This window comes from Magnolia sinica, chromosome 9, assembly GCF_029962835.1.
Source record: "Magnolia sinica isolate HGM2019 chromosome 9, MsV1, whole genome shotgun sequence".
NCBI classification, from domain to species: Eukaryota; Viridiplantae; Streptophyta; class Magnoliopsida; order Magnoliales; family Magnoliaceae; genus Magnolia; species Magnolia sinica.
Window position 1 is genome coordinate 13,510,187 of NC_080581.1, and position 72,089 is coordinate 13,582,275.

General features: G+C 40.5%; 3 protein-coding genes across 11 annotated transcripts; 1 reads left to right on the plus strand and 2 right to left on the minus strand.

Moving 5' to 3' along the window:
* Nucleotides 1–11,218: 11,218 nt before the first annotated feature.
* On the minus strand, nt 11,219–23,046 carry LOC131256935 (shikimate O-hydroxycinnamoyltransferase-like). 9 transcript variants are annotated; one of them, XM_058258048.1, is made up of 5 exons: nt 22,973–23,046; nt 22,772–22,837; nt 19,557–19,622; nt 14,876–15,311; nt 11,219–12,344 (listed from the first exon to the last, which is right to left on the minus strand). In XM_058258048.1, the coding sequence occupies exons 4-5, from the start codon at nt 15,281–15,283 to the stop codon at nt 11,454–11,456; spliced, it is 1,299 nt and encodes a 432-aa protein (XP_058114031.1). In that variant the 5' UTR covers nt 15,284–15,311; nt 19,557–19,622; nt 22,772–22,837; nt 22,973–23,046; the 3' UTR covers nt 11,219–11,453. The 9 variants fall into 9 exon arrangements, with proteins under 9 accessions (XP_058114031.1, XP_058114033.1, XP_058114032.1 ...); XM_058258050.1 differs by having other exon boundaries at nt 14,876–15,290; nt 22,973–23,045; XM_058258049.1 differs by having other exon boundaries at nt 22,772–22,830; nt 22,966–23,021.
* Nucleotides 23,047–24,417: 1,371 nt separating this feature from the next.
* On the plus strand, nt 24,418–50,996 carry LOC131254881 (pentatricopeptide repeat-containing protein At1g52640, mitochondrial-like). Its single transcript, XM_058255581.1, is given in 2 exon segments — nt 24,418–24,561; nt 49,905–50,996. Coding segments are annotated over 2 exon segments (1,137 nt in total). The 3' UTR covers nt 50,898–50,996.
* Nucleotides 50,997–64,096: 13,100 nt separating this feature from the next.
* On the minus strand, nt 64,097–65,545 carry LOC131256938 (UPF0057 membrane protein At4g30660-like). The gene is made up of 2 exons (XM_058258052.1): nt 65,389–65,545; nt 64,097–64,660 (listed from the first exon to the last, which is right to left on the minus strand). Exons 1-2 carry the CDS (start codon nt 65,479–65,481, stop codon nt 64,526–64,528), a joined length of 228 nt encoding a protein of 75 aa, XP_058114035.1. The 5' UTR covers nt 65,482–65,545; the 3' UTR covers nt 64,097–64,525.
* Nucleotides 65,546–72,089: the final 6,544 nt, after the last annotated feature.

Consider the following 72,089-nt stretch of genomic DNA (forward strand, 5'->3'; position numbering starts at 1 on the left):
ATAGCCCACACGGGCTGTCGCTAAGTGTAAACGGCCATCTGGCTTAGAGGCGCACACCAGGTTTTATCAAAGCCCGTCTGGTCTATTCAGTTGGGTTAATCTTGGTCTAATTTATTTGTGATACCTCACTATGAGTGGTTTAAATGAACGGTCCTGTGGCAAATCCTACGTGGATGCCCCAGGACACTGTTTTGGTTAGGCAGGACATTACACTACACCTGATGTTTAAGTGATCGGAAGGATTCATTGGCTTTTTACGGCTGATTAATCGGACTTGTGCTGTTCTTTACTGGTACAACCTTGTATAAACTAACATTGAGTGTTAATGGTCATTAAGTGATATTATAAGTTAATTAATAAAAAAAATTTCAAGGATTTTTGGAAATCTAAAACAGTGAAAATTCGGGACGTTACAAGTTAGTAATGAGTCGGTTAGATTTGGGCCCTATGTGAGTAAATCATGGGGCTACACCTGATGTTTAAGTGATCGGGCGGATTCGTTGGCTTCTTAAGGTTGATTAATCGGACTTGTGCGGTTCTTTACTGGTACCACCCCTGTATAAACTAACATTGAGTGCTAATGGTCATTAAGTGATTTTATAAGTTAATTAAAATATAAAAAAAATTAGGATTTTTTTTGAAAATCCAAAACAGTGAAAATCCAGGACGTTACAACCGGTATCCAACCCTTGTGTAGAGCTGGGCATCGGACCGAGTCGGATCGGATTCGGTCCAACCCGATTCGAACTCGATCCGATCCGGGACTGGATCCGGGAGATCTGACTCGATCTGATCCGTTTCGCAGTTGGCCTGACCCGACCCAAGTCCGACTGGGCCAGGGAAACCGAGTCGGATCGGGTTGGGCATGATTCAGATCAAAACTTTTAACGGTGAAAATCACTATCCTCGCTGCTATTTTCAGTGTGGTCCATTTGAGTCTTAGATATGATTCAACTTTTTTTCAAATGCTCTAAAATGATCACCAAGATTGGATAAATGGTATGGATATAATAAATACATCATTGTGGAGGCAATGTTATTTTCATTTCATTCGAGTCATTCATACAATTTGGAGCTCGAGACGGACACTCCCCTTGCCTTTGCACGACACGTGGTGCAGACGTGCTGTGCACGAAAGCACAGGGCAGTGGAAGCAGATTGCGTACGGAGTAACTCAGTACCCTTAGTGTACTGAGTAAACTCTGTGGGGTCCACCGTTATTTATATATTTTATCCACTCCATTAATCCATATTAACAGATAATTTTAGGGCTTGAGCCCAAAAGGAAAGCATATTCAAAGCTTAAGTGGATCACACCACAGGAAACAGTGTGATTGAACCTCTACCATTGAAAATTTTTTGGAGGCTACGAATGTAACACCCTGAAAATCGAGGGTCGTGCATACGCTCGACTCCCGACTTCCCGGGGTCACTTGTAATCGGTTTTCATTAATATGCGATTAATCTATGTTTAAATGCGCAGCCTGGAGTTCCTGGAACATGAAGCACAAATGCACCTGCCGACTGAAATGAAAGAGAACTAGCATACATATATATATATATACACACACATATACAAGAGCAAGAAAAATATAAAGGGTCACACATGGTGTCACCCAATAAAATCACAAAAGAATAATATGTCAAAAAGGAATACAACTGAGCCCTCTGCGCAGCGATCCAACGACCCATTTACTAATCCGACGGGGTCCTGCTCATCAACTGGAAGTAAGGGAACTCGTCCTCCTCCTCGAGGTTCGCATCGCCAGGCTCCATGAAATCTGTATTACCTGCATCTATGAACGGGTCTGGTTGATGTTTTAAAACACCGTCCCAGAGTGGGAGTGAGTGATCAACTCAGTGGGTGCTATTAGCCATAAGTTGCAACAAGCATCAATTATAATAAGAATTTAATGAAAAGCAATCAATCATAAACATCTATCTAGTCTTGTTAATGTGCATGCATGCAGGATGATATGATGTATGCCCTCACCACAACGCTCCCTTGTGCGACAACATCTAACGATCGCCAATGCCAACACTCCCTCAATGCGACCTCGACTGCCGAGTCGCCAACCTAGCTAATGCCATGTAATGATGATGTTAACCGGGTTCTTAGTTAAGTCCATTCATCCAGCAGATTTGGGAATCTGATACACCCCACGTATCAAATGCCCTTAACTAGTTGCGAGGCCAAGACCCCCCAATGTGTGAGGCCGAGACCCCGCGATCCTTGACCCCGTCGGGTTTCCCCCATCCCCGACTTCAAGCACATAGGGTGTGCTGAATATGGGGTCGCTCGCGGTCACTACGGGGAGGCACGTCACCCCAGCGTAGGCCGATAGCTTAGACATAGTGTCCCATTCCACCATGCCCGGCTCACGAGACTGTGGATCAATATTCCATCCGGTATTGATGGGCTACAACAGTGGTGGGGTGTTTCAGTTTCCATACATATGTGAGCAAACAAGGTTAACATCTAGGTGGGTCAGCCAGTGGACTAAACTGTACGAGCTCAGGCAAGTATGTGGCGGAACGACATCGGGTACAAGTGACCCATGTAGCCTGACTACTGCCGCCCACACATACTCGTCTAAACCCATGGGTTTAGCCTTAAGGTGGTCCTACCAACGGAACCACCTTCGCTCTCCTCATGTTCCTGACCAACCCAAGGGTAGGAATAATGACTCATAGCATGCCAACTACCAATATCAGGAATAAAGTGTAGGTGTGTGGTGTGGGTTAGTGAGGAAGTTAACACTTCCTCCATGTTGAGAAATCATATGTACAAGAGCAATAAATCATACACAAGATGAAGCAACACATATGAGAAGAAGAAATCAACCATACATGAGCATGTAACCATCCATACACTAGATTATGAGAGAGGCAAGATTAACATCATGCAATTTATACAATTCCAACAATATGTCATTCCTAGATTTTTCTAGATTCTTCCATACAACACACCAAGCAAAGAAAATCATTAAACTCCAACTATAATCGGTGCTAGGCCACCTAAGGATAATAGTCCGCACCTATGGATCGTTGAGATCTTGGAAAACGACCTAGAAGCGCCAAACTCGATGTTGATCCGCCGGAATCTTAAGACAATACACTTGCATGTTAGGATTTCATACAAATCCTAGCTCAACACAAATGATTACAAAAAGGATGGGTGCTTACCTCCCTAATCGGATGGAAATCGCTTGCATTTGTGGATGTGGGGTTTCTTGAGGAAAGGGAAGAGTGGTTTCTAGATCTCACCTCCCTTTGGCCCACCTTTCTCTCCCTTCTTCCTTCTCTCATTCTCTCTTTCTCCTCTTTTCTCTTCTTCCTCTCTTCCTTCTCCTTTTTCTCTCCTCTCTCCCTTTGTTCCTTAGTGCAAATTCGTATGAGAGAGGGGTGCCCCAAATGAGGCCCTTTTATAATGCCAGATTTGGTGACAATGGCCCCAAGTGTTGGATTTTTACTATACTAGACCTATGAGAGGGTCTTTCTAAGCTCTAGGGCCCACTATGGGGCGTACAAGTCAATATACACCGTAGGATAGCTAGCCCTAATGATGATCTACGTATGGATATGATCGGCCCGCCATTTGGATGCACCGATCGACAAATATGATGAGAAGTCTGTTCAACGGTCACCGATAGTCGATCAGGGCCGCGGCTATACGGATATGAGCAGGAAAATATCCTTACTCCATGGGTAAAGTTTGGTCGTAAACCGACGGTCCGAAATCCTCAACTTTGCATAAGAGTGGACGACTCAATTCACTGAAGTTCCAACTCCTTCCTATGGGGTATTTGTACTTCTCATGCACTCGTCCTTTGGCTCAAGTTGACCGGTTCTGGACCGTACCCAGGTCCGATTCCCGCAATGGACGTCAAGCCCAATGAGACGGACATTATTCTATAGTTTTGAAATTAGTGGTCCACCAACGAGCGGTTTAGAGCTTGTTTGGATAACCGGGGCAGTTCTGGTGGTCCTCTTACTATGAAACTTATAGGATAAGTGCTCCATGGCCCGATGAAGGGCCATGCAAAATTTGGGGATGATCAGATATGAAGTTTAGTCGCACGGGTCTGATTTGCGATCAACGGCCACCGTGCCACGATCGGGTCCTAGAGTTTGTGGACGGGCGTAGGAAAATACATTAAACCCTCATCGTAAATTATGAAGAAATCCGACGGCTGAAATGTCTTACATTTCAGTTTTTATTTACACGTGCCAGATTCCAATTTTGGCATTGGTGAGGCACATCTGGCAAGTGCCAGATTCCACTTCTGGGTGTCCACTAGGTCCGTGGTTCGTGATGGTCCTCAAGCCCAGTGAGATTTATGCTCCCTTGAATTTTTATAATTTTCTGACCTTCCCATGTCGCGGTATAGCCCGCACGGGCTGTCGCTAAGTGTAAACGGTCATCTGGCTTGGAGGCCCGCACCAGGTTCTATCAAGGCTCATCTGGTCTAATTTATTTGTGATACCTCACTATGAGTGGCTTAAATGAATGGTCCTGTGACAAATCCTACGTGGACGCCCCAGGATACTGTTCTGGTTGGGTGGGACATTACACTACACTTGATGTTCAAGTGATTGGGCGGATTCATTGGCTTTCTACGGCTGATTAATTGGACTAGTGCGGTTCTTTATTGGTACACTCTTGTATAAACTATCATTGAGTGCTAATGATCATTAAGTGATGTTATAAGTTAATTAAATAAAAAAAAATTCAAGAATTTTTGAAAATCCAAAACAGTGAAAATCGAGGATGTTACAACGAAAGTTTTGGATCAAGCTGATGGTTGTGGTTTCTCTTCACCTATGTCTTTGTGATCCTATGAACAGGTTGGATGACAAATAAACATTACTTTGGGGCCCATAAAGGTTTCAATGGTAGAAATCATTATTCCACACTGTTTCCTGTGGCATGGTCCACTTGAGCTTTGGATTTACTTCAATTTCGGGATCAACCCTTAACATCAGCAGGAAAAATGGATGGACGGTGTGGATAAACTACCTACATTCAGAGTGGGCCCAATTGAGTTTACTCAGTACGATAAAAGTGTATGAGTAACTCAGTACGCAATTCGATTTCCAGGGCGGTGCTTGGTTAGCAAGAAAGCGCACGGCATTGCACTATATTCACGTTAGCAAGTTATGTAGATTTGATCATGGGGTATGTGTTATATCCAAACTGTTCATGCATTTGACGACCTCGTCTTAAGGCTTGAGACGAAAAATAAGACAAATCTAACTATCAGGTGAACCACGCAAATTTTTTAAGGTAAAAATCATAATCTCTGCCGCTATTTGTGGTGTGGTCCAGATGATCTTTGGATATTATTCATTTTTTGGGTAATGCTCTATAATGATATTTAAAAAGTATATAAATGGTGTAGATATAATAAATACATCACTGTGGGTCCCATATAACTTTAATCTCCTTTGAAACGTCCATACAACTCGGAGCTCGAGGAGCGTTAGACGTTGCGTCTTCACATTGCAGGACTCGGATTTCATGCGAAAGGCTTTCGCAGGAAGCTCGTGCGCAAGTATGCCAGGTGGGGCCCACTACGATGTTTATGAGAAATCAAACCCGTCCATCTGTTTTTCGATCTTATTTTAGGACACATGTAAAAAGATAAGGTGGATCCAAAACTCAAATGGCCTACAAGAGATGACAAAGTGAGGATTTATTTTTCACCATTGAAATATTTATATGGCCATCAAAGTTTTGTATCAGTCTAAGTTTTTCGTTTTCGGTGTTTTCACTTCATCCCAGTAAAAATGACCTTATAAGCAGTTTGGATAACATAGAAACATCAAGACAGATCCTAAGAAGGTTTCAACGGTAGGAATTCCTTTTCTCACTATTTCATCTTGTATGGCCTAGTCGAGTTTTGGATCCTCCTAATGTTTGGTCACATATCCTAAAATGAGCTTAAAACATGGATGGACGGGTTGGATTCCTCATAAACATCACGGTGGACACCACCTTGCATCCCAGCACAACAACTTCATGAGAAAGCCTTTTGCAGCAGGCGTCCTCTCTCCTTCTTCTTGAGATAGCCTTTCGCAGCAGGCGTCCTCTCTCCGTCTTCCTGAGAAAGCCTTCCACAGCGGCAGGCGACTTACAGTAGCTATATAGCTGGTGTGTACTGAGTAAACTTCGGATCGGGTCTGGTCGGATCGGATCGGATTTATTCGGATCGGGTTTCGAATCGAATCGGTCCGGATTGACCATAGTCTAAACCCGATCCGAAAAACATTCGGATCTGGAAGTCCCAACTCGACCCGCATCGATCCAGTCTGTCGGTTCAGTTCGGATCGGATCGGGCCGGATTGGGTAAGATCGGGTCGGATCCATCGGATCGGGTCAGAAATGCCCAGCTCTACCCTTGTGTGCTTATGAATCCACTCGGTCTAAATATTTGAGCATCCTGTGATCACAGGGTTTCAAGACTTTCACCCAAGGATATTCATAGCGCCCAAGTGCTAGAACATATTTCCAACGTCTATACCTACCAACCACGATAAATCTGTGGTGGCTACAACCCTAATGCTGCTAGGGTGTGAATGCATGTGCCCCGTGCAAATGCAAATGCCATATTGCCATGCCTTAGTGGTAGACTTTATGGAGTTTTAACACAAACTTCCATTAAATTTTTACAATTGTACAACTGTTCAGTTAATTATTGCCCACTTACTTCTTGGGACCTAAAATCCACATATTGTTACTCTTTTGATGGATGGCTTGGATATTGCACTTATCCACCATGCTGCATATGAAGCAGCCGGTGCATTAACTGTCTTGTAAAACTGGGAGGGGATTAGGTGTGGCTCGTTGCCTCACAAAAGATGGTTATATCCATACTGCGAGATGTATGAATTATATATCAACGCCATCCATCTATTTTGCCGGAATATTTTAGGATATTAGCCCAAAAACGAAGCACATCCAAATGTCACGCAAACCATACTATAGGAAATAGTGGTGATTGAATGGTCCACCATTAAAAACTTTTTAAGACTCATTATAATGTTTCCGTAATGTTTATTTGCCATGCAACCTATTGATATGGTCACACAAACTTGGATGAAGGGAAAAAACAAATATAAGCTTGATTCAAAACTTGCGTGGCTTAAAAGAAGTTTTCAACTATGGTACACCTGAGATTTGGATATGCTGTTCACGCCTTAAAATGATCTACAAAAATAGATGGACGGCATGGATTTAGAATACATACATCAAGGTGGACCTACGGTAAGGGCCACACCTAATCCGCTCCTGTTGAAGTATGGTTTCCTTAAAATTCTTTCGGTATGTTTTTTAAAAAATAAAAATAAAAAAATTCCTCCATTGCATCGGAATCGCGGTAGCTGTCTGTAAAATAACTATCTTTGGTTTCGTGCAGAATAAGCCATTGGGCAGCGGTTTCCTGCACGTTTGCAGGGAACCAAATCATGGAACATGTCATGCGCGTGGCCTTTCCAACATATCCTGTCCCTAGAATCAGTATTATGGAGGGCCACACCGTAGGCTGTTCGGCCAAGAAGAGACAAAATGAAGGAAAAAAACAAATATCATATTGATTCAAAATTTCTGTGGCCCCACGAAGTTTTCAATGGTAGACGTGTAATCCCAATTGCTTTAGGTAGTGTGGCCCAAATTTAACTTTGCAACTGATGGCTGATGGTCGGTGCTCTGTGGACCACACCATGATGTATGTGTTTCACCCATGCCGTCCATATATTTTTATAGATCATTCTATGATATGAGACCAAAAATGAGGTATATAACAATCTCAAGTGGAGCACATTACAGGAAACCGTGTTGAATGAACGTGGACCATTAAAAAATTTTTGAGGGCCATAAAAGTTTTGGATCCAGCTGATCTTTGTTTTTTCACTTCATCTAGGTCTGCATGACCTAATCTACAGATTGGATGCCAAATAAACAGTACATTGGGCCTTAGGAGGATTTAAATGATGGATATCTAATCATTATTGTTTTCCTGTGGTGTGGTACACCTGAGATTTATATCCCTCTCAGTTTTGGGATGAATCCCTAAAATGATATGTAAAAATGGATGAATGGCATGGATGAAACACATACATCATAGTGAGGCCCACAGAGCACCGATCACCAGCCACCCTGCTAGTGGCAGGGGGAGTAGCCAATCCGTTTCCTTCAGTTTTGGGCCTATCACCTAAAATAGATAAAAATTCGTGGATATAACACATACATTATGGTGGCTCCCACATAATTTGGTGATGTCAACACACCAAGGAGGTCAGTGGTGTGTGGGTTGTTGGTTGTGCCCCTCACACAACACGTGCGGCCCACCTTGATGCATGTATTATAGTCCATCTATTTTTTCCAGCTCATTTTAGGGTATTAGGTTTTTTTTTTTTTTTTTTTTTTTTAAAAAAAAAAAAGCATTTCCAAATTTCAAGTGGACCATCCATAGGAAATAGCAGTGATTGAATGCCCACTATTAAAAACTTCCTGAGGCCACTGTAATGTTTATTTGTCATGAAAGGTAGGAGAAAAATAAATATCAGCTTGATCTAAAATATCTGTGGTCAGCGAAACATTTTTAATGGTCAATCATCACTATTTCCTATAGTGTGGTCCACCTGAAATTTGAGTATGAAAAACGGATAGACGACATCGATGTACACTACATACATCAAGGTGGGCCTCACCTCATCTGTTGAATTAGAAACGTTTCCAACATGCAACGTCCAATATGTGTTTGTAGCGTGGTTTTAATAACTGTAACCTGATAATTCAATGGTCTGGACATGAATTTGGATCCGTTGGATTGTGTTTGAATTCATGGACCATCAAGATTCCAATTCAAAATATGAAATTGGATGCCTGCCGTTGATTTGAATAGGTGGCCCAACGTATAGAATCCATGCCATTTAGACCCTTCCTCTGGCCTTCGGGTGAAGATTCAGGCCCAAATCACTCTGCTTTGCAACTTGGGCTGTCAATGGGCTGGGCCAGGGGTTGGATTCGACTTGGATTTTGAATTTTTGGGTTGGGTTTGATGGTCCAGCCCAATTCAAAAGTTTTATTTGGCTTGGCTCAGCCTGGCTCACTGAAAGCCTTTTTTGCAATCCAGATGAGCTTTGGTGCAAATCAATGGTGGGATTTCCCTCTCATCTTGTTTCCTGTGGTGTGGCCCACATGAGGGTTGTATTGGGCTGATTTTTAATAAATGTAAGTAACATAGCTTGCTCATTTAATAGACAGATTAGAAGTCCTGTATACATCACATGAGCCCTACATATGCCCAGGTAACTCAGCATGCTAGGTTGCTAAGTAACCTCTTTAAGCCTGTTATATATGTTTCTCATCCACACCATCCATCCATTTTTCCAACAAATTTTAAGGTGTGGGCCCAAAATTAAAGTATATTCAAACTCAAGTGGATCACACAACGGGTAATAGTGTGGATAATGACATCCACCACCGTTGATTCCTAGCATGAATTTCATGTTATAAAAAATTACATTTTGGAGACATACGTACTTATGGACAGTGACCATCAAAACGACATCATGAAAAAAAAAAAAAGAGAGTCAGGAAGGTACCAAATCAGTTCGATTTTTAAAACAAAGAGCAATCCTTATTAGAGGCCAATAGATGGACGGACCAGATTGAAAGAGCTGTCATGTGCACCACACATCATGGGGTCCCCACACGTAATTTGCGTAATATAGTAGACATTTTAAGTTTCAGCCTAAATAAGGCAGGAGTTGGTGTAAGCCAGCACAGTACCTTCACCATCCTACCAACGGACGAAAATTCAGCATTTATTTTTAGTGCTGTGTGGGCCATCAAACCCCCACCTCATCAAATCAATACATATAAATATAGTTAGTAGCACAGAAAGACAACTTGGGCATGTTAGGCAACATCGGTTGGTTGGTGGGCCAAGCAACGGTCACAAAACAGAATCTGGGTGGGCCCTGCTGCTCTATCAATTGAGAAGCGGATTGCGTGGTGTGCAACACACCACCGAGATCCTGTGGTGTGTTGAAGTCATTATATCCACACCATGATGTATGTATGCATTATCCACACCGTCCATCCATTTTGCAGGATCATTTTAGATAATGGGCCTAAAAATAAGGCAGATCCAAAGCTCAAATGGACCACACCATAGAAACCGGTGGGCATTTTACGCCTACCATTAAAGCTTTCCTACGGCCTACTAGGACTAAAATGGTCTTGCAAAATGTATGGATGGTGTGGATATAACACACATATCATGGTGGGGTCCAAATAGATTGGTGACGTTAAGGCATGAGTGAGTTCGGTGGAATGTGGACCACAAAACGTAAAGAGAAAACTCAATAATAAAAGAGCAAAAATCATTTCATTTCTTCCTTAAGAAAAAAATTCATTTCATTTCATTACTTAAAATTTAAGTTTGAATAGGATGCATCACCAACCCCCACCAAAACCACTGTATCCATAAGATAATGATGGTAGAGAGTAATTTCTAATGTTGGTTGCACTCGTACGACATCTGGCACGTTCATCTGGTGGGACCTAGCATCTATGAACGGGACCCTAAGAATTACACCGGATGGATGATCATAGCGACCGATCCAAGGAATTTTAGCCATTGATTTTGAGTCGTTGGTTGACAAGTTTGTACCCTGTGGGCGCGGTGCACCGAAGTGGGTGGTTCACTGACTTTAGGGCCCACCGTGATATATGTACCTTACATCCATACCGTCCATCCTTTTTGACAGTCATTTTAGGTTATACACCAAAAAAGAAGGAGATCCAAATATGAGGTGTACCTCAACACAGGAAACAGTGGCGATTGAATACCCACCGTTAAAAACTTCTATGGGCTACCAGAATGTTTATTTACCATCTAACGTGTTGATAAGGCCACAAAGACCAAGATGAAAGGTCATACCCTAAAAACACTGTTTCCTGTGGTGTGGTCCACCATCATAGAACGGATCTCGTTCTCGGCAATTTCTCGGCAAGAAAATTTATCGGGAGATTTTCATATTTTGTGGGTTATGACGAGATATTATCCCGAAAATCTTGGTGTAAATTGGACATTTTTAATATCTTTTATAGATAAGTAGAAAAAATGAAGATTTTGAAATTAGATTCATATAATAACTTGTTTAATTATTTTTCGATTTTTTGGGTAAATATTGCAATAAAAAATGCGATATTTAAAACTAGCGGATAAAATATTATTATCGCGATATTTACATATTTATTATCGAACAGCAGTTTCCATTCAACACACCCCGAAAGGCATTTTAGCAATTTGACAAGGAGCATTTCCCGTCTGAAAGTCTTATGACATAGGTCCGGAAAAAATGAAAAAAAAAAAAAAAAAAACACGTATCCGATATATCGGCCCGAAAAGTTTCGGATTTCGGGCGCAACGTATCGGGTTCTAAAAGTCGTAGAGGTACTTCTCAAAGCGGACCATGTGTTCCGCTTGCAATGAAATAGCCAATGAGAGACTACCATCATTGGTAGGGCTCGGGAGCACAAAAGCAAGTCCTTCATAAGCTATACCACCGGGCCCCATAAATATAGGCCGGCCCCACCCGAAATCCGCATCGTGTATCGGTAATCGGGCCCAGCTTGTGATCCCAAGGTTCGGGCACCTGAAAGTGTGGGCCCCACGAACAAGAGCGGTCAGATCTGGCTGCAGCTCAAGGTAATCTAATGCTGACCGTAGGTAGTCGTTGTCCATAACAACCAACGCGTCGTGTATACGGCCAGCTGCATACGTTGGTGGGCCCGACATCAGGTCGCCAGCGACTGCGATCGGCGTAGCGGTGAAGATCACATTGCCGAAGTAGCCCGGTGGGAGCGCTGGACGGAGACGGGCCCGTCCATCGGTGGCGATGTACATCTTAGTGTCTTGATCATCAGGGAGGTCACGTGCTTTGCATGCGCATCGCCACACGTGTCCCGCGAGCATCTCGTACGAGCTGTATCCGACGGTGTTATGTGCATCTTTTGATTTGGATTTGAGGATATTGAGCTGATCTCGTGTGATTTTGAAGATAGCGACTGACGTGTCGGATTGTGGTTTGTCGGATGCTGGTGGGGTTTTCATGGACGGTGCGGGCTGATATTCAATGTGGTGGAATATTGGGGTGGGTGGGTCCCGGGCTCGGAGGAGGGTCCGGTCGATGAACGGTGGGATGGTGAGATCTAGACCGCGGGCGACGTCTGACCAATGGTTGATGAAATGTAAGCCGGCGAAGCCATCAGCGGCATGATGCTGCATTCCTACGCCTAGCGATACGCCTCCACATTTGAAGTAAGTTACCTGAGATTAAGTGAACAATAAATAAATGTCAATGGTCCAAAAATAATGAGTCAGCTCCTAACTCTTGTAAAAGGTTATATTATGATTTTATAAGAAGAGTTTTATAACAAATTATCTAATGAATATTTAATTTACATTCTAGTACCTTTTTCAAAGAGCTACCTCATTAATTTATATAATTATTATTCCACAACTTGGAGAGGAAATGGATAGGAGGCCCCGACAGCATGATATTACTGTCATGTTTATGTAAAATCTACCCTAACAACTAGAAGTGTCTCCCCATGTTAGGTCAAGATCCCAAAAATCGGCTCCATATATCAATTAGTTGAACATGTGAATCATGGTTGGGTATAAAATTAAACTATGGGTAGATGTCTCTCTCCAGCTATATCCTTTTAAGGTGGCAAGAATCACAAATCAGATTCATTTTTTCTTTGAGCCTAATGTTGGACTAAATATCTAATGAAGGGTTCGCGTCCTTATCTCAGTGGTAGACTGTGAGGAGTTTCAACACAAGGTCTTAGGTCCGATACCCATAAGTGGTGAAATAAATCCCACAATGGTGTGCGTGTCACTATGGGGTGTGTGTGTGTGTGTGTAATGAACAAACTGGATCTTAAATAAACATTCTATGAAAATCAAGAAGGGAACGATGCACTCCATGGTGGGAATGGATTTTACAAAAACACCGCAGTAGCTTACTTTGCTTTATGTATTCTATATTCATACTGTCCATTGTTTTCTTGTATCATTTAAGGGCATGAACCCAAAAAGAAAGCAGATCCAATTCTCAAACATTATCCAATTCTCAAACATTAAAGAGTAGTAATAGACTATTAATGAGCTATAAAGGTTTTGGATTAAGCTGGTATTTGTCTTTTCACTTCATTTACGTTTACGCGGCTTCGATGGCAAATGAATATTATATTGGGCCTTAGGAAGTTTTTAGTGATAGGGTGTTCAATCACCACTTTTTCTTATAGTATGGTCCAACTGTGATTTGGATCTTCTTCATTTATGGGCACATGCCATAAAATGACTCAGCAAAATGAATAGACTGATGGATATATCAAGGTGGGCCCCATTATAAGGGTGGTACGGCTAGGGTGAGAACCATGCCGCACCTAATATGCTACTGACTTTGTCAACAGGTCTACCCATGTCACTTTCCCTCTAGTAGGTGAGTAGGCCAGTTCTACTACAAAGCTTTTTAAAGTATGTTTGACCTAGGATGGAATGTGTGGGTCCACAGTGAGAAGCATGATTAAAACATGTAAAAGCATGGGTGTACCTAAGTCCTGGAATCTCCATTTTTAATGCGTTCGTTCATTCTGGTGGCAAACGCATTACATGGTGGGACCCACACATAATTTGAAAAGTTTTTTTTTATTTTGTTTTTGGGTGTCCCATCTTAGCCATTCTCTGTGGTGTGGCCCAGTTGAATTTTAGATCAGCCTAACCCATCCACTGCCTATGACAATTTTCATTTTGCAAATCGTCGGCCCATCATAGATGAAGAATATATGTAATCATAATAATTAGAAGGTCCTGAACATATGATTATACCCATTAAATCTATGCTGGTGGTCATTTTATTTTTTATTAAAACATGGATAGCCAGTATGAATTGAATAATCTTATAACATTATTTAATTGACGACTCAAATTTTAATTTCTATGCCAACCCAAGATTCAACCTATCTAATCCATATAATAATAGAATTAACTTATACTCCACTTGGTCTCACGCCTAAGAAAGAGTGCTATATATATATATATATATATATATATATTAGAAATGGATTGTGTGCTTGTGTACTCAATATATGTTTAAGCATAGTGAGTAAACTATGTGTGGCCCACTATGAATATAAGTGACTTATCCATACCATACATCTATTTTTCCATATTATTTTAGGGCATGATTCCAAAATTGAATTATATTCAAAGTTCAAGTGAACCACACCACAAGAAACAGTGGGAATAATGATGTCCACCGTTGAAAATTTATCAGCTTGATCCAAAAACCTCCTTGGCTCCTAAGAAGCTTTCAGTGTTCAATTCACACTGTTTCTTGTAGTGTGGTCCACTTGAGCTTTACATATGCTATAATTTTGTGCTCACACCTCAAAATGATACGGTAAAATGAATGGACGGGATGGATAAAAGACATAAATCACAGTGGCCTGATAGAGATTATTTAGTGAGTTTAAGCATTTAAGTTGATATGACAAGCAATGACACAACTTTATCCAAATCCAAACAGGCATGATATCTATAAATCCAGATTGTCCAAAATTCTGGCACAATTTGAGATGGACCATAGCCTAAAAATCAAATTGATAGGATGATCGTAACAATCTCATTTCCCCTGTGGGGAGTTGGATTGCTGACCAATTCATCCTAACTGTCCACTCCAAAGCCACCAATTGGACAGTTACAATCATTCCACTAGAATGCAATGTTCGATCTAAGGTCTGGATTGACTTTCAAGCGTGCCCCAAAAAGAAGAAGAATAGATTTCTCACCTGTAGCACCAGAAGAGAGTAGGAAGAGATGTCCTCAGTGTAAGTAACGGTTGGGATGAGCTGCTTAAGTTCCATAGTGGGTGCAAAATCCCCAAAATCGTCGATCACAGATCCAGTGTCCGCCTCGACGAGCAGGACGCCTGCACCGTTGCAATTAATCTCGATCCGACCGTCCTCATCTCTCCTCAACCTCCCAGCCATTGGATAAAATGGGACCAGGGCTTTGCTGAGGGCCTCTTTCAGCACGTGCGGATCAAAGAAGTTGGACGATCCATTTGGACGGTAGAAATACACGCTAGGAGTATGCATTCTCGGCACCACCAGGTCCACGTTAGAATTCCACAGTCCAATTTGAGGCGTATCCTGCGCCGGGCGCACCATAGTCGACTCCTTCACGTTGATGATCATTTTGCGCCTGTGAGAGTGGAGAGCACACCTGTTCGATGAGAATTAGAATAGGATCATACTCTTTCGTGTGGAAACTTACAATAAGTGTGTAAGATCCAAGCCTCTCATCAGGAGGGCCCCACTATTATCGGACTGATTGATCAACGGATTAGTGAATAGTTGAAATTGACCACAGCCCATATTCAATGAACGGATCTGGATGCCCTGATGATTGGATGGTTGAAATCTGCCATCTATATGTTGAGATATTCCTGATGAATGGATTTGATCTTTCACACTTAAAGCTAGGTTGAGATTTTTCAAGAAATTAATACAATTCATGTAGTAAATTTTCAATAATCACTGCGTATAGATATTTAAATTTTAAATCAATTTATTTTAATACACTATTTTTAAACTTATATTTCCGTCAGATTATTGAGAAATTTCCAATTACCAAGATAAAAAGTGCATGACATGAAGCTAAGTAGGTGGGGCCCAAAGTCATGTTCAATAGAAATTCATCATGTCAATCCGTTTTGAAACATCACGATAACAACTTAAAAATAAAACAGGCTCAAAACTCAAATGAACACATGATAGAAAAAAATGGCTAATAAAATAGTTATCATTGGTAGAAGGATTATTTGATTATTAAATAAAAAGAATCTAAAATCTAATGGATATAAAGATATATGATTAGCATAAGGTAAAACTTATTTCAAAATAGAATACTTAATACTATTTACCCTAAAATTAGGGTTAGATGAATTGATAAAATTTAGAATTTAGGGTTTATGGGATCAAATTGAGTGAATGGATTAAAGGGTTTATAAAATTGAATGTGAGAATTAGGGTTTTAGGTATAATGGCTGTAAGTATTTTGGATGAATTCAAGAATGAGAGAAATTAGGATTTGATAATTTGTGAAAGTATGAAAGTCCAAAACTTTTAGGTTTATAATTAGGGTTTTGAGAGAGAGAATAGTGTTTTAGCTTAAATGTTGAAGCAAAACCCAAAAACATAATGAGTGGTGGACGACTAACCCAAGAGATTCACACATATGATTAGGTTGAATAAACTTAGTTCTTTTAATGTTTGAATTATTGATAGGTATGAAAAAATTAAATTTATGAGAAAATGAAGATTAGGGATGGAAGACTCGAAGAAAAAACAAAATGAGTATGATTTGGTGAGATTTAATTCACTACCAACAAATGGGGCCTAAAACCTTTTTTAAGCATGACTATCTGATAATGACCGACCATACCTACAACCCCAACTACCATGAGCCTGTTTAGTCTCATCAAGTAATCACACCGCCACCAACTATAGTGGTTAGGGTGAAGAGCTCACCGCCACATTTGGTAAGTTGTTCTTCTGATTTTATGTGGGGCCGTCCATCATGGAATGTTGTTTGTGAAGTGGCTGCCATGAGTTTTCTTTTACTTTTAGAATTTTCTTCGGTAGGTGAGCTGCACTTTGCAATCATGTGGGAAGTATTTATAAAGAATGTCATAAGCTAGGTGAACTAAAAAAAGGAGGAAATCGGACCGTTCATTGGGTGGGTGTATTTTCGATGAGCGGTGATGTTAAAGGTTCCAACTAGATTGGCAATCCAGTGAGACTGATCATGACCATCTAAACGGATGTACACAAAAAAGGAAAGGTCCATCGATAAGATACGACTATTGGTGAGATTTTTTGCAATGAGGTTCATACACGAAGTGATCTAGAGAATGAACGGTTCTGATCGATAATATGGAGGATACCTACGGAACATCATAGCATGTGGACCCGCCCACTAATGAGCGGGTGCGCGCACTGTTGGAAGTGCTGCCGAAGTTCTTCCATCATCATGACATCAGACTGGAAGAAAGGTGCACGGTCGATATTAGCACAGAGTGATTTTTGGCACACGTGACCAAGATCTGAGCCATTCATCTGGTGGGGCCCATTTGCAACATATCCTTGACAAAAAATAATTTCAATACCCAACAGATGGGAGACACGTGTATGAGAAGAATTGAGTGGATGGAATATGATGAGCCGAGGTCCGTATTGAATATACGTGGCCCAAAAGACGAATGAGAATCCTATTATTTTAGCTCGGACTAAATACACGGTGGGCCCCACGTGATGTGTGGCCAGATCTTAATCCCACCCACGACAGCACACGTGCCGCAAATGGCTTGGGAATGTGGGTGATAAAAGTAGATCCTTTTCAAGTGGGAATCGCAAGCACCATAAAAGATTTGTCATGCGATCATATGCATTTGCACGTTGTGGACACGTGTAATGCATATATCAATGGCCCACCTTAATTGCTCACGATCGACCATTGGATGGATCAGATAAGAACATACTGCCACGTGTCATGCATCCAAAGGCCAGATCAATGTCATACCTAACACAGCCGAATTTTATTTTTCCAATGCTAAATGAGAAAGTGGTTAACCCACCACGTACACCTGTTCCTCTCTACGGCTAAAGCATGCGCCAGTGGCACACGTGTAGGGCATCCAAGCCGGGTATCAGGTGACATTTTCCGTCGCTCAAGACGGCACGCTTCAGAATAATAACTATATTGCTAAAATGATACCACCCCCGCCCCCCCCCCCGAAAAAAAAGGCATGCATGAACTCTCTCACATTCGCCCATTTCTTTCCTGCCTCATGTTTCATTTTCTGAAAATCCGGTCCGTGAAAAATGTGGTTGGCACCATGTTGATCACTTAAAATGAAAATCAATCCAATCAACTCATTCTGTGGGCCACAATGTAGCAATTAGTCCAACCAACGGATTTATATTGATTTGATTTTGTATCCTTTTGGATAGGTTGATTTCTCATATTTTCATATAAAATCATCTCCATTGTACGTAAAACCTTTTGAACGGTTCCGATCTTCTTCAAATGGGACATTTGTCTGGGAAAGAAATTGTTGCATGCGAAAGCTCATATGCAGCCGATCTACGTTAATGATTATTCTATTTTGAACGGAATGATAAACGAATGACCTAGAAATCCTGACAAGAGTGATTTGGTATGAAAATAATAGGTAACGTCACAACGGGCGATTGAACATGCATACATGCAAAATCCAAGCCGTTCATCAAGTGGGCCCACTTTGTTAGGGTCCTGGAAAGAATCAAAACCGTCCAATGGAGGCTTTAATGTGTGCTGTTAGTGAAAAGTACGTAGAACGGAGAAAGTTGGCACGTAGTTATTTGAAAGATAGAAAAAATACAGACCGACGGTCCAAATTAAATGGGAAATATCACGTTATCTAGTGCTTTCCATGGTGAGGCCCACCTATGGATACCATCCACTTGTGCCACGTGGACTGGATCAGTGTCAGCGTTAACTACAAAAGAAAATATTTAACAGGAGATCTCCTTGATTTAGGGCCCGAGGTGTTTGAGTCCCCTTGATTTAGGGCTCACCTCGAGTTATGTGACTACATCAACGCCGTCCATCCGTATTGAAATCTCATTTTAGTGCGTGATCCAAAAAATGAAGCAAATCCAAATCTCAGATGGACCATATTACAGGAATCAGTCGTAATTGACCATTAAAAACTTCTTGTGGGCCACAAAAGCTTAAGATGATATTTGTGTGGTCTCTTCATGTAAGTCCTCGTGACTTTATCAACAAGTTGGATGGGCAAAAAAAAATTCCGGTGGAGCTTTTAATGGTAGGGATTCAATCAATGACTGTTTCTTGTGGTGTGGTCCACCTAAGATTTGGGTATGCTTCATTTTTAGTACCATACCATAAAATGACCTTTAAAAATGGTTGAACGGTGTGGATTTAAGTCATATACATCACTGTAAGCCCCACAGTCAGGGGTCCCACCCACCTAATGGAGCCGGGGTCTCACCTAATCCGCACCCAAAAAGCCAGGCTGTTTAATTACCAAAGAACGGCCTAGATAAACTTGCAAGAATTTTAAGATCGTCCATTCAGTTTTGTATATGTGTCACACATGTCCACATGATCTACACCTTGGGTCCACCTTATACACGGATCAGATGTCCTACACCCATTCAGGTTGACGTGTCTGACTGCGTGTAGGAATAGCAAAACTCAGCTTTATTTAAACACGCCCTTTTTTTTTGCCATACGCACCTTGGATATTTTATACTTGTTAAAATCAGAGAAACAAAGGGCGTGTACGTAATTTTTTTTTTTTAAAAAGAAGAGGGGTACGTAGAGGTTGACATTTTAACCCATTTTCTCAATAACCTCATACACAAAAAGTTAAAAATTCATGCCCATATATCAATCACTTACGTTATTGAAATCTCGAATCTCGAATACTCTCGATCTTGTTGAGAAACAATCAGAGAATCCTGCAATCTGAGCCGTTGAAAATGATGGTTCATCAGTACAAGTACCACCCATCATGAAATAGAAGAAAAACAACACGAAGAGAAGTAGAAAATCAAGGAAAGAGCGAAAAAAAGGTCTAAAGAGGAAGACGAAAATACCCAAACGAGAAGAAGATTGAAGAATTCAAGCGTCGGATGAGAATGAGAGAGAGAGAGAGAGAGAGAGAGAGAGAGAGAGGAGAGGAGGATTTGGTTGTGAATCTTGTGAAATGCAGCTGTATTTATCGCTACATGGGATGCTGACGTGGATGCGTGGTGGGCCATGCTTTCAAAGTGTCGCATGCGTTACTTTATTATTATTATTTTTAGGCCGGATTGACTGGGAAAGGTTTTCCAGGAAATTCCTGCGCTGAGAAGCTAGTTGGGGCCCACCGTGATGTTTCTGATATATCCACTCCGTACATCTATTTTTTCAGCTCATTTTAAAATGAGAGAACAAAAATTATGTGGACTCAAAACTAAATGAGGGCACACCGTAGGAAAAAGTGGGGAAAGAAATCCCTACATTTGAAACCTTACTAGGGTCCATCTTGATGTTTATATGCCATCCAAACCGTTTATAAAGTCATTTCCACTGGTATGAACTGAATTCATAAAGAAATTATCCTGATACAAAATTTCTGTGTCGATATGAATGTTTCAACGGTGGTCGTTCAAATCCCCACTGTTTCCTCTCGTCTAGACCTCTTGAGTCTTGGATCCTATTCATTTTTTGTATAATACCCTAAAATGATCTGGAAAAATCGATGGACGGAGTGGATTTTTAGCAAACATCACGGAGGGCCCACCTAGCTTCCCACCGAAGGAATTTACGAAAGCCTTCCGCCGGCAATCCCTCCGTTGATACGAAAATGGATTGCATCCCGCCCGTCTCGTCTCCAGCTCGGAACTGGCAGGGGTTGCCGAGTGGCCACCGTTAAGTATGGATTTCATCCACACCGTTCATCCATTTTTCCTTATCATTTATGGGTATTATGCCAAAAATTAGATAGATCAAATATACAGGTGGACCACACAATGAGTATTAAACAAACACCGTTGAGAACTTCTTCGAGTCCGCAAAAGTTTTGGACGGAGCTGATATTTGTGTTTTCCCTTCATCCAAGTCTATGTAACTTTATATGAATAGTTTGGATGGAAAATAAACTTAACGGTGGACCCTAGAAAAGTTTCAATGGTGAGCATCACCATCACCGCTGCTTCTTGTGGTGTGGTCCACATGAGCCTAAATGTGTCTAAATTTAGGACCCATCTTATAAAATTCCACGTAAAAATGGATGAACGGTGTGGATAAAAACCCATACATCACGGTGAGCTCTCAGAGCCCCTGCCCGTTCCCTTAAGAAGGACAGGTTAGGACGCAATCCGCGTTCCTCTCTTACAGCAAAGGACTAACTAAGCCATACACTGCGAGAGTATGAATTTTGATATGCATGCACATGTAATGCATATACTCAATCCAAACCGTCCATCCAATTTACCAGCTTATGTAAGGACATGAACCCAAAAATGAAATAGGCCCAAAACTCAAATGTACAACACGGGGTGGGTCCACCGTGATGTGTAGATGCCATATAAACCGTTCATAAGTTCATTCCTATGATGATGACATTAGCTAAAACTTCCATAGCCTCATGAATGTTTGTGGATGTTCAATCCTCACTGTTCCTACTGTCACGGTGGGCCCCACCTAGTTTCTAACTTGAAGAACTGCCTAATCTGCTTACGTTGCTTATATGGTTAGAAAAATCAACTTCTATTTTAGCTTATACGTCTCTTTCCTTCCCACTAAGTAGATCTTTTTGCCTCATGACAATTTTCTTTACGTGACATTTCCTTTCCCTCGACAACTTTTTGATATGGCCCATTTATGCTATGATCACTACTTAATAGGGTAAGCATTTTGGACGGTCAGATCGAAGCACAGTCATCCAATCAGACCGTTGGGTCTGTGCGTTAGTGTGGTTTCCCATACTCCCGCGGGACAAAGTTATACTCTGGCCTTCGTCAGCAGTCGCGTGTGCATGGTAGCGTAGAAAGAGTCCAACGTACGAAGGTGCCGACAGGCAAAGACCGGTTGCAGTTGGTGAGAGCCGATAAGCAGTCCACCCTCAGTCGGTCTCTCACCTAACTCTAACCTGTTAAACCGGTCTTGATTGGGGTCTTTTCATGTTTGGCGTCTGATAAGTGGGACCCACCATCGGGTTTCACCAACCCCAGGAATTGACCCTCTGTACCTTTCTTGTATTTGTCGCCCGATCCAAACAGGACATGGATGGGATACCAGGACCTAGAAAAAGACGGACGATCTTAGGGGATTCTATCCCGACTGTTCTCTTGCGACGTGGTCTACCTGAGCCTTCAATCTACTTCGTTTTTAGGCTTACTGTCTAAAATGATTTGTCAAAATAGATGAACGGCGCGGATAAAACACATATCACGGTGTGCCCCACAAAACCCTTGGTAGGACCGTCCGTCCCTAGCTAGTTTGCCCTTCCAAACATCCAACCTGGTGCATTAGGGTACACTGTGATTCAGTATACTTTAGCACGGCGCATAAACAAAGCAGGTGAACGGCTCTCACAACGTCTATATTTTATTTTTATTTAAAAAAAAAAAAAAACATTAAATGGACGAAAGACTCAAGTAAGCCCCGACATAAAATAATAATAATAATAATAATAAAAGGCCATACAAGTGCCCATAGCTAAAACCTTATTGTATACCATGTTATTTATATGCCATCAAATTGGTGATTTCAATCTTCTAAATGAAATTAGAAATATTATCTAATTCAAAATTTCATAAGTTCTTAGAAGGATCACACGGGTGTTTATAATTTATTGTGTAACCTACTTGAGTTTTAGATATTTGATGGAATAAACTTTATTTATACAGAGTAGGGAGGGTCCAACCATTCATCAAAGCATAATTCAAAGGTCTGAGTTAAAAGAAAGTTCACTTTGAGTTTTTTTCCAGAACTTTTCTTGACACGACTCAGCTATTTAATAATTTAATTAAAAGTATTAGTATCATTCCCACCCAAAAATCATTAATCCAAACTGTTCAATTTTTTCAAATAATTAGAGACAAGCTATTGAAATATTATTCACTTACGTTATTGAAATCTCAAAACTCGAATGCTCTTGATCTTGTGGAGAAACAATCACAGTATCCTGCAATCTGAGCCGTTGAAAATGATCACCCATCAGTAGAAATACCACCCATCATGCAATAGAAGAAAAACAACAAGACGAGAAGGGGGGAAAAAAATTCAAATGAAGAGCGAAAAAAGGTCTAAATTGGAAGACGGAAATACCCCAAACGAAAAGAAGACAGAAGAATTCAAGCGTCAGATGAGAGACAGAGAGAGGGAGAGGAGAAATTGAGGTTTTGGTTGTGAAATGCAACGGGTATTTATCGCTACTTGGGATGCTGACGTGGATGCAAGGTGCGACATTTCTTCGTTCATTGTTTTTGTACGCTTTATTAATGCATGGTCAAGACGAAGAGTATGAATTTTAATATGCATGATACACGCGAGAGTACGAATTTTCATATGCATGCACGCATGCCACTTCATGTGATGCATGTCACTCAATACAAACCGTTCATATTGTGGGGACGCGGATTAGATACTGACAGGTTGAGTAGGGAGACTCTCTACTGAAGTTACGTCACCAAGTTTTGTAAACCTCACTATAATATATGTAATGTATCCAGAAAGTCCATTCATTTGGAGATATTATTCTAAGGCATGACCCAGAGATTGAGGCAGATGGAAAACTTTAGTAGACCCCACCACATAAAACAGCGGGAAGATTGATGCCCACCGTTGAAACCTTCCTAAAGCCCTCTCCAGATGAATGGACGGCCTGGATACAAAACACACATCATGGAGGGGCCCATGGAACTTGGTGGCGTCACTTCAGCAGCAGTCTCGCTACTCAATCTGTCAGTAGCCAATCCGCGCCCATGGGCCATGACATGCCATGTTTAGTGTTTACCATGATATTTATATGCCATCCGATCCGTCCATTAAGTTATTCCTAATGAGAAAACAAAACAAAAATATTAGCTTGATCCAAAACTTCTATAGTCTCATGAACTTTTAGACGGTAGACATTCAATCTTCATTATTTCTTATCATATGACCCATTTGAATTTTAAATTTACCATTTTTGTTTTTTTTTTTTTTTAAATATTTTGTGGTGGGGGCTCATGTCTTGTTATGACACGGTAAAATGAAGAATTCCTCGCAAACATCATGGTGAGGCCTGAAATAAGCTCATGTAAGGACTTGAGATTAAAAATGAAACCAATCCATAACTCAAGTAATTCACACTATAGGCAGGATAAATGCTTACCGTTAAAACCTAGTTAGGATTTACGTTGATGTTTATATGCCATCTAAATTGCACAAAAAGTTATTCCTAGTGGGATGCTTCTATTTAGAGCTGGGCATCGGACCGAGTCAGATCGGATTCGGTCCAACTCGACTTGATTCGAAATTTGCAGGGTGTGACCCGAACTCGATCAGAATCGGTACTGGATCCAGGTCATCAGACTCGAACAGATCCGAACTCTGCTGACTTAGAACTGATCCGCGTCCGACCCAATTAGGAAACCCGGGTCGGATCGAATTGGGAAAGGTTCGGATCATTCATTTTTTCAACGGTACGAGAATCATTATTCTCGTTGTTTCCTATAGTGCGATGTACTTAAAATTTAGTATCGACCCCTAAAATGATATGGAAAAATTGATGGACGATGTGGCTGAACCAAAAAATTCAAGACAGCCCCCACAAAAGCTCAAACCAACTTCCTGGAGAAGCTCTACTTATAACTTCCTGAAGAAGCTTCACGTGACCACGTCTCATAGCTTCTTGAAGAAGCTTCAACTTCAAGTACAATACTATCAATCGGGTGTACTAGCAAGCTAACAAAAGAAAAAAAAAAAAACAACGTACTGCTTAGCTGACACCAGCTATAAGCAGCTCTAGGTACGTGTCGTGCGAAGACGAGCACTGACGCACCTCGAGCTCCGAGTTGTACGAACGGGTGGGCCACGGATTAGGCTACTAAAGTGACGTCACCAAATTTTGTGGGCCCACTATGATGTATGTTTTGTATCCACACCGTCCATCCATTTTGAGATATCTAATATGAACCATAGAATGAAGCAGATAAAAATTTGTAGTGGACCCCACCACAGAAAACAATGGGGAGAGTGATTCCCAACGTTGAAACTATCCTACGGCCCATCATAATGTTTATTTGAAATCCAACCTGTTCAAGAGTTAAAAAGGACATGAAAGAAGGGAAAACACAAATATCAGGTTGATCTAACACTCTTGTGACTTTTAGAAATTTTTAATGGTGGGCATCACTGCCCCACTGTTTTCTCTGCTAGGGTCCACTGGAGCTTTGGATTTAACTCATTCTTTGGATCTTGCCCTAAAATGATCTCTCCAAATGGATGGACGTCGTGGATACAAAATATACATCATGGTGGGGCCATGTAACTTTGATCTCATTTGAGCTGTTTGTACAACTCGGAGCTCGAGGCGCGTACGCGCTCGTCTTCGCATGACACGTACAGCCTGTCAGTTGTGCAGCTGGCGTGGGGGACTCAGGGATGCGGATTAGCTACTGACAGGTTGGAAGCCGATTGCGTACTGAGTAACCTCTGTGGGGTCCACCGTTATTTATGTATTTTATCCACTCCGTTCATCCGTATTAACAGATAATTTTAAGACTTGAGCCCAAAACGGAAGCATATAAAAATCTTAAGTGGACCACACCACAGGAAATAGTGTGATTGAACCTCTACCATTGAAAATTTCTTGGAGGCCACGGAAGTTTTGGATCAAGCTGATGTTTGTGGTTTCTCTTTATCCATGTTTTTATAATCTTAACAATGTGTTGGATGACAAATAAACATTACTGTGGGCCTTCGAAAGGTTTTAACGATGGAAATCATTATTCCACATTGTTTCTTGTGGTATGGTCCACTTGAGCTTTGGATTTACTTCAAATTTGGGATCAACCCTTAAAATTAGTAGGAAAAATTGATGGACAATGTGGATAAAGTACAAACATTCACAGTGGGCCCAACTGAGTTTACTCAGTACGATAAAAGCGTGGGGGTGTAACTCAGTGCGTAATCCGATTTCTGATAATTACATATACAGCAGGTCTTAAGTCCAGCGGGTTGGACCGTAAGTTACGGTACAACTAGTAGATAACTTTCAACCTTTCATGTTTGTACAGCATCCAAACCATCCAATAGGTTGGCACCAACATGATGATCTCCTTATAAGTAAATATTTCATATCTAATCATCAGGTGGACCACATTTACATTTTTCTATTCATCAATGGCTACACATTGTTCTCATGTGTGGCCCACCTGAGGAGCAGATAGGGTTGATTTCTGCACCAGATGAACCCCATGATGGTTCTAACTTCCAACCTAGTAGATCTGATTATCTGACTTAGGTTAGGGTTTAGAATCATTCGGTTATGGACTTGGGGAAAAGAATTTTTTTTTTTTTTTTAAAAAAAAAAACATACCTGTCTTCTTCGAATCAGGGATGGCCGGACTCGTTGCTGTGGGGTTAGAAAAAGAGAGGATCGAGGGACGGCCAGACTTGTTGCTCTGGGGTTAGAAGAAGAGAGGATCATTCAACGGATAGGGTCAGAAAGAAAGAGGGTAAAAATTCGTTCGATGGGTAGAGTAAGAAAGAAAGCGGTAAAAGTATTAGGGTAAAAAACTTAAAGGTTATATATACAGGAAGTACCCGTTCTGGATCGAGTAGGATCGGTTCAGGTCGGATCCATTTGATTTAGGTTTCGGGTCGGGTCGGTCCGGATGGACCACGATCCAGCATCGATCCGAAAGATGGTCGGATCTGATTGATCTTACTCGATCCGCACTGATCCAGGCCGTCGGTTCGGTTCTGATCGGGTCGGATCGGGTCTGATCGGGTCGAATCCACCGGATCGGGTTAAGAATGCCCAGCTCTACTTCTATTGCCCTAAGAAATTTTCAACAATAGACTCATTGTTCATTATTTATTATAATGCAATCTACTTGAATTTTGGATATATATATATATATATATATATATATATATATATATAGCTCATGTCTTAATATGGTCTAGCAAATTGGATAAATACGGTGGATTTCCCCCAAACATCAAGGGGCCCACCTAGCTACTAACATGAGCCCAAAAATGAGATCATCTTAGGACATGAGCTCAAAAATAAGGTAGATCCAAAACTTAGTTTACACTTAAAAAAGTGGGTGGGTAAATACATATAGTTGAAACCTTAGTTAGGGTTTACCACGTTGTTTACTCCATTCAAACGTGAAGTCAATCCTACTAGGTTGACCTTAAAACCAAAAAATGCCAACTTGATCCAAAACTTTTATAACATCACAAATGTTTCAATGGTGTATGTTCAATCCTCAATGTTTCCTATAATGCAGCCCACTTGAGTTTCCAATCTATCCTATTTTCAAGCTCGTGTCTTAACATGATCTAGCAAAATTGATGGACATGGTGGATTTATCACAAACATCATGGTAGGCTCCACCTAACTTCCCACATCAGGAACTTCTTGCCACGTAGGCAATTCTGTCAGTTTTCTTCATATGGTTAGGATCAAGGGCCGTTTAAAAATGGAATTGAGAAAAGAAAATCAAAGTTTCGTATGCGATGGTATTTCTCTTTTACATAATACGAGAGGATTGAACAAATCAACTTCTATTTTGCTTTGTAATTGAAAGAAGATATTTTTCCTTTCCTAATTTTCTTATATGTGACGTGTCCTTTTCTTCGACTAGTTCTAGTGGGCCATTTATCCTAAGACCACTCCCCAGCAGGGTAAAAAAAATTGACGGTCAGATCGAAGTGAATGCATCCAATCTAACCGTTGGATTATGCGTTAGTATGTTTTTCCATAGTCCCGCGAAGGACAGTTGGGACGTAGATGGATCTGGAGGTACGGTCAAACTCAAATGGACAAGAGTTGGAGACGCAAAGTCGGAATACGGTAGGTGGGAGACGGTGAAGCGTCCACCCACAGTCGGTCTCTCACCTAACCCTATCCGGTTACACCGGTTTCGATTGGGGCCTTTTGTTCTTAGGCGTTTGGTAAGGTGGGCCCCACCACCGGGTTTCACCAACCCCTTGATTTGACTCAGTAGTCTGCGCCATGTCAGCCGTTCCAAACATCCAATGGACGCAGATTAGCTGCTCAACCCGACAGTAGTGAGTCGGCTACTGAAGTGACGTCATCTCGTTCTTTGGGCCCACTATGATGCATTTGTTGTATCCACACCGTCCATCCATTTGGATAGATCATTTTAGGGCATGGTCCAAAGAATGAGGTACATCCAAAGTTCAAGTGGACCCCACTACAGAAAACAGTGGGGACAGTGACCCACCGTTGAAACCTTCTTAGGCCTACCATGATGTTTACGTGAGATCCAAGCCGTTTATAAGTTACAAAAGACATGGAATAAGGGAAAACACAAATATCAGATTGATTGAAAACTTATGTGACCCAAAGAAATTTTTAATGGTAGACGTTCAATCCTCACTTTTTTTTAAAATTTTTTTTATGGTAGGGTTTATTTGACATTTTTATCTGCCTAATTCTTTCCATCATGCCTTAAAATGATATCTCCAAATGTATGGACGGTGTGGATACAATACATAGTTCATGGTGGGGCTAACAGAACGTGGTGACGTCACTTCAGTAGTGAGAATCGCTACTGTCGAGTTCAGTAGCTAATCCGCGTCCACATCCAATGTAGTGGGCGGTGGGGCCTACCTTATTCAGTACACCAGAGACGCGAAGGGAAACGGAATGACTACTCCCCCTGCCACTATGCTGGTGGTCGGTGCTATGTGGGCCCCATCATGATTTATGTGTTTCATCCATTCCGTTTAACCATTTTTAAAGATCGTTTTAGGGCTTGAATCAAAAATTTAGAGGGATATAGGTCTAGGGATGACCACACCACAGGAAAACAATAGTGATTGGATATTCACCGTTAAAATCGTCCGAAGGCCCACTGTACTGTTTATTTGACATCCAATCTGTTGATTAGGTCATACAGACCCATATGAAGGGAAAAAATAAAGATCATCTTGATCCAAAACTTTTATGGCCCCCAAAATGTTTTTAATGGTCCATGTTCATTAAGTACTGTTTCCTGTAATGTGGTCCACTTGAGATCGGGATGTAACATATTTCTTATTTTGTACTATAAAATTATCTATAAAAATAGATTAACGGCATGGATGAAACACATACATCATGGTGGGCCCATGGAGCACCGACCACCAGCAGGTGTAGCCAAATCGTTCCCGAAGCGAAGCACCTGTAGCACGGAAGCGGATTGCGTCCTAACCACGCCGTCTCCAGCTGAGAACGGTCAGGAGCTTTGAGGGGCCACCGGGATGTATGAGTCTTAACCACACTGTCCATCCATTTTTTTGTATCATTTTAGGGCATAAGCTCAATAAGGTATCAAAGCTCAAGTGGACCACACCATACATTGAAAACCTATTGTTGAAAGGGCTACAAAAGTTTCAGATCATGCTTAAATTTATATTTTCCTTTCATCCTTGTCTTTTTGACGTTATGAACCGGTTGGATTGCAAATAAACGCTATGGTGGGGCCAGGAAGTTTTCATGGTAGGAGATCAACACCCACTGCTTCCCACGGTGCGTTCCTAAAATGATCGGTCAAAATAGATAAACAATCGTGGATAAAATATATACATCACAGTGGGCCCTATGATTTATTCATCTAGCATCGTGATTTATTCATCTATGGCTCCAATCTAACTTACCTATCACTAACTAATCAGGATAGTCGTAACTAAATAATGACCGACATAAAGCCGAGACAACTAGATGTTAGATCTTAATTAACAAATTAAATTGACATATCTAATATTTTAACTTAAGAACCAATAGTTTAAGGTGATTAGTATTGAATCGCCGTTTTCGCTATTTGCGAATACGCCACATTATGAAGTTAGTTAATCCAAACCTTAATCATTAGCCACACGAGATTTTTTAAACAAACTCTAAACCACTCGTTAATGGACCACTAAACCCAAGACTATAGGTAGACATTTGTCTTATGAGGCTTGGCATCCATCACGGGACATCAAGCCGAGATCGTGTCTCGAATCACTCAACTTGGACTCACAAGGTTAGTACATGAGATGCATGAATACTCTTAGGATTCGTTAGGAACTTAAGTTAATTGTCTGTATCCGGTCTTTGCCAAAGTTGTGGCTTTCGAACCATTAGATCGTGACCAAATTTAATGCACTAATCTAGGTTAATACCTTGCATACATCCGTATAGTCACGGCCTCGATCGGCCATCGGTAACCATCGAACTGACTTCTAATCATATTCGTCGACCGGCGCATCCAAATGACAGGTCGATCGTATTCATATATAGATCATCGTTAAGGCCAAATATCCTATGGTGTATATTGACCTGTATGTCTTCTGGTGATGCCCAATAGTTGAAACAACTTCCCATAGGGTTATAATAGTAAATACCTAGAATTTATGGTCATTTGCACCAAATTTGGCACTATAAATACATTTCATTTAGGCTCCTCTCCCCAAATCTAAATTTGCTAGGGTTTGAGAGAAAGAGAAATAGAAAGAATGAGAGAAAGAGAAGGAGAGAAAGAGTGAGGGTGAGAGTGTTGTGAGAGTCAGATTTGGGATTCATTGTTCTTGTGGGTTGTTAGTGCCTCAACCAAGCCGTAGAAGTTGACGATCTCTTCACCAAATCCACCCCATTGGAGTTGGAGGTAAGAAATGAATCCTACTTCTCAATTTTCAATCCCTTAGTGTTAGAATTTCATGAATATTACCTTAACCCTCTTGATTTGATTTAGGAATTGGTGGTTTCCTAGAAAGAATCCTAACCCTAAGTGTGATTAAATCGCATGAATCCCTCTAAGATGCGGACTATTATTCTTAGGTTGTCGTTTATCGACCCTTAAAGGTTTCGGATAATGATTTATTCTTTGTAGATAAATTAGTGTGTGCCAACATGTTCATATTTTAATTTAATTGCAATGTGTTATTACTTATTTATGGATGCTCACATGCTTGATAAAATGCCTAGGTGATTGAATGTGTTGTTCTTGATACTCACATGTATGATGGAATGCTTAGGTGAATGTGTATTTTTATTGATACTCATGTATTTGATAAAATGATCAAGTAAGTGTATTGTTTCTATTGATGCTCACATGTTTGATGAAATGCCTAAGTAGTAGTGTCTTTGAATTTATGTTCCATATAAAATCTTATTATGATTGCTTGACGAATTGTTAGTCCTTAGCAATGTTTAGGATTGCTTGTGATATTGGGTCAGTTGGTAAATCGCTTGAACCAGTGGGTGGCCCGAATTAGGCTGGCCACCCTAGTCTGGTTCGATCAAGCCGGGTTGAACATGGACAACCGATGGTAGCTGGATTACACGGGATGTTTGCCCCAATGCCAATTGCGCCAAAGTTTTTCTAAGTCAATCAAATTAGTCTAATAATTGATTAATCATGTGTGTTTACAATGAGTGACACGACCAAATTGAATTTAGGATACCCGGTTCCCAATGAATGAGTTCATTTATAACCGTTAGTGCGATACAATCCCATAAAAACTCATGAGCCGAGCATGATGGTATGAGATACCGTGTCTGAGTTGTCGGCATACGCTAAGGTAACTTGTTCACATGTTTAAAAAATGCTCAAGTGAGTGCGTTGTTTCTATTGATGCTCACATGTGTGCTAAAATGCCTAAGTTAGCGTAATTGAATTTATGCTTCATATGAAATCTTATTATGATTGCCTGACGAATTGTTAGTCCTTAGCGATGTTTATAATTGTTTATGGTATTGGGTCAGTCGATAAATCTGTTCACACCCCAAGTATAGGTTTGCAATGTAGTAATAATCTCGGTAAGACCAAGGTCGAATCCATAGGGACTAAACCTTGTACATAATCTGAAAGTAACTAGAACTAGAACTAGAAGAAGATGTATCTGAATAAGAAGAATGTAAGAGAATAATGGTGAATTATTAAACTAAAAAGTAATAAATTTAAAGGTGGTAACTAGAGTGCCAAGGATCCACTTGTAGCAATTGGAAGCTACCTTACATAATTCAAGAACACAACTGGAATCACAGTCCTATCTTATCCAGTTAGTAAGAGGAGATTTATCAAATCTCTGAACCTCTCATGGATCTAATCATCAATAGATAAGAGTGGTGAAGATTTGGAAGTGATTCCGTCACCTAACAATGCCCAGGAGACGATGACAAACAACAGCAATTTACCAATCTCACAGCCAATCATAAGAGAATTGTGAAAGTTAGGAAGGATTCCGTCCTCCTACCATGCCTATGGGACGTTGGTGAACAACGGGACTTACTAATTTCACAATCTCAATAATGGAAATAACATACTTAAAACTATCGCAGATCCATTGTAATTTAAGTCACAACAAACTATTAAAAACTAAAAGTATATCATCTAATCAAACTAGAATCCAAGAGAGTTTAACAGAACATAAATCAAAACAAAGCAGACATCCCAATCACGCTACAAGCTTCACCTCTTAGCTAGGCTAAGAGGTGTAGCCAATCATAGGCATGATGACTAAAATCTCTTAAAAAATAAAAACAGAAAGTAAGAAAGCAGGGAAATAAAAACTCATGCAAACGGTCAGCCCGTTTCCTCCCACTCCCTCTCTCTTCACGTCCAAGCCCACACATCAAATGCCTCGACGGCTGCCCTTGGCTCCTTCCACGTTCACACCTTTTCCACTCTTTTTCCTCTCTTTTTATAGACCTGTTGTAAGTCGGCAATCCCACTGCGTAAGATTATTTACGCAGCAAGAGGCGGTGCACCGCAAGACGCTTACGCATTTAGTTTCTGCGCAGGTCCCGGTAGTAGCTAACTACGGCTGGGCTTGTAACGTCTCGGAAAAATCCGTACAAGGACCCGAGTACCACCTCAGGCAGGAATTACCCAGGACCAAAACCTTTTAGAAATTAGGTTAATTCTAGCAAGTGTTAAACTAGAGTGCTTATGAAATTAGCACTAATCACTTTAAATATGATCTGCAAGATCCAAAATGTGCAGAATCATTGACGCTACATTACCCTGAAATCTAGAATCCATCTCAAGACCCAGTTGCTCTCGAGAGCACACCGAAACTCCGTATCGGACCTGGACCGCACGTCAAAAGTCTGATTACCCCGAAACTATACGGATATGACCGCATTACTGGACTTGACAACCCCCTCGAAAATCAAATCTTAATTATGTCTAAAACTATAAAACTTGAGTCCGGAGCAAAGTGTGTGAGAAACGTGAAAATATTTAAAAATAAAATTCAAATTTAAGTAATCTGAGTCATGTCGCTTGCGGGCCAAATATAAGGATTCGGACCATCAGAATCTGACCCAAATACACCATCGGATCAGGAGAAACGTCCCACACATGTCGATGTACTTGTGGCCCTGATCGAGTGACCATGACCGTTGAACTGAAACTGGTCCGCCACGGCTGATCTGTAAATTCGATCGGTACGAAAACTGAGCCTGACCTAAATCCATTGTCAGGGGGCTTAAGTCCGACCGCACTTGGAAAAGGGGCCACCAGAAGTGCTCCATTGGACCGGAACGACCCATATTTGGATATAACCTAAGTATACCTTAGCCCTGGGGTCATTCCCATCAAACCTGGGCCTATATAAGGACTTTAAACCTTCTCTCATTCACTCCATACGAATTTGAGAAAAACCCTAGGAGAGAGAAGAGAGTAAAGAGAGAGAAAGTGAGAGAGAACTTGGAGAAGATTCCTGATATTCTACCCTACCTCTTCCCGTACTTATTCATCGCTACCGAATCACTATTCCGACGAATACCAATCCCGTTCTTAGGTAAGAAAACCTAACCCTAACCTGTTTTAGGGTTTCATATAGTGTAAGTTATGAAATATCTAGCCTAGTTTATGTTATATGTTGCCAATCTGCCGTAGACAAAGACTTAGCTTTAAAACTGAGTTCGTTACAAGTCTACCGGCGAAAAGTGTGGACTATAAACGTATAGGTTATGGTTTTCAAGACTTTCAATGTCAATTAATGGTTTATTATTGATGTGGATGCAATTTCACATGCCAAATGCGATGTTTGTATCGCGTTTCTGATATATATGAACTATATTGAGTTTAGTGTATTCCATGTATATGTAGAAAGTATCGTATACGTATGAAATTTGAACATGTGTTTGCCATGATAAATTGTCGTGTGTTTGTGCTAGTTATATGTGTAACAACTCCTTGGCAAAAGGATTTGTCCAAATATGTGCTATCACCAACATACATCATGTATGTTGGAATATGTAGTCTAAGTGTTTGTAGAAATGTCTGAATGAACAAGTGTGTAATATACTGTACTTTATATGGGCGTTGAGAAGAGATTCTCAACTACCTTAACGATGTGTATGATTTCCTCCACGTAACTTACATTCTTTGATTGTCTTACTTAGACACTGCTTATGTGTGAATCCATGTTTAAGTTGAAATCCATCAAATGCTCACATGCTTGTATGAGTGGAATTGTTGATTCATTACTGTTCTGATTTTCTTATATGATTATCTGTTATAATTGAATGTGTTTAGGGCTACGAAATAGTCCAGGCAATCGGTAATAGGCCCCGATTTGGTGGCTGAGGTTGTTCTCACTACATAGGACGTGATTGATGAATCTGAGCCGTACTTGGGATGTCGGCAGTGGTTAGGCCACACGGAGTGCTTACGCACTTCATGTTGATTAACTCAACGTGCGCTCGTACTAGTCGAGCTCGTCAAGTAACTCGATTGACCCAATGTATGTTCACCATGTATGGATGCTACCGCTTGAATCTAAGCTACCAAACTTACCAGTGAAACCCTTTAAACCTTGTTATCTCGATCCGCTAAGACTCATGAGCCGGGCATGGTGGTATGGGACACCGTGGTCGAGCTGTCGGCCTACGCTGGGGTGACGAGCCTCCCCGTAGTGACCAGTGAGCAACCCAGACTCGTGAACCGAATACGGTGGTATGAGACACTGTATTCGAGCTGTCGGCCTACACTGATAAGGTGACAAGCCCTTTGTAGTGACCTCGAGCATACACTAAGACTGCGTAGAGGCAACGAGCCCTTACGTATCAACAAGAGTACACTAGGCCTGCACTGATAAGGTGACGAGCCCTTTACAGTGACCTAGAACCGTAACATCGTATGAGATTTACTAGGATTGACGACCCTAAAATGGATCATTGTTTGGGAATTGATATAAGGGAGGTACCTTAGCTTTCCAATCCTTCTATATGAAAAGGACTAATAATAACTCGGTAATCACACTCATGTCATCACACTGCATGTGCCCCGGGTTGAAGAGCACAGAGAGAAGAAAGCATGCCACGACAGTAAGATGGTGTCACACGAGGGAGTGTAGGCGAGGGCATGCATCATGTTTACATTTCATCCTTGCATTAATCAGAGTACTTAGAGATGTTTAATTGTATTGCTTTATCATTACTGCTTGACTGAATTGAGAACATGTTAACCTTTACTTTATTGTTCCACTGAGTTGATCACTCACTCCCACGTTCTAGGACGGTGTTCTGAACACCCACCAGACTCTGTCTTAGTTGCAGATGATGATGCGACTTAGGAGGCGGAGCCCGATTACTATAATGATCAGGATGAGTTCTCATATATGCAATTCTCCGGTGGTTTCGCTTAGGCCATCCGGATCGACGGGGCTACAGGGTTTATTTTTGTAGTTGAACTATTTTGAACTATTACATGTATATGATGACTCAGTGATGTATTCATACTCTGGAGACCGATCATGATCTTTTTGGTTTATACACGTTTATATACATTTTCCAGTCTTTCACTTGCGTTATATGAATTGATCTAGGGTATGAATTACTGTTTTGGTATAATCCCACTCATGATTAATGCACTAATACAGACAACATTTAATCATCTTTATTTATGTTGCATAAGTGATGCGTTGAAACTCGTGGATTGAGTTTATGCTCGACCCCCGATTTTCAGGGCATTACAGGGCTTCTCCTACACTTTCTTCTCCTTTGCACCGTAGATCCATTCAAATATGAACTGAGTTGTGTTGTCCCTGGATGGGTCTACAATTGGAAAGGCTGCGATTGGTTTTCTTGTGGCTAGAAAATGATTAGGCCGTGGCTAGCAGAGTGGTTTAACGCAGTTACCCTGCCTGAAAAATGGGAAGCACTGTTGCTTCCATTTCCCTTCTCCTCTTTCGGATTCCTTGGAGGACGTCGGATGCCTACTCCAAACAGTTTGGACGGTTTAGATTGAAGCCGCGATCCAGACCACAGACGCACAACCACCCGGAACGTCCGGGTTTCTCGAACGCAGATTCCTTTGCGTTAGGAAGGTTGCGATGGTGTCTGTGGGGCCCGTAATCGACGTTAATTGAGAAATCCACTCAGTTCACTGGATTCCTGATGAAATTTCAGTCGGGAATGGCCACTTTTTCTAGAGTTTGATGTGGCTAATTGAATATTTGCTTCCACCGTTCATTCTGCGTTTGAAGTATTATTCTTGCGAACACGTGCATGGATGAGTTTGGACACCATGGGTTTGGTTAGCCCCATCCTCTGGATCGAATGGACGGCTCCGATCATAGAACCAGATGATGATCATGGCCCATTGAAAATCGTCCGTGTGGACGCTACCGAAAATGGAGATTTCTGTTTTTTAAAAGAAGGAGATCGGGTTAGAGGTGGGCATCGGTCCGGATCGGATTGGATTGGGTCCAACCCGATCTTATCCGAAATCTTAATGGCTTGACCCGAACTCGATCTGATCCGGGACCGAGTCCGGGTCACCTAACTCGGACAGATTCGAAATGTGCATTACCCGATCCGATCTGAGTCTGACTCGGTCAGGAAAACCGAGTCAGATCGGATTGAGCACGATTCGGTCCAGATTTATATTTTACAATAAAAATCCCTAAAATTTTCAAACTACATAATCCACAATCCACCAAATCAGAAACCCTAAAAATTTTAATCTCCATGGCCCTTAAACTTACTACACCAGAAGCCCTAAAATTCATATACTCCTAAAATCCACAAAACAAAATTCTTAAATTCCCTAAAATTATAACCATAAAAACCCTATTTTTGTGGCCCTAAAACCTCCAAAATTATAACCATAAAAACTCTAAATATGTAGCCCTAAAACTCCTAAAATTGGAAGCTCTAACTCTCCAATTTCTGCACTTGAGAGAATGAGAGATAGAGAGAGAATGGGAGAGAGATACCTGATGCTTGATGGTGCGGGAGAGCTTTGAACGTCGTGGATTTAAAAATACATCATGGTGGGCCAAAGAGCTTTGATGCCAGCTAGCTGGCTGGTGTGGGGTCACCTTCCAAATGGCGTTACACGCATCGGCATAGGAGACGGGAGTTGGAGCTTAGAGAGAGAGAGAGAGAGAGAGAGAGAGAGAGAGAGAGAATAGGCAGGGGTTAGAGTGTGAGGGTTTGGGAGAGGGAATCGGCAGGGGTTGGAGCGTTGAGAGAGAGAGAGAGAGGGAATCGGCATGGGTTGAAGTGTTGAGAGAGAGAGAAATAGTGGGTAGTGTTTTAGGTTTAGGGTAAAAAATCTAAAATGCATTTATATATATCGGATTCCGGGTCGGGTCAGTTCGGATCCACCACGATCCGAAATCCATTCGAATCTGACTTACCCAATTCGATCCTGACCGATTTAGACCGTCGGATCGGGTCGGATCCACCGGATCGGATCTATTTTGCCCACCTCTAGATTGGGTCAGTGTGCGCTAACCCGTCTCTTGGTTTTGGTGTGCTCAGCTGGTGTGCGTGGCTGCTTGCGCACGCACTCAATATGGGGTCGACTGTGATGTTTATGAGAAATCCGCTCCGTCCATCCGTTTTGTCATCTCATTTAAAGGGTTGATACCAAAATTAAAGCATATCCAAATATCAGGTGGGCCCCAGATGAGTAATTTATGAGTTGATTTGTCCTTTGGGCCACTTCTAAAAGGATCCAATGGCTGAATTTTGATGTCTATGGTTAATTTAGGGTCTTCATGCCAGATATAAAATTTCGAGCCAAACGGATGGTGGAAACCCTGTGATCTTGAATTCAGGATAACTTTCAGGCCTTTTTAACTTTAATCACTTGATTTTCTCGGATCTTTGGCGTGTAATTTCTTCGATCTCGGTCTCCTAGGATCCATCTCTTGCCTTGGTGATTTCTGAGCGTTAAATCAATGCTTTTAGCACCCTTTTTTAATCTAGGCTCCTAAATTCACCTTGTAACGCAAACATGATTAAAATAGAGCATTAAGCATTATCATATTTATAAAATCAGGTAATAACTAAGGTCTAATATGCAATATTTGACCCTTAACAAAATCGCCCAAACCAAGGGGTGACTTAAGTTAGGCCTGCTGCCCTAGGTTTGTTCGATCGACCGGGGTTGAATATGGACAACCAACAGTAACTAGACTATATGAGATGTTTGCACCCAATGCCGGTTGCACCGAGGTTCTCTCAGGTCAATGAAATTAGTCTAACAACCGAGTGATCAGTATGTTCATAATGTGTGACATAACCAAATTAAATTTAGGATACACCGTTCACAATGGATGGGTTCATTCATAACCATTAGTGTGATACAATCTCACAAAGACTCATGAGCCAGGCATAGTATTGGAACTATGTCCAAGCTATCGGCCTACGCTGGGGTGACGTGCTCGCCACATATGAAAAACATAGGGTGATGATTGCACCATGTTGGTAAAACATTGGGTGGCGAGCCTCTCCTTAGTGACCAATGGGCACTGATGGAGGTGATATATTGTTATTCGAACGGCCCCTGTCAAATACTCGGTTGATGGTTTGATGCGAGAGTACCGTTCAAACGACCCGAGCATGAATGGAATTGAGTGATGAGCCATTTTCTTTGTGGTGATTTAGTTTTATATGACAAGCCCGCACCTATAAACCGAGTGATCATACTTGGTGTTTGGGCGACAACCCATCTTGGGTTGATCCTCATACATTTGGGTATTATATCGTATCTTTGGAATTATTAATTTGTGATATATAACAAGTGATACTTAAATTTGAATCAAGAAACACTAATGAGAAGCTGTTACGTGCCGCAACGAGCCATGCGATCTGGATAAGGACTCATGATATAACGTCGGTATCTTAGCTTCTCAAACCTGCTATTTGAACCGCCAATAATAACAATTTGGCTAATCATGCATAGCATCATAACAATACTGGTGGGTTGTGCTTCGGGCCAACCATTGTGCATATCTTCATGAAAATTATTGGTGAGTTGTGCTACGAGCAACCATTACGCATAATATCGCATCATGCATTAAACAACTAACTTAAAAATTGTTTGTTTTATGTTGTTTATCATTACCTGCGTGGATTGCGCCTTCAAAATCTTACTGTATGTAAAACAGCAACTGTGGTTTTCTAGGTATTTCATTAAACACCTTATAAGCAACATAAAAATCAAGAAAAAAGGGTATTTATTTCATATACATACCTTCCTTGCCACCAGCCACACTTTGTTGAGTCATTTCATCAAACACTTGGTGAGCAACATCATTTTCGGGCGTTGGAGAACGGTGATAAATAGATGAGAGGAGAGTGGTACTGGTCATCGGTAGCTGTTCGGGTGCCGAAGAGAGTTGAGTTCAAACTGGGGTTAGGATTTTTAGGATTGGGCGAATGGTCGAGACGAAAGGGCACCGTGGGGGGGGGTGGTTGAGGCGTCCAATTTTTTTAATATATACTTACTCAAAAATTGATTTAAGCCTAACCGAGTCGAGTTCGAGCTCAATACTGAGTTGAGTAGAGTCGAGTTAGGTCCAGCTCGGACTCAACTCGAAAAATTTCGAGCTCAATAAAACTAGCCCGACTTGGCTCGAACACAGTTTTGATCTGAGTCGAGTCGAGCTTTTCCGAGTCAATCCGAGCAAGCTAACGAGCTATCTTGACTCGTGTACACATCTAGCTGTTAGATTTTAGAATGTTGAGCCAAAACTGAAAACTTTATACTTTAATCATTTTTGGTAAGTATATTGTGACTTATATAATACTTATTTGGACATACATCACTCTTAGAATTGTACATTTTAATTATATTCATTTATTTATGAACTTAGTTATCTGTACTTAACTTTTGATGTCGTTAATTTAAAACTACTCTGATCAGTGAATGTTAATTGTATTGCGCAAACACATGGGAACTCGTCCACTTGTATTTTCGCTAGATTCCCACCTGGAAACTCGGAATTGAACTCTCCATTCTCAGGTGTCAATTTTCAGAGGCGTGACGGAATGTGAACCTAAAAATGAAGTAAAATAAAAACTCAAGTAAGCCACAGCATAAGAAAAAACCATGACGAAAGTGGTTGCCGCTTAAACCTTCCTTAATCACAAGGTTGTTTATATGCAAATTGGTGATTCCAATTGGAAGAAGGATAATACAATTATCAGCTTAATCCAAAACTTCTGCAGTCCCACGAAGGTTACAAGAGGGTGTTCAATATTCATGGTATCTTTTTTGTGTGGCCCACTTGAGCATTGGATCTCCCATTGAGTGGACGTCCAGCCAACCCTCGTACCATAATTCAGAAACTTGAGCGAGTCTTTCATTTAAATCTTTCACGTGAATTAACGGTACTCTCTCGAGGTTTCCACCCTCAATCATTAATCACGTGTATTCATTTTATTTTGTTTTTTTTGAATGATGGGAAAAAGCCATACTGCAAAAGTGGAACTTATGAAACCTTTTCTCATGGTGTTGCAGCGCGTAGGTTTTGGATTTACGATGAATTTAAAATTACACAGGCATCGGCAGGTTATTGCTGATGGGGACAAGTAATAATAATGCAGAATGTACTACTAAAGTTCCTACCCCCAACCAATAATGGTGGTACTTTTGAATGAACGGTCATAATCATGTCACTATATATCCACCTGTAAGTAAAAGCCTTTGGAAACCCATTTTAGCAATATCATTCAATTAATTAATTACTTAATTAGAAATAGAGGTGATAATATAATATTAGAGGGGTGGATTAGGTGTTACATGAGTCACAGGTTAGTGGGTGTTGATTTGACCATGGGGCCCACCTTCATCTTTTTGTTGTATATTATGCTGTCCATCAGGTTTTTTTTTTTTTTCTAAGTTCATTTTAAAATATGGTTTTAAATAATGACGTGGGGTCCAAAATACGTATGTGGACGACACCATAGGAAACAGTTGTCATTGAATCTCCACCATTAAACTTTCTTTTGGCCTAATGTAATGTTTATATGCCATCGGATGTGTTGAGATCATTTTAGAGTTCTATATAAAAATAAATCATATCAAATAATCGACGGGATCACAGCACAAATAGCCGTGGAGATAATAATTTTCACCGTTAAATATTTCTTAGGGCCCATCATAACATTTATTTTTCATCTAATTTATTCGTTAGGTCACAAAGACCCGAATTAAGAGGAAAAACAAATTCATATTGATCCGAAACTTCTGTGAACCCTAAAAGAGTTTTAATGATAGACGTTCAATACCCCACTGCTTTTTGCAGTGTGGCCCACTTGATTGTTAGATCTTTCTTAATTTTCGTCTCAAGACTTAAGATGAGCTTTCCAAATGGATGGACGGTTTGGATATAAAACGTACCTCATGATGGGACCCACAGAACTTGCTGACGTCAATACATAGGCTATATAGCTGATGTGTGGTACACCAGCCAATCCGCTTCCCAGCAAGACCGAATCCGTCCTGACAGGATGGTACGCAATCCGCGTCCCACCTAAGATGTTCCCACATGGGAAAGTCTGATACACGTCATGATGTAAATGCAACTAGTTGGGGTGTGGGCCCACCTTTGTATATGTACGGCATTCCCGTGATGAAAATGGGATTCCCTTAAGATCATGAAGATCCAACCATCCCCGGTAAGCCACTCCATGAATTTTGAGGTTTCTGGGTGGCTGTCCATTGATTTCAGTCGTGTGGCCCACATAACAATTGGATCATCAGGATTTTTGGGCCATTTTATTTTGATGATGATGGATTAGATGTCATGCAAGCATGACATCATAGTGGCCACCAACTACAGGTGGTTGGATATTTTGTAATATGCAACTAGTTGCATACGGCCCGTTTCAAATATTTTAAAACATGGGATGTGATGTAATATCTGCAAGTAGTTGCATACGACCCGTTTCAGATATTTTAAGACATGGGATGTTTTGTAATATGCAACTAGTTCATACGACCCGTTTCAAATATTATAAAACATGGGACATTTCACATTTTCAAAACTTCGCTCTCCGTTGACATAAATGGGTATCTCAGAAACCCTAAGCAATGTTAGTAGGTGGTTTCCCATTATCTTAGGGCATGTTTCGCGGGGCGGATTAAGAGTGATTAGGAGGGATGGGATGGATTTTAAGGTAATGATGGTGGTGTCAGTGGATTGGTTTAAGATCCATGGGATTGCTATATCTCGGGACAAGTTCACCGATTCTGTTTAGCACGCCTGGCATATCCTGGGATTTTACCTTCCATTCCCTTTCAATCCGTCCAATCAAAGACGCTCTAGGCATGATTGAATGTGATTAGGAGGGATGAGATCAATTTTAAGGTAATGATGGTGATGTTAGTGGATTGGTTTAAGATGATCCATGAGTTGGCTATATTCCGGGACAAGTTCATCGGGTCTGTTTGGCTCATTTGCCATATCCAGGGATTTTACCATCCCATCCGTCCTTATCCCATGGGATCTGTCCAGCCAAACACACCCTAGGAACCTGGACGTACCGGTATACAATGGATCTGCCCCATTTTAACGGAGCCAGGTCCAACTTCTCAGACCATAGAGCAATTCGGTCAGGTTCATATCTGGGTCGGGAGCAGATTAGGTGTTATCCATATTGTGTGGGGCCCACCCTAATGAATATGTTTTATATCTCCAGTGGCCCACGTTAATGAATATGTTTTAACGGTACATATACAAAGGTGGGCCCACACCCCTTTGTTTTAACGGTACCTTAATGAATAAATGCAACTAGCTGGGGTGTGGACCTTGAGCATATTCTTAAGAAGATTTAAATCTCCAGTGGGCTATACAAAGGTGGGCCCACACCCCTTTGTTTTAAGGGTACCTTAATGAATAAATGCAACTAGCTGGGGTGTGGGCCTTGAACATATTCTTAAGAAGATTTAAATCTCCAGCGGGCCACACCACTGGAAAAAGTGGTAAATGACCATTAAAAACTTTTATAGGCCACCAAAGTTTTGGATCAAGTTGATCTTTGCATTTTCTCTTCATCCAGGTCTGGTTGACCTTATCAACCGCTTGGATGACAAATAAACATTACAGATCTTCTTAATGTGGGCCATGGGATGTTTTTAATGGTGGGCATTCAACCACTACCTTTTCCTTGTGGGGTGATCCACATGAGATTTGGATCTGCTTAATTTTTGGGACCAATTTCGAAAATAGGCTGGAAAAATGGATGGACGGCATAGATATACAATACATTCATCAATGTGGGCCCCACCGTAACAGTAACACACACTGACGTGTTACCCGGGTAACACCTAATCCGCCCCTCGTTAGATTCTGCAACCTTATTCGCAAAGCGACACCTTTCCTAACCCTCCAATGTCAAAGATTCTGCACCCTGCTGCCGACACCACCCCCGGCTGTGGTGTGTTGATGTATTGGGCAATGTGGGGCCCAATGTAATGTATATGTTTCATATCCACTCCATTCATCCGTTTTGTCCCCTCATTATAAGTAATGAACCCAAAAATATAGCAGATCTAAGGCTTAAGTGGGCCACACCACAGGAAACAGTGGTGATGGAATGCCCACCATTAAAAACTTCTTAGTGGTCACAAAAGTTTTTGGAACAGGATAATATTTTTGCTTTCCCTTCACCCAGGTCTAAGTGACCTTATCAATAGGTTGGATTATAAATAAACATTACATTGAGCCCTAAAAAAACTTCATATGTGAGTGTCATTAACTCCACTGTAGTGTCCACTTGAACTTCAGGTCGGCTTCATTTTTTGGTTCATGCACTAAACTAAGCTTTAAAAAAAATTAAAAAAATAAGATAAATAAATAAAGCATGAAAGTAAAACAAATACATCATGCTTAGTCCCACAACACCTAATGCACGGTAGTCTTAATGTATGGAACCTCGATAGGCTGACCTAATTTAAATAAGATTTGATAACTTCTTTATGGTCTAACATTTTTTTTTTTCAATATTGACCCCGGCGTCGGCAACATCACCTAATGCATGTCCCAATTCAAGACATGAACAATGAAAAAAGTAAGCAAGATCTATGACTCAAGTAGGGCATAGTACAAAGAACAATAGGGATGACATGCAAACCATATATTTGTATATGGGCCGTCATGGTTTGTTTCTTCTATTGGACGCTGGTAATTCACTGGAATAAAGTGAAAATACAAAAATCAGCTTGATCCAAGTAGTAGGCAAGTCATACCATATAAATATACTGGACTTAAGAGTAGCTTTATATTATTTTCATTAGTGTGATCCATCAAAGTTTTTATTAGCATAATCGATTTACCTATAAAACATTATTCGACTTTCATAAGGTTGAAAATAATGCTTAAATATGAGACAATTCTACTCTTCCGTGGGCCACAACATATGAATCAAATTAAATGATTACATTTTTTTTTTTTCTGAACATTCAATTGTTTTGATTTATGGTGGTCCATTTCAGGTGCGAAATAGCCTTATTTTTCATGCAAGAATATCTAACAATGTAGTTCACTTGATGGAAAGTTTAGATCTCACATGCACGTCATTTTGTGACACATGCACCCATGTGTGAATGTGCATGTGGGGAAGTGATATTCTGGAGTGATTTTCCTATGAGAAAAACTTTGATACTCTGAAAGAGTGTGATAAATGATATGCGGGCACTTAGAAATTATTTAAGAATTGCAAAGGTAGAATACAAGTAGTCAAATAAAACCATCCAACTTACGATAACCAATGTATATATGTGATGAACAACTTTATTGGTAGGCATTTATTGGATTGTTAAAAATGAAAAATATCCAATGGTCCCATTTCCTCGAACAAGTGTCCACAAATCAGTGATTAAGATTGTTCAATCTATCTAATCCTGGGATTGTGACTTGGGGATGGTGGACCATACAATTTAGCTAATTTAATTTATTTAAGTTAATGTATGCCATATGTACCATTTATGAGTGCCTACTTATCAAGCATCATATGCAGCCACTCTCTCTATTAGGTGAGAACCATCATTTAAATAGTTCATATGAAATATTAGTACGATAAAGCCTCTAATGGGTGAGACCATTGGGAACATTAATTGTAAAAAGAATCCGGATCCTATGTTTGCCACAAGCAGAGATTTCTTGATTGTTGCAATGTGATTAGTCTATGTCATCATTGATGTTGTGAATACTATTGCATTAAATGCGGTCAATGATGTTGTGACCTAATTAGATTTCTTAATTGTTACAAAGTGATTAGTCCATATCATCATTGATGTTGTGAGTACTATCGCGGTCAATGATGTTGTGACCTAATTAAATTTCTTGATTGTTACAAAGTGATTAGTCTATGTTATCATTGATGTTGTGAGTACTATTGCGGTCAATGATGTTGTGACCTAATTAGATTTCTTGATTGTTACAAAGTGATTAGTCCATATCATCATTGATGTTGTGAGTACTATTGTATTAAACGCAGTTGGTGTTTATGTGACCTAGTCACATTGCAACCACCAAAAAATTCATGCTTGTGGCAAGTAGAGGATCCAGACTCTTGTAAAAATGCTCGCAAAGCATCTAAGCTTACAAAGTATGGCTCGCCTAATATTTAGATCAAGCTTCTTTTTATATTTTCACTTCATCCTAATGAGTTATACCTAATTAATAGGTTTGATAAAAGAAATACATCATGATGGCCCACACACAAACTTATGTTTGTCATTTGGGTGCATGTAAAGTTTTTAAGTAGTAATCAGATTACATGGATTGTTTTGATGAGTGCATATGCTTGTAATAAGATTACAAGTTGTAATCATATTACAACTATAATTTAAAACATGCAACATGACAAAATAGCATGTTTCATAAGGTAAATAGATTACATGCAATAGATTTATTTTTTGAAATTTTTGGATGCAAGAAAATGGCAGCTTTGGCATTTTCACTCTCCCTTTCTTTCGACGATTGGATCCATGGTTCAATGATATAGACCATTGTCCATCTACGGCCCATTATACACATGGGGCCACTACAAGCCCTTCTATGAGTATCATCCATCTATGTTTGAAGAATTAACTGTCCCGTATGCCATGTACACATGGCCAACACCCGTGGGAGCCATTGCACATGTGAAGCACGCAATAATTTTTTATATTTAATAGTTTCTCATCACAAAAGGAAATTTATTTATATTCAATAAATTCTCGAAAAGTATTCCTCATGATAAGACCAAACTTGTTGGAGTGGACCTCACCATAAGAAATAGTGGGATGGAAATGCAATAATTGAAACTTCGTAGGGACCACCGTGAAGTTTATACGCCATTCAACCACAAATATCAGCCATGCAAAATTTTAAAGCCTGGGAAGGTTTCAACCTTAGGTGTTTGTTTCATGTGATGTGGCCCACTTGACTTTTAGATATTCTTCATTTTTCGGCTCACGTCTTAATACAAACCAACCGGCGCAGGATTGGAAACGGATTGGCTACTCCCCCTTCCAACAGCCAATGGCTGGTGGTCAGTGCTCTGTGGGCCCCACCATGATGTATGTGTTTCATCCATGCCGTCTATCTATTTTTCTAGATCATTTTAGGGAATGAGACAAAAAATAAGGTATATCCCAATCTCAAGTAGACCATCTTACAGGAAACAGTGTTTAATGAACGTAGACCATTAAAAACTTTTTGGGGACCATATATAAATGTTTTGGATCAAGCTGATCTTTGTTTTTTCCCTTCATCTGGGTCTGTATGACCTAATCAACTGACTGGATGTCAAATGAACAGTACAGTGGGCTTTAGGAGGATTTTAATGATGGATATCCAATTACTATTGTTTTCCTGTGGTGTGGTCCACCTGAGATTTTCATCCCTCTCATTTTTCGGATCCATCCATAAAATGAACTCTAAAAATGAATGAACGGCATGGATGAGACACATACATCATGATGGGCCCACAGAGCACCGTCCATCAGCCACCGGGCTAGTGGCAGGGGGAGTAGCCAATCCGTTTCCCGCAGGAATGGAGAAGGTCGATGTCACACAGACTTCATGGTAGGCCCCGTAGAGCTCTTGATTACAGGGGCTGCAGGTTGTAGGTAACAGGTGTCCTCATGGCAATCGAGACCGTTGATATGGCAGGTTGCTGCATTGATGGGCTGTGGACCAAAATTCATGGTGACTGACTGGACAACTCTAAAGCTTTTGTACAAGCCACACGTGCTAGCATTGCAAATACGTGCGAGATCCAATCCATCCATCAGGTTGCTCCAACTTGTTACCTGTTTTCCCAAAAATAAATCTGGTCTGCTCAAAATATGGCCCTAGTAATGGAAACTGGTCGATGGGTTAGAAAACTTCAGCTAAGGTTTTCAGTGTCGTATATTTGTTTTGCAAACTGTGGCCAACCCAACCAACGGATCAACCTGATTCTTCGGCTAACGCATCAATATAGCCGTGCCGTTGTAACAGATGGATTGGATCTTGGAGTTATGATGCCACGTTGGCACACGTGTGAAGCGGACGTGTTAATGTCACATGGACATGAGGGGCTCTACACGTTGGTGGGTCCCCAGAGCTAGGGTGTTTTACCCGTTGCGATTTGTTTTATAGAGGATTTTGGTTCCTCTAATAGAGGTAGGGCTCTACACAAACCAAGTTAGCACAGTTAACTCACTCGACTCGACTGGAAAAAGCACAATTCGGCTCAATTCGAAACTAAGTTCCTGCCTGAGTAGAGCTGATTTTTTAAGCTCGAAAAAATTTTGAACTGAAATCGAGCTCAACTTGACTCGGATCGAACCCCAACTCGAATCCTACTCGTATCAAACCAATTTGGTTACTCGGTTACTTTGATATTGATGTTGCTAACCAAGTGTTCGATGAAATGACTCAACGAAGTGTCGGCAAGGAAGGTATTTATATGAAACAAATACCATTTTTTCTTGATTTTGATGTTGCCTATAAGGTGTTTGATGAAATACCTGTAAACAACTGTTGTTATTTTGCATGCAGTATGAAATTGAAAGTGCACTCTATGTGTCTGTGAAAATGCCGCACAGACTCGATCTTGGCTCGAACTCAAGCTTGAACCGGCCCGAGCTACTGACCGAACCAAGCCGAGCTGGCCAATCAAGCTCGAGGACTAAGTCAAGCCGAGTTTGAGCTGGGGTCGGCTAGTGGCCAAGCCGAGTCGAGTTATGCCAAGCTCGACTCAGTTCAACTCTTGTACACCTCTAAATAGAGGGCAAGAATTTCCTAAAACTCATATGAGGCACCCTAATTAATTAACAGACCGGATCTCTTAGAAATTATTTAAGAATTGCAAAGATATAATACAAGTAGTCAAATAAAACCATCCAAACTTACAAGTGGTGGACTGAGTGAAAGATACTCCGTTTCAACACTGAGGTCTTGGTATCGATCCCTAGTGGGGGTGGCTAACAGTGAAGTGTGAACTGACAGCGGGATGTACTAACAAGCTAACCAAAAAAAAAAACAACCATCCAACTTATGGTACCCAATGTAGATATGTGATGAACTACCGGATTGGTAGGCATTTATTGGATTGTTAAAGATGAAAAACATCCAATGGTCCTATTTCCTCAAACAAGTGTCCACGAATCAGAGGTTAAGATTGTTCAGTCCATCTGATCCTGGGATTGTGACTTGGGGATGGTGGACCACACAATTTAGCTAATTTTATTTAAGTTAATGTATGCCATATGTACGATTTATGAGTGCCTACTTATCAAGCATTATATGCAGCCACTGTGTCCATTGGGTGAGAACCATCATTCAAATCGTTCATATGAAACATCAGTCCAATAAAGCCTCTAATGGACCACATCATTGGGAACATCGTAAAAAGAATCCAGATCCTATGCTTGCCACAAGCAGAGATTTCTTGATTGTTGCAATGTGATTAGTCCATGTCATCATTGATGTTGTAAGTGCTACTGCATTAAATGCAGTCAAAGATGTTGTGACCTAATCAGAATTTTTTATTGTTACAATGTGATTAGTCCATGTCATCATTGACACTATGAGTACTACTGCATTAAACACAATCGGCATTTATGTGACCTAATCACATTGCAACGAACAGAAAATTAATGCTTATGGCAAGAAGAGGATCTGGACTCTTGTAAAAATGCTCACAAAGCATCTAAGCTCACAAAGTATGGCTTGCCTAATATTTAGATCAAGCTTCTTTTTATATTTTCACTTCATCCTAATGAGTTATACCTGATTACAGGTTTGATGAAAGAAATACATCATGATGGCCCACACACAAACTTATGTTTGTCATTCCATCCTCATTGTTTCTTGTGGTGTGGTCCAACTCATCCGTGGATCTCGCCGATTTTCTTTTAGGTCTTAGAATAAAAATCAAGATAGAATCTAACAGGTCATTTGGATGCCTGTAAAGTCTTTAAGTAGTAATCAGATTACATGAATCGTTTAGACGAGTGCATTTGCTTGTAATAAGATTACAAGTTGTAATCATATTGCAACTATAATTTAAAACATGCAACATGACAAAATGACATGTTTCATTAGAGATGGGCATGTCTGATCCGATTCAGTGGATTCGACCCGATCAGGCTCGATCCAACCTGTTCCGAACCGAACCGACGGTCTAAATCGGTGCGGATCGAGTGTGTCCATCTAGATCCAATTGTTTTTTGGGACGGGTTTGAATAGTGCTATATCCAGACCAATTCGATCCGAAAACCCGAACTGAAATGATCCGGACCGATCCAACCCGACCCGATCCAGAGCAATCATGTGAGCCATGCGCAGGAGTTCTTCCAGCGGGTGAGGTCTGAATTTGATGTGGGGCCGGAGACTCACAACATCTTGATGAAAGGATGGGGTGATTGCAAGAATGCGGAGGAAGCAGTGAAGGTGTTCGATGAAATGCTAGAACGGGGATGTGGCATTGATGTGGTTGCTGATAATATGTTGTTGTCAGCATTATGCCGAGGGGATAAGGTTGACGAGGTGAGTCTGCGGTTCGATCAGATGGGTTCTCATGGGCTCAAACCGAATGCTTGTTCCTACGCTGCTTTTATCCATGCTGCTTGTGAGGCGAATGATGTTCATTCTGCTTTGAGGTTCTTAGATAGGGTGAGAAAGTATGAGTTGGTGTTGAATGTGTTTACTTACAATTGCATCATTAAGCTGTTGTGTAAGAACCAAGAGATCGATGATGTGTACCATATTTTGGATGAAATGACCGAAAGAGGGGCTGACCTTGATGTATGGAGCTACAATGCAATTCTAGCTGCTCATTGCCATCTTTGTGAGGTCAATAAGGTACTTAGGCTTCTTCATAGGATGAAGAAAGTTTGTTGTCCACCAAACCAGCATACTTATAATATGGTTTTGAAAATGCTGATTGAAGTAGGACAGATCGACCAGGCAATGGAAGTTTGGGATAGTATGGGAGAGAGCAGCTTTTACCCATCTGTTACAAGATACTTCGTTATGATTCATGGGCTCTGTAAGAAGAGGGGTAGGATTGAGGATGCATGCAGATACTTTGAGATGATGGTTAATGAAGGGATACCGCCTTATCATTGCACTTGCAACTTGTTGAGGGATTGTCTCTTGTAGTCTGGATTGCGATAGAGGGTTTACATACTTGCGGATAAAATGCAGCAAAGCAATTCGTGCTCAATCCAAGAGCTATCAGAAGCAATGATCTCATCTCTGGCTCAGCCCAAGAAAAGAGATGAAGTTTCTTCAGGATCAAATGAAGAAGAATGAAAAATTGAAACTGAAGCAAAATTGCATGGGGCATGGACTACTTCCTAATCATTTTCAAACACTCGGAGCATAGAATGCAAGCATACTCGGATCCGAACCGTGCCCAATCCGATCTGACTCGATTTTTCCTGACTGAGTCGGATTCGGATCGGATCAGGCAATGCACATTTTGGATCAGACCGAGTCAGGTGACCTGGACTCAATCCCGAATCGGATCGAGTTCGGGTCAAGCCATTGAGATTTTGAATCGGATCGAATTGGACCCAATCCGATCCAACTCGGAACGATGCCCAGCTCTATGTTTCATATCATAGGTAAATAGATTACATGCAAAGGATTTATTTTTTTGAAAATTTTCAATGCTGGAAAATTACAACTTCGGCATTCTCACTCTCCCTTTCTTTCAAGGGCTAGATCCATGGTTCAATGATGTAGATCATCGTCCATCTACGACCCATTATACACCAAGTTCATTATACACGTGGGGCCACTACAATCCCTTCTGTGAGTATCGTCCATCTATGTTCAAAGAATTAACGGTCACGATCTAGCTCACTGTACACATAAGATCATCCATCTATGGTCCCACCGTGCACCATGTATCATTTATGGCCCACTTTGTAATCCATCTTTGTACCTCTGTTTGTGTTATGTATGCCCTTTTGCTGACGTTGGTTGATCATGCATGTATGTCTAACTATACATGTAAAGCCATATACACATGGCCAACACACGTGGGAGCCATCGAACATGTGAACTATGGGATAATTATTTATATTCAATAGTTTCTCATCATAAAAGGAAATTTGTTTATATTCAATAAATTCGCGTGATAAGACCAACCTGTTGGAATGGGCCACACCATAAGAAATAATGGGATGGAAATCCAATACTTGAAACTTCTTAGGGTCCACCGTGAAGTTTATGTCATTCAACTACAAATATCAGCCTTATGCTAAACTTTTATAGCCCGGGGAGGTTTCAATGGTAGGTGTTTGTTTCATGTTATGTAGTTGATGTATAGCGGGTCGCAGACAGTTTCATGGCCAAGATGGACTAGAAAAGGTCCAATCAAAGAGGTGATCCGGACCGTCAAAACTTAAAACGGATGTATCTCACCAATCAGAATAAGCTATCAGACATACCATATATGATTTTGGGGAAGGGCGAGCTAGTTTAGCCACCCAACCTACTACGCCAGGTTGCCCATGCCAAATTTGTGAAATACCATCAAATTGACGGTCAAATTCCTATTTTAATTTCATTTTTACTATTTATAGTAAATTTTAGTTTGAGTATGAGTCTTCATCCGTTGGGCTTTAGGAGTTGCGAATAGTTAGGGGAACATCACGGTTCAGCCAAATAGGACACTTACTATTTAGTTTAATTCTGAAACTTATTCCACATATTAGTATCCCTATTTAAAGGGGTGTAAACTCGTTTATTCAATCACCAATCAATTCACAAATTTTTTAGAATATTATTTTCTTAAAAATAATATTCTACTGAGGAGTCCAGAGAAGCTTCGTGGATTCAAAGTAGTTATCCTTGAAAAAGACAGTGATCGACCTCAGTTCATCCCTGCATCAGTAGCCCACTTGAGTTCCATGGTAGGTGTTTGTTTCATGTGATGTGGCCCATTTGGGTTTTAGATCTTCACCATTTTCAGGCTCATGTCTTAATACGAACCGGCGCAGGAATGGACAAGATCGATGTCACACGGACTTCATGGTAAGCCCGTAGAGCTTTTGATTACAGGGGCTGCCTGAAACAGGATTGTAGGTAACCGGCGTCTTTATGGCAATCTAAACCGTTGATATGGCAGGTTGCTACATTGATGGGCTGTGGACCAAAATTCATGGTGACTGGCTGGACAACTCTAAAGCTTGTGTGCAAGCCACACGTGCTAGCATTGCGCATTGGTGCGAGATCCAATCCATCCATCACGTTTCTCCAACTTGTTACCTGTTTTCCCAAAAATAAATCTTGTCCGCTCAAAATATGGCCCCAGTAATGAAAACAGGTGGATGGGTTAGAAAACTTCAGCTAAGGTTTTCAGAGTCGTATATTTGTTTTGCAAACTGTGGCCCACCCAACCAATGGATCAACCTGATTCTTCGGCTAAAGCATCAATATGGCCATGCCATTGTAACAGATGGATTGGATCTTGTCATGCCACTTGGCACACGTGTGAAGCGGACGTGTTAATGTCACATGGACATGAGGGGTTCACCTGAGGTGACCATAAGAAGTTTGACCCAAGTGACAACAGGATCCCATTGTCCCAATTCCGGCCCTGATCCCTTAAGCCCTGACCCTAGCCCTAACCAGGTGCTTAAAAGGTCTTGGCCCTTGCCCACCCAACAGGGTTGGACGACCAGGCCAGGCCGCCCAAGAAGGAAAAGGATTAAAAGAGGTTTGAAATAAGTCCAATTTAAGATTTTTCCTTCTTTTCTTTTAATATCCACCATCCATATTACACGATTTGGACTTGTGGTGTGGTCCACCTAAATTGTGGATTGGCTAATTTTTTGGCACATGGCCTAGAATTGAAGATAGAATTTCATAGACGGTGAATTTTATATATTCAACAAGGTGGGTCCCCAGAGGTAGGGTGTTTTGCACGTTGCGATTTGTTTTATAGAGGATTTTCGTACCTCTAATAGAGGGCAAGAATTTCCTAAAACTTATATGAGGTACCCTACTTAAATAATGGACCAGATCTCTTAAACAATTTGAAGCATCCCCCTCTCCATCCTATTAAATTCCTATGGAGCTTCATCCCTCTCTTTCTCACCTCTCCATCCACCTAGAAACCCAGGTAGGGGATTTGAATCTCCCTTTCATTTTCTTTCACTATATCTGCCCATTCGTGGGTCTAAGAGAAACTATTACAATCCCAAGGGTTTTTAAATCTCCCTTTCATTTTCTTTCACTATATCTGCCCATTCGTGGGTCTAAGGGAAACTATTACAATCCCAAGGGTTTTTGAATCTCCCTTTCATTTTCTTTTACTATGCCCATCTGTGGGTCTCGAAGAAACTTATATAATCCCAATGGTTTTTTACTCTTACTTATATAATCTCATTGGTTTTTTAATCTCCCTTTCATTTTCTTTCATCGTCTGCCCACTCGTGGATCTCAAAGAAACTGTTACGAGTCAAAGGGTTAACTTTATATATTTCATCAATCCTAAGGCTTTTGACATATTGATTAGGTTCTTAACAATTGGTATCAGAGCCAACACAGCATCCTATGCTCGAGTCACGACTCTTGTGAAAAGGGCAACTAGAACTAGAGTGAAAGCCGCCATGGCCTACAAAGGGCTACATGAACAATCAGAGTGTAACCACCAAGTGAAAAAGGCTACCTGGTTAACTAAAGTATAGCCAACATGCCCTGAAAAAAGTAACCTAGAATAGAGGCCAGAATGAGTGCCGTCACAGAGTGAGCTACTACGGAGCATGCTGGAATGTTACCATCCCAAGATTTTACGAGCCTAACTTTACATGTTCCATTAGCCCCAGGGCTTTTGCCATATTGGTTAGGTTCTTAACATAAACAAAGAAAAAGAAGAAGAAAGACAAAGAAGGGAAGTATTTGTTCCTCTCTTTTCATTTTTTTTTTTTTGCCATTTATCCCCAAATTTTAAGAGATTTTAATGTGGTGCCTCTTTTGGGCAAGCTAGACCATTCAAATGTTCAGCCCAAAAAATCCAAATCATTCATTGATGGGGCCCACCTTAGAGGGAGCGGATTAGCTATTACCCAGGTAACTGCTTAGTGGGTGTTACCCTTACCATGAGCTACTAGAGAAAAAAGAATGGAGGAACATTCAAATTTTCTGTTAGGATTTCTAGGGGAGAGAGAGAGAGAGAGAGAGAGAGAGAGAGAGAGAGAGAGAGAGAGGCTTGTTTACAAGCGAGGAGGAGCGGAATTTGAGTTTGGCTAATGAGAGTTGTACACATGTGGTGCACGTATAAGATATTGGTCCGTTAATCAGGCAGGTACCTTGTAAGCATGTAATGGGCCAAGAAATCTGATTTTTCTCTCATCAATGGGAGAATTTTTTTTAACAAGAAATGTGGGATGTTAACATTCCAATAATCCATGTGTTGATCCAATGAGTATCATTTATTTATTTTTATTTTGTTTTTATTTTTTTGGCAGATAACATCTCTTATGTCTAACCTATGCATGGTTTTGAGTTCCATAGAAAGATTTAGTTTTATGTTTGGATGACTAGTTCTCAACACTCTTTCAAAAACAAGAGGCATCCTCAAGAGGAAAGATCAAAGTGGACCTGATTAAATTACAGAACCTGCACCAACATTGCACACATGAAAAAGATCTGAAACATTCATTAGGTGGGGCCCATTTTTTTTTTTACCCCACCTGCGAGAAAGAAGAGAGGTGAGGATCCACAGAGAAGGAATTTCCAACATTCTTGGGTTGTGCCAAACACAGTAAATTCAGTCTTCCATGGAAAGTTTCTCCAAAAGGAGTCATTTTCATGGATCCAAATGACCCCTAAGATAAATAACACAATAACACATACTTGAAAAAAAAAAAAAAAAAAAACAACTTGACTCACCTGAGTTGACTCGACCAAATTTTACCAAGACTCCAGAAAAACACAATCTGGTCACAGATTCAGTCAAAACTCAAGAGAAACCAGACTCGGATTCAAAAAACTAGACAGAACTCAACTCAACTTAGGGGTGCGCATGGGTCAGTTCGGTCCGGTTCTGGGGTGAAACCGGAACCGAACCGTTCCTAACGGTTCTAGGATTTTTGGAACCGGAACTGGACCGTTAAAACCAGTTCGGTTTCAGATCGGTTCCACAGTTCCGGGGCTTTTTATAATCCAGCACAATTGAATGGAGAGAGAGAGAGAGAGAGAGAGAGGATCGGTTCCACAGTTCAGTTCTGTGGTTCGGATCCATGGTTCAGTTCTACGGATCGGTTCACGGTTCGGTTCAGTTCTTCATACCCCCAAACCGATGTGATCGGTTCTTTGATTTTTGGAACTGGAACCGGTGCACTCTAGAACTGAACCAAACCGAACCGTTTGATCGGTTCCGGTCTGGTTCCATGGTTCTACCGGTTCGATGTGCACCCCTAACTCGACTCAGCAGAACTTGAGTAATTTATATATTATGTATATTTTAAATATTAATGATTACTGAAAAAGAAAGTAGGGAAAACTCATTGGAGTTTTCGAGTTGACTGTGTTTCAAGCCGAGTCGAGTTTTCTTGTTTCTATAATATGAGACAGACTGCAAAGTAACCATTGCAGAGATAAGAATAAGACCCAAAATGCCATTGGAATACACATGATGAATGAGGGACTGTGTAGGGGAAACCATGTCAAGAGAAGTTTAATGCTTGTGAGAAGGCACAGTTCGACAGTTTGGTCATCCGACGGAGAAGATTTTCAAGGCATTACCACAGGAACGGTTTAGATTGCCAAATGGTGGACCACAGAGAATTTGTCGGGCCTAGCAAACTGTTCAATTAGGAAGAAAAAGGGCCAAATTCTCATCAAACAAAAGAGATATTACAGCTACAGGGTCCTTGCACATCAAGACTGATGACGTCCGGGTGTGGCCGCCTGTACAAATGGGGCACAGGTTCCAAATGTTGAAGGCGTCCTAAAGTGTTTGGGACAGCAAATTCAAAAAATCTATACATAGGGACACTTCAGTCCACAAAAATACATTAGTTGCTATATAAATAAATATTAAAGAAATAAATGAAACCATAAAAATTAAAGGACCCTCTTGTTGGATACAAGAATGAAATTAAAAATGAAAAAAATAAATTACACAGCCTTAATGAAAGCAAGCCACACATGCAGGACATCAGTACCCCTCCCTCCATCCCTCCCTCTCTCTCTCACTCAGGCGCTCACAGAGAGAAAAAGAAAACATGTAGTAATTGTCTCGAGAAATAGTACCTTGTATGAACAGTATAATGGAACATTTTGAAGAAAAGGAAATCATCGCATATGAGGAAATCGATTTCATTTTCTCAGTTACCTTTCTATTTCCACCAATCCAAACAGCCCCTTGGGTCATGTGTACCTACAATAGAAATGAACCTAAACCTAGAGTAGTAAAGCGAGGACATAAGAATAGTTTCTTGGACACGAGAAGAATGGATATCAGATTACCGGCAAGGACAGACGCTTACAAGAGAAATTTAAAATACATTTGGCCTGTTTGGTTGCCACTTGAAAATGAGTTCACCTCATTTTAATTAACAGTAATAATGTATGGAGATTTTGTAAGGGTTAACAGTAATCTTGATAACCCATATTTTTTTTTGCAAGGGCTAAAAGTAATCTTGATAACCCATAATTTATATGAACTGTGATTTCTAATAAATAATTACTGTTAACTAAAATGAGATGAAATCATTTTTAAGCGGCAGCCAAACAGGGCCTTAAATTATCCAACACGGGCTCTTTTCAATGACATTTCTAGGGCACTATTGAATTCTAGGCGTCCTGTGTGGCCAAAACCAAAATTTAACAACCCATGCCCATTTTAGTACCATTCTTACATTTTAACACCACCACACCTATCTTTTAGGCCATTGATGGAAGAGTTAGGATGACTGAGGACCTTATAATTTCTCCAAAACAAACCATCTTAATATAGAGACTAGAGAGAGAGAAGAAAAAGAGTGACATTGATGCTATCTAGGTTAGTAATCTAGCATTCAACAACCCTACATTGTCCCACAGATAAGACAGAGCCCAGAATGCACAGTTGAAAACTTCGATCCTAGCAACTGAATGGAGGACTTTTGAGGACAGCTCTGCTTAGTGTGATTTTTGTTGCGTGGCCCATCCACAGTTTAATCTGATAGATGAGCAGTCTGGATCTTGTACTTGTGGCAATTGAGTGCTTGATAACTAACAGAGATATTACCATTTCAGATTGGATACTTCTACCTGAATATATGATCATAGAACTTAATCCTAAAAGCACAGGCAAAAGCAAGAATACCCAAAAGTAAAATGTTACCTCAGATGCATAACCATTCATCTAAAGATACCCCACTTAGATCACTAAGGAGATGAAAGAAAACCTGCTAGAGATGCTGAGACTCAGCTACAAAATGGGAAGAGAAAACTAGACGCGCTCTAGCACTTTCGGACCAACGGACAACATCTCTCTTTCTACCATAGAAAATAAAGGAAAAAGATGGAGAAGACTCTTTCTTTCTCTCTTCTAGGATTTCTCTAATAAGAGAATTAGGGCTAGGGTTTTTTGTGCAACTAACAAGAGCTCAACCCCCCAAACCTACTCCCATGGTACAAGGGTGTACAAATTCCCGTACTCACTTATGTACATACACTTGAAAATCAATCCAATCCTTCGATCCCTTCCATTTAGAATGTGAGACATCTAGGACTTGTACTCCTCCCAGGGGGTTGACTCCGCAACTAATCTTGAAATGGACCAGTGACGGCATGCCCCATCTCCAAATAAGATTGTTGACCTAATTGCTTTTTATCGAGCATGATTGATCTCGTCCTTCTTTTTTTTAAAAAAATATGTAACACCACCAGGGATTAAACCCTGATCACTCACACACACTATGCTTGTTAGAACTATAGCAATGGAAATAGGAAATATATGAATATAATGAAACAAAAAAAAGGAACCCCACATGCACTAGAGATTTGTGATGGCGGCAATAGCACAATCGTCTTCATCTCAATTTTGACGAACCACTGACAGCTATGGTTCAAGAAGACCCAACGGCTGAGGTTAATCAATGACGTACGCAACTTTAAGGGTGATTAAGGTAGAAAAATAATTTTTGCTTCCACCTCTCAAAGTGTTGATTGTCAAAATTTTCAGGGCAGACAAATTTGTCACTCAAATTTCTCAAAGCCACGGGGCATAGATATATCAAAAATGTTAGAACTATAGCAATGGAAACGAAAAATATATGAATATAATGAAACAAAATAAAGGAACCCCTGCATCTACACTGGAGATATGTGATGGCAGCAACAGCACTATCAACGATGATCTGAAATAGCCACTAAATCGAGGCGCGTACACAATTGCTATCTTTGAGATGGTTTACACGTCTCGGTATGCTGAATTGGTGCAGAATGTTGTCGACTTGTTATCTCCAATGATACAACGCCCTAATAAAAGGTACTCTATAGTGTGCATTGGCTGCGAGAATCCCAACATTAATACCACCTTTCTTCTTTAAGCCCAAAAGAGAAAAATCCTATTTGAAACAGAAAGAGAAAACAATAGATGGAAGAAAAGGAAATTTCAATTTTCGTTGTGTAAAAACCCAGCCCGAAGCCCTTTCATAAAATGCGATTAGCTCCATTACGAAAAGTCCCGTTGAGAGAAATTGCCGCGTCGTCGCAAGTTAATAGGCATGTTTCTCAAGTTAGAAACGGCCTAATCAAGTGGGTCACATGTAACAGTCACAATAAAACAAAGAATAAAAAAATGGTTTGTAAATATTGGCAAAATTAACCTCATCAAGACTCGACTCAAAGAGGCTCATCCAAGCCATTCAAATAATATATTTAAAAAAAAAAAAAAAAAGACGATGTATCTAAGGTCTTGATGATTAATGAAAAACATAACCAAAACCAACACAAAGTAAACCCTAAACCTAATAATCTGAAATTGAACCAAAACGAGTTCAAAAGGAAACCCAAACCCAAGGCTCAGAACTAGAAAAATAGCGACCAGAATAAATCATCCAGTTGCAACGTGTGTCACAAACCATGTCAGTTTGCAAAAGAGTGTTATAAACAAAAAGGACCTGGCACCTTAAGCAAATTTGACCAAGGAACCTAATATCATGTCTATGCTTACGAAAGTCAACATGGTTCGCGTAGAACCATGTGACGATTGGTGGATAAACACGGGTGATCACACTTGTTTTAAGAGTTCTGAGGAGGTTCCTTCTGGTTAAAAAAGTCCAAATAAAAAATGTTGTCACAATAAATGTTATTGGACAAGAAAAGGTTGAACTTGTGTTCACCTCTGGGAAGACCATTAAACTAGTTAATGTTCTTCACGTGCCAGATATGTTAGAGAACCGTGTTTCATATTATCTTTTAAACAAAGCAAGTTTGAGGTAGGTTATTGAGTCGGACCAAATCATAATAACTAAGAATGGCTCCTTTGTTGGTAAAGGTTATGTTGATCATGGTCATAATATGGTTAAATTGAATGTGGAATTGAATAAAGCTTCTTTTGCTACTTACATGCTGTGAGTTGTTTCATTATGGCATGTTCAACTCAGTCATGTGAATTATAAGTCTATTAAAAACATGCATACTAGTGGTGTAATATCTCATTTAGAAAAATAATGAATTTGAAAAATGTGAATCATGTTCTTGGTCTAAGATAACTAGAAAGCATTTTCCTAGTGTAGAAAGGAAATTTTGAGTTGGTAGGATTGATTCACACTAATATATGTGATCTTAAAGAAAATCTTACCTGGGGAGATGAGAAATATTTTGTTACCTTTATAGATGATCATTCCCGAAATACATATGTATATCTGTTAAGATCTGAGATGAAGTATTTTCCAAATTTATAGTTTTAAACAATGAAACGGAAAATTAATTAAATAGAAAAATCCTTTACCTTAGAAGTGATGGAAGTGGCGAATACACTTCAAAAGATTTTGATCATTTCTATGAGTCGAATGATATAATTCATGAGATTATTGCTCTCTACTTTCCTCAACAGAATAGGGTAGTAGAAAGTAAAAATATGACTCTTATTAATATGGTGAATGATATATTGTTGAGTTATAGTTTTCCTTGCGTTCTGCTTATTATATCCTACTGTAAGCATGTTGACCGAGGAAGTCAAGACCTGCAACTCAAGCAAATTTTATCGAGAAACCTAATATCATGGCCATGCTTTGGAAGAAGCCTTGTATTCTACTTGTTATATCCTAAATCGAGCCTTGTATTCTACTTGTTATGTCTTAAACAGGCTGCCTACAACCAAATCTAAAATAATTCCATATAAGTTAAGGAAAGGTAGAAAACCAAATCTAAATTAGAGTTTGCGGTTGCCTTGCGTATGTTAGGCCCAAAGACCTAAATTAAGATCCAGAACTTCTAGATATGTACTTTTAGGGTATACATCTCAGATTCTTATATATCAGTGAAAACATAATTATTGAATCTAGAGATGTGGAGTTTCATGAAAATGTATTTTCATATAAACTAAGGAATAGTGAGGGTCAATCTAGTGGGGGTTCCTCCTCTGTAAATATAGATGAACCTTCATGCTCTCACCCTAAAGACTTACATGATCCTAAGTCTAAACCTGAGATTAGGAGAAGTAAACGACAAAGGATTGCCAAGGACTTTGGTCCTGATTTCCAAGTGTTTTTAGCTCATCTAGAAGGTGATCCTATAACATTCAAAGAGGATATATCCTCACATGATGCTACCTTTTGGAATGAAGTAGTCGTAGATGAAAAACAAGTTTCCACATGATTCCTTAGTTGAACTGCATTAAATTTTAGGAGAAACTATTTCTCCATGTCCCTCTTTATGGTGTTAGTAACGCGAATCTCTATAAAATATTAAGGTTGGGTGAATCCCTTAATAAGTTTATAGCCTTGTTTAATATGGGGTAATGGATATTACAGAAACACCCTTGATGAACTCACCTATATGAGTGTGGAAGTGGGGCCATTTCCTATGAGAATTGTGTTAATTCTCAAGAGTGTTTATGAAACTAGGATGTTGCACATGGCTATAACATGCAGCTCTAAACACCGAATCTCTATAAAATATTAAGGTTGGGTGAATCCCTTAATAAGTTTATAGCCTTGTTTTAATGTGGGGTAATGGATGTAGCAGAGACACTATTGATGAACTCACCTATATAAGTGTGGAAGTGGGGCCATTTCCTATGAGAATTGGGCTAATTCTCTAGAGCGCTAATGAAACTAGGATACTGCACATGGCCATAACGTGCAACTCTAAACACCTTATAAACTATGCATGTTTCGTGTACGGTTTACTTTAAAGGGAATCTAGTTCAAGACTTGGTTCACTAATTTCTTGTGGTATAAACACAATTCACGAAGTGAGGTTCAAGACATTTTGTCACTATCATTTATGCACAGTAGTTCCTCTTTTTTCAGTTTTGTATTATTTGAAATAAGTAGAGGATTGTTATGTGTATTTCAAAAATACAAAGAAAATTTTGTTATGTGTATTTCAAAAATACAAGGAAAAATTATGGAAAAGCAAAAGCATTTTTGCTTTGGTTTTGTCTTTTTGTGAAAACCTTTAATCCCACATCAGATAAAATGGGAGTTGTAAATGGTTTTTTAAGCCTTTGCCTTCCATAAACTCTTGTGAAATGTGTTAAGTTATGACCAAACCCGTATGCACGCATAGGCTCAGCTCGGTGGAGAAACCTGGCCCGAAAACCTTTAACCAAACATGCCCGCACATGCACACCTCCATGTACTTGTACGCAGGGAGGGAATCAAACCCCTATTGGTTTGGATGGACCTCCTTGAGTTGAGTCTTGATAAGCTTGGTTTTGCCCAAATTTACAAACCTTTTTTTAATTCTCTATTTTATCATGACCATTAGATATGGCCCACTTGATTAGATTGTTTCCATCTTGAGAAACGAGTCTCTTAACTCGTGACGCTTCTAAAATGTCGCGACGGTTTCTCTCAACTTGAACTTTTCATAACGGGACTAATTGCATTTTATAAAGCAGCTTAAGGTTACGGTTTTTACATATCAAAATTCGAAATTCATTTTTCTTCCATCTATTATTATCTTTCTATTTCAAATCAGATTTTTCTCCTTTCGACTTTAAAAAACAATGTGGTGTTGCTACTCTGTGTTATTGGTGTTGGGATTCTCGCAGCCAGTGCACGTTGTAGAGTACCATTTGCTGAGGCGTTTTATCCTAGGTGATAGCACGTCGACGACCTTCTGCACCAGTTCAGCATACTAAGGGGCGCAAACTATCTTAAATATAGTAACCATGTACGCGCCTTGACCCAACGACTATTTCAGATCATCGTCGATTGTGCTATTGCCACCATCACAAATCTCCAATACAAGTGTGGTGTTCCTTTATTCTGTTTCATTATATTCGTATATTTCCCTTTCCATTGCTATAGTTCCAACAATGTTGTCTCTACCAGCTCATCTAACGAGCAGGAGACTAATTGATCTTGTCTATGCTTGCACACGACTCCCAATAGATCCATTTAAATACATATTCATCTAATTTTGATAGCAAACAAATTTTCTTTTTGCAAGATCGATTAAAACCATTTTTAATATATAAATATTTTCTACAAATATTAGCAGTGAAAATCGAACTGTCTATTGAATCTAGACCCTTTACACATATCCAAACAACCATGCAATCCCATATATGGTGTTCCTCTAACACACCTATATGGCTAAACTAAACTTAGCCACTTTCCTATAGTACATTTAACCTCGTCGGATCCATTAGCCATGACCTTCAAAATGCACACTAAAATAGTGCCACCTCATCATAATCTGACCAACAAAGAACACTAGGGTCATCTACAAGACAAGTAAGCTCACACAACAAACGGGTGAAATCGACCAATCGCTTGTAGGTCTCACAGCATGTGGGCTCAACCCACGAGGTTTTAAATCAGTGTATCAGGTACCATATCATATCGTTCACCACTGATATTGTCCTACATCAGCCTGTTTCACTCCAAAACGGGCCAATACAATTGTACAGTTCATGGGCAATATCGGTATGTATCGGGTGATACATACTATTTTCAGAAGAAACTTCAAACTTTGCAATCCACACATCAAAATTAATCTAAAGCTCACCGTACAAGTGATCATCACGCAAGATCTCCTTAATCATCTCAGGCTAGGTACGGTACTGATCACGCTGATCTTAATGAGATCTCATCCTAATCTCCTCATGGACGAAGGTGGAGGTACATCTCTCATGTACTTGCATCTCATGACGCACTACTTCTATTGTGCACACCTGCACAATGTATACACTGTGCAAGAGCCAGACCTAACCTTTACATTGACTACTATAATTGGAAACACCATCGTAGCATCGACCGAACCAAGAATAGTGTGTATACATTACTACTGAAAATGCATGATGCAATTACATGCACACATATCCATCCACATAACCAATAAAATCTAACAAATATAAAAACAAACGTGTCCAATAGGTCTGATAGGCTGCAAATGATCTAAAAGATTCAATCCAAAAACAATGACATTGAAGGGCCCACCACAGATCACACATCCTAAAATAACCCCAATGAAATGACCACAAACCAAGATGAATGACACAAGCTTATAATCGGCTGGCCTTGATCATCAGATCATGGGAATTGGAGGCCATTTCTAATCCACATTGGACCATTCTATCGAACCGTTTCTGGTGATCATATGTCAGCCCACTTGGGCTACAGGGTTTGCAGCTAATCATTGTTCCATGACTATACATGGGAAATAGAAAACACTTAAAATCCACTCATTTGCATAATAGAAGTTAGAAAGAAACAAACCATTTCAAACAAGGAAAAAAGAGAAGGGGGCCATAGCTATGCTGCATAGACTGGCTGATAATATTCATCACGGTATCTGTCCCGATCTATGACAACGATCGCATAGATGGCGTAGATGATTCCCGGAATATAGCCCAATAAAGTCAGGATCAAGCAGATTAAGAATTCACACTGGAAAAGAGAAAATTGAAATTATAGAAAAACAAAAATTAAAAATTGGGACCTGTGATTTAAACCCACACTAATTAATAGACACACAACACTACTTTTGGTATGTCAACAGTGCAGATTTGTATAATTGCATTACAAAAATAAGAAAGAAAGGGTGTATCTATCAATTAGAGTGGGTGTAGATATCAATTATCAAAAAGACGCTTATGTCTTTGTAGGTTGAGCTTCAACCCACAACTCGACATGTGGAGCCCTCTGTGATGTGTTCATGACATCCAATCCATCCATCAGGTGCACCACTCGTGTTCTCACAGGCGCCTGAAAATCGGCGATCCAAGCCTCAGGTGGGCCACACCACAACAAACGGTTTGGATGTGGACACCCACCATCAAAAAACTTCTAGATTGTTTCCACGACCCGCCGAGTCTTGTGTATGCCATCCAATCCATTCAGAAGACGCACCCCACTGGGATGAACAAACATGACAAAAATCAGACCATTCCAAAGCTCAGGTGGACCATACCACTTGATTAAGGAATGATTTTGCATGATGCGGCCCACCTGAGTTTTGGGTCAACCTGATCTTTGGGATTTAAGAAAAACATGAGGTGGACAACACGATGGACGGTCTGGATGCACGCATCACGATGGACCCAGACATTAACAAAACTGTGTGGTAAATCAGAGAGAGAGAGAGAGAGAGAGAGAGAGAGAGAGAGAGAGCGTACGCTGCAGCAGCCATGCCTGAGACAGACACCCAAAGGAGGGATCAAAATTGCAAGTAGGACTTCGAGAAAGAGGGAAGTTCTGTCCGGACCCATCTCATCCACCGAAGCAAACGTAGAGTCTTCTGTCTTTCTTTCCTTCTTTATTCTCAGGCGGCTCCGGTTTGAGGATATTTATGTAGAACACAGCACCGAGGTCGGTACTGTCTTAACGTGGCAAATTTCCGTCGGCCCCACCGACGCGGTTTGGCTAGTGACGCCGCCACCAGCCAGGTGGCTAGTGGTCGGTGCTAATTGGACCCACCATGATGTATGTGTTTTATCCACGCCGTCCGTCCATTTAGAAAGATAATTTTAAATCATGATCCCTAAAATAAGGTATATATAAATTTTCAGTGGACCACACCATTGCGAAACACTAGTTATTGAATGTCCACCGTTAAAAACCTCCTAGGCGTAATGGCAGACCTGGATGAAGAAAAATATACATATAATACAGAAAAACTTTTGTTCCTTTAAAAGTTTTTAACAGTTGGCGTTCAGTGATAGAGGATCAATCCCTACTACCTTTTGCAGTGTAGTTCACTTGATCTTTGAATCTCTCTTATTTTTAAGGTTTAGCCAGACGGATCCGGACTCGTTGGGATATAATAGCTCTTGATGGGACCCACATAACTTAGTGATGTCAGCACACCAGCTAGATCCACCATACACCATCCAATCCGCTTCCAAATCCACACCGTCCATCTATTTTTATAGATGACTTTAGACCATGAGGTATACCCAAAGCTCAAGAGGACCACACCACAAAAACAGTGGGGACAATGCGGGTCGCCGTTGAAACCTTCTAGGGGCCATCACGGTGTTTATTTGCCATCCAAGTGTTCATAATGTCAATTCGGTCCAAGTTTAATGTACAAATCAATTTGAAGGGCCCACCAATTGATGTTTTAATAGCATCCAATCCATCCACCATGAGCGACCCCTAAAACTCCTTGGATCCCAAATCGCAGGTTGAAATAAATATGAGGCAGAACATGTATGTAAAATCTTGCCTAAAACTTCCAAAATCACGTGTTCTGTCATGTGTGGCCCCCTCAGTTTCGGAAGGAAAGGATTCTTCGGGTTTCCATTCATACCGGTCAGATTCTTCCCATGAATGGATTAGATCAAACTTAAAAACACGGTGGACCCCACATGCAATCTGGAAGGTTTTTTAATGGTAGGCTTCCCTGTCCCAACTCTTTCCCTACGGTGTGGCCACCTTATTATGGAATTAGATGGAGTCAAAGGTGACAAGAAAGCATCAGGGGGTGCACATGATGAACGGATTGGATGCTCATGCTGCTAAAATGTCCGGGTGGGCCCTACATGTTGATTTGTAGGATAAGCTTATGCTACAAACAGTTGTACGAGATCCAAACTCGCTCGGGAAATGGTGGAGATTATTGCCCGTACACATGGCATACTTATGGAAATCCAGACCGTTCAACTTCTGATCCAACTGTAGATGGAGCATGATATAAAAAATCATCTGCTTCTCCCACTTAAATTTGGACCACTCAATAGATTACTTTTAACTATCAATCTGATAGCCATTAAGATGATGGTCAGGATTTATTGATTGGTATGATTTTGGAGATATGGCCATTTCTCAATGGGACACATAATTTGGGTGGCCTGGATCTTTGTGAATAAGCCTGACATGTGAGGAGGGCCAGTCAATGCCATTTTTTAAATTGTGTTAAACTAACATAAATGTCTATGGATTTAACACGCTCTCAGAATATCAAGAAGCACTGATAAATCATAAATGCGACATTGTACCACACACCAGCAATGTAGCTGATGCATCGAAGTCAACAAGTTATACGGATCCCATCATGATATATGTGTTATATCTAAACCGTACATCCATTTTTATAGCTCGTCTTGAGGCTGAGACAAAACATAACACAGATCTAACGACCAAATGGACCACATTGAAAAAAGCAGTGAAGGATTGAACGTCAGCTGTTGAAGCCCTTCCTGGGTTCATAGAATTTTTGGATCAGTATGAAAAAAAAATTTCCCTTCTTCTAGGTCTTTATGATGACATGTATAGATTGGATGGAAAATAAACGTCATGTTGGGCCCTACGAAATGTTTAAGGTGAAAATCATTATCTCAGCTGCTATTTGTGGTGTGGTCTAGTTGATCTTTGGTTATGATTAATGTTTTATTTGTGGTGTGGTCTAGTTGATCTTTGGTTATGATTAATGTTTTACTCTAAAACGGTCTCCAGATCAGATGAACAAGGTGGATATAATAAATACATCACTGTGGGGCTATGTAACTTTGAACTCCTTCGAACCGTTCGTATAATTCCGAACTCGAGGAGCGTCAGCGCTCGTACTCGCACGAAAGCGGATTGGCTGGCCTAGCTGCTATATTAATATTATCCAGTTCCATGGGTCTAATCATGAGGCATGTGTTATATTCAAACCGTTCATTCATTTGGTGAGCTCCTATTAAAGCTTGAGGCGAAAAATAAAACAAATCTTACTATCAAGTGGACTACACTGAAAAAACCAGTGGGCAATGGAACGTCTACTATTGAAACCCTTTTTAGTGCCTGAGAAGTTTTGAATCAATATGAAATTTGTTTTTCCTCTTCATTCAGATATTTGTGACCTTATGAACACATTGGATGTAAAATAAAAGTTATGGTGGGCTTTATAATTTTTTAACGGTGAAAATTATTATCTCCGCTGCTATTTATAGTGTGGTCCATATAATCTTTGAATATAATTCATTTTTTTAGATAATGTTGTAAACTAATCTCTAAAAATTGAACGGTGTAAATATAATAAATACATCATTGTGGGGCCATGTAACTTTGATATCCTTTGAACCCTTCATACAACTCGGAGCTTCGGTGCTCGTCTTCCCACAACACATACCTACAGTAGCTATATAGCTGTTGTGTGGTACACCAGCCAATCCACTTCCTATTCGCACAACACCTACCTAAATCAGCTATATAGCTGGTGTGTGGTTTACTAGTCAATCCGCTTCGGACATATACATGGCCTGCAAGTACAATCCAAACTGGCAAACAACTCGTGGGTCCCACTTTGGATGGGATATTATCAAAAACGTTAAACTATGGAAAGCATTATAGCATCCTGATTTGTAGCCATTGAAAGGCAAATTCTGTTGATCGGATGATCTCATTGTCTGATCAACAGAATTTTCAGTTCATAAGTCATCTGAAGTTGATCGTTGAGCTTGCACGGCTTTAGTAATATATAGACGTTTGGGTCTTCAATTTTTTAGTTATGCTCTCCTATAAGCTGGGGGCCTCCACTGTGATGTATGTGCCTTACATCCACACCGTCCATCCATTTTGAAAGTTTATTTTAGTTGATGATGTCAAAAATGAAGCAAATCCAAATTTTAGGTTGAACATGCCGCAAACAACAACCATAATTGAATCATCAGCATTAAAAACTTCATGGTGCCACTAGAATGTTTATTTATCATCCAAATTGTTGATAAGGTCACAAAGACATGGATGAAGAGATTGCACAAATATCAACTTGATCTAAAACTTTTGTGGTCCACAAGAAGTTTTTAATGGTCAATTACCATTATTTCTTGTGTCGTGGTCCACTTGAAATTTGGATCTACTTCATTTTTAGGATCATGACTAAAATGAGTTTTCAAAATGGATAGGCGACGTGGATATAAGGCACATACATCATAGTGGGCACCACAATCAAGGATCCCACACACCCAGGAAGATCCATGTATCATCCGCGTCCGAGATCCGTAACTCAAGTGGGCCACACTACCAGTGGAATAGAAATGCTCACCATTGAGACCATCATGGCCCACCATGATGTTTATATTTCATTCAAACCATTCATATTCATAAAGTGATTCCCACTTACATGAATTAAATTATTATTTAAAAAAAAAAAAAGAAAAAAGAAAAGAACTAGTGACCCTGATACAAGCCAATGGCTAGTGGTTGGTCACCATGGGTCCCACCATGATGTATATGCTTCATTCACGCTATCCATCTATTTTTACATATCATCTTATGTATGAGCCTTATAATGAGGTAGATCCAAATCTCAAGTGGACAACATCAGGGGAGGGAGACAGTGTTGATTGAATGCGCACCATTGAAAACTTATTAGGCCACAAAAGTTTTGGATCAAGCTGATATTTGTTTGTTCCCTTCACCATGGTCCGTGTGCCATGGTCCGTGTGACCTAATCGACAAGTTGGATATCAAATAAACATTATAGTGGGCCCTATGAGATTTTTAATGGTGAACATGCAACCACTATTGTTTTCCTTTAGTGAGGTTCACTTGAGATTTAGATTCACCTCATTTTTTGGATCAAGTCCTAAACTGCTCTAGAAAAATGGATGGACGACGTGGATAAAAGACATACACCATGGTGAAGCTCACAGAGCACCGAACACCATCCTCCTAGCTAGTGGTAGCATCACTAGCCAAACTGTGTCCCAATGGAGGGGTTCATCTCCAATGTTTCCTACGATGTGGCCTACTTGAGTATTAGGTGTCCTTAATATATATATGAAATGGATAAATATTGGATGCATAGATGGAGTGGACATAGCACAAACCAGAAAGCTTGGGTTAGTAGGGATTCATGAACCCCTTCAATCACCTGAAGGCATTCTTATTCAAAGTGGTTTTTGGTGTATTTCAAATAAAGCCAGCTTATAATCTTAACCGTGGAAATGGAGAGATGTGTGTGAACGTGAACACTAGGAAATCGGCGCCCATACTTTGAACGATTATGTTTTGTTTTGTAAGAGTGATGTAAATTTGGAGTCGCCTCTAGCCACTTAATCTCAAAATCCCGCAGTCGGTTAAAACCTACAAAATATGTAAAGCTAGAGAATTTGATGACTCTCTTGCTTTAAATTGACTCCTGGTCTGCAATCCAAGATTCGGAGTAAGGGACCTCGGTTACAAAGAAGAAAGGTGTTAGGCACCCTCTTTGCCCATATAAATGTACGGTCTCTACTTTGTGTGGTAAAAAATCTCAAGGGATGATGTGGTTGGGGTAGGACAAGGCACACACGGATTTCTGATTTAGCAAGATCCGGGATTCCGACAAGCCACAGAGCATATGTTCGAAGATGTGTCTAGAAAGGCGGATGTAATGATGTTAATGTAATAATAAGGAAAAGTAGACTAGATCACTATAAGTTTATGATATGACAGAATGTAATGTACGGCAAGTCACAGAGCATACGTCCGCTAGCGATCTGGAGTAACAAGGGGGTTGAGAAGAGCGAAGATGATATAATGAATGCTTAACTAGAAAGATAATCTTTGGCTTCCTCTTGAGATGGCTAGAACATGGAATACACCATGACTAATCTAGGCTAGAGCGTGGGATTGAGATGGCTTGGAGGAGGCTAAGGGTAGCTAAAAGATCGGATCTTGGAGGCTTGGAGCTCCTTCTCACCGTTACTCTCTTCCCCTCTCCCTCACCCTCTCACTTAAAAAATTTGGAATGAGATAATTGTTATGTGAAATGAGGAGAGGTGAAGGCTATTTATATCATTTTGTGATGACATTTTTGTAATTGTTAGGTTTGTGAAGGGTAAAAGCTGACATACCAGCTTGGGATTGGTTGAGGAGAGAGGAATGCCATGTGGCATGCTCTTATATGCTCTTAGGGTTAGGTAAAAGGGTAAATAGGGTGAACTTCAGGGGTAATTTCATATGAAAGTTGACTTTGGGATAGGAGACAGCTGTGTGCTCAGAGGGGACACCTGTCGGATAAGGAGCAACAATTGGATTATCGCCCGCGATAGTCCGACTACCGCCCGGGCTGGTGTTCCCTCTGGGCTTTGGTCGGTGGGCTTGCTTCGGTGTTTTGGCTCGGCCCAAAGTCTGCTTTCGGAACTTTGGCTCAAAATCGTTAGGTGTATTTTTGGGGGATTGTACTGATTTGCATGTAGGCACTGGCTTGGGTGGTGGTCAGGGTTTGGATTACGGTTTAAGATAGGGCTAGGGTTTAGGTTAGGCTAGGGTTGGGCTAGGTTTGGGTTAGGGTTAGGGTTCAGGCTGGGTTTGAGGCTAGGTTTAGGGTTTAGGCTGGGATTAGGGTTTGGTTTAGGTTGGATTTAGGTTAAGATTTGGTTCAGGCTGGGTTTAGGTTAGGGTTTGGTCAAGGTTTGCCGGTTGTCTTTGCCTTTTCAAGATGCTAGCCTGGGTGAGGTGTCGAAAGATGCCCCTCTTTGACCGAGATTGCAAGCAACCAAGTGTTAAAGCGAGTGGAGACCCCACCATTCTGGTCAGAAAAGGTAGTGGTTCAAATCTGTCGCCTGTCATTGTATAGTTGTCAATTGACTGTTTGGAAAAGAGATGACTCGCACATATCATGAGGGTTGAGGAAAATGTTATGATTGTCCCTGTGCGTTCTGCGGCATTACGAGCCACGAATCACAACCCTTTCACATCAGATTGTTAATAGCATTAGAGGGCAAGTCTGAAAAATAAGGCCCCTACGCGTTGATGCGACTTTACGAGGATTCCCGTAATATTTGAATATGTTGTTTCCTTTACTACGTAATCACCCTAGGAATATTTGTTCTGTTTAATCATTAAAGTATTTAGCTGCCCTGCGCGTTGGTGCGGCCTTACGGGGAACTCACTACGGTAACTT

Coding starts and splice junctions, on each gene's coding strand:
- LOC131256938 (XM_058258052.1), bottom strand. CDS start 65,481: ATGGGTCCGGACAGAACTTCCCTCTTTCTCGAAGTCCTACTTGCAATT. Junction 64,661..65,388: donor TCAGGCATGGCTGCTGCAGC/GTACGCTCTCTC, acceptor TCTCTTTTCCAG/TGTGAATTCTTAATCTGCTT.
- LOC131256935 (XM_058258048.1), bottom strand. CDS start 15,283: ATGATCATCAACGTGAAGGAGTCGACTATGGTGCGCCCGGCGCAGGAT. Junction 12,345..14,875: donor ACTCTCTTCTGGTGCTACAG/GTGAGAAATCTA, acceptor ACTTAATCTCAG/GTAACTTACTTCAAATGTGG.